The 72,089-nt window shown below is 42.0% G+C and overlaps 1 protein-coding gene across 1 annotated transcript; it reads left to right on the plus strand.

Annotated features, from left to right (window-relative positions):
- Positions 1-3,423: 3,423 nt before the first annotated feature.
- LOC140719667 (serine incorporator 1-like) lies at positions 3,424-59,119 on the plus strand. Its single transcript, XM_073034453.1, has 9 exons — positions 3,424-3,579; positions 13,626-13,813; positions 24,162-24,241; positions 27,033-27,170; positions 27,768-27,937; positions 40,717-40,807; positions 52,461-52,611; positions 57,082-57,294; positions 58,237-59,119. The coding sequence occupies exons 1-9, from the start codon at positions 3,544-3,546 to the stop codon at positions 58,373-58,375; spliced, it is 1,206 nt and encodes a 401-aa protein (XP_072890554.1). The 5' UTR covers positions 3,424-3,543; the 3' UTR covers positions 58,376-59,119.
- Positions 59,120-72,089: the final 12,970 nt, after the last annotated feature.

The following is a 72,089-nucleotide window of genomic DNA, read 5'->3' on the forward strand; positions in this document are numbered from 1 at the left end:
CTCTATTTTTCTAAGCTCCATGTACCTACTTAAGAGTCTCTTAAAAGACCATATTGTATCCGCCTCTTCCACTGTGCTGGCAGTATAATCCATACATCCACCACTCTCTGTGTAAAAATAAAAACTTACCCCTGACATTCCCCTTGTACCTGCTTTAACATTACTTCATGGCTCTTGATCTCAATCCCATTGTTGATGAAGGCATTCACATCACACACTTTCTTAACATTGTCAACCTGCGTAGCAGCTTTGAGTGTCCTTTGGACACAGACCCCAAGATCTTGCTGATCCTCCACACTGCCAAGAGTCTTACATTAATATTACATTCTGTCTTCACATTTGATCTACCCAAATGAACCACTTTACACTTATCTGGGTTGAACTCTACTGCTACTTCTCAACCCAGTTCTGCATCCTATCAATGTCCCGCTGTAACCTCTGACAACCCTCCAGACTGTCCTCCACAACAACCCCAACTTTTGTGTCATCAGCAAACTTAATAACCCACCCTTCTATTTCCTCATCCAGGTAATTTATAAAAATCACAAAGAGGAGGGGGTCCCAGAACAGATTCCTCTGGAACACCACTGGTCATTGTCCTCTGTGCAGAATACAAACTACCTACAGCCACCCTTTGCCTTCTGTGGGCAAGCCAATTTTGGATCCCTAAAGCAAGGTCTCCTTGGATCCCTAAAGCAAGGTCTCCTTGGATCCCATGCCTCTTTACTTTCTGACTGAGCCTTGCATGGGGAACCTTATCAAATACCTTACTGAAATCCATATACACTACATCCATTGCTCTACCTTCATCAATGTGTTTTGTTACATTCTCAAAGATTCAATTAGGTGCGAAAGGCATGACCTGCCCTTGATAGTCAGGGTTGTGCCCTGACTATCCCTAATCAGATTATGTCTCTCCAAATGCTCATAAATCCCACCTCTCAGGATCCTCTCCAATAACTTGCCCATGACTGAAGTAAGGCACATTGGTCTATAATTTCCTGGGTTATCTCTACTCTGTTTCTTGAACAAGGGATCAACATTTGCAACCTTCGAATCCTCTGATACTTCTCTCGTCCCTATTGATGGTGCAAAGATTATCGCCAGAGGCTTAGCAATCTCCCTCACTTCCCACAGTAGCCTTGGGTATATCTCATCCAGTCCCGGTGAATTATTTAACTTAATATGTTTCAACAGGTCCAGCACATCCTCTTTCTTAATGCCCATGCACACAAGCATTTCAGCCCACTGTAAATCATCCCCACAATTGCCAAGGTCCTTTTCACTGGTGAATACTGAATCAAAGTATTCATTAAGTATGTCCGGTATTTCCTCTTGCTCCATGCACATGTTTCCACTATTGCACCTGATTGGTCCTATTCTCACACGGCTCTCCCTTTTGCTCTCAACATACTTATACAATGTTTTGAGGTTTTCCTTAATCCTGCTTGCCAAGGCCTTCTCATGGCCCCTTCTAGCTCTCCTAATTTTATTCTTGAGCTCCTTCCTGAAACCCTTGTAATTTTCTAGAGCTCTAACAGTATCTAGTTCTTTGAACCTTTCGTAAGCTTTTCTTCTTAACTAGATTTTCTACATTCTTTGTACATCATGGTTCGTTTTTACCCTACCATCCTTTCCCTGCCTCAATGGAACATGCTTATGCAGAGACCCTCACTGGGTCTCTTTGAAGTTTCCTAATGTCTCTCTCCGCTTAGGTACCCAGAGGCTCACTTTCCGAAGGCTTTCCTGGCCTTCATACTCCTGCTTGAAGTGTCCCTCTTCCCCATGGTTATAGCAGACAATACCGGTTGCTCCCCTTCTCGCGGGACCCCGTTCACTTGCAGCCCTCTGCTTAGTCTGTCCCCTCAGGGGTTCCAACCCCCTTTTGGTTTTGTCATGAGGGGTGGCCGCACCTGCTGATGACAACCAGGACATTTCAGTTCTAAACTCTGCAACAAACTCCTTTACCACCCCCGGAGGTGGGCAATCAGTGGTCACTTCAGCAACGGGGGCTACTACTGAGGACTGTACCCTGCTGACAGAGGTCACCTGCGCCTCTGTCACATTCTCCTCCTCTCTTACTTCTCTGATTAGCTTGACAAGCGAGGTGGGGGGGCTCATCTATGAGACGTTCAGTGACCCCAAGTGATCACATCCTGTGATTGTGCGCCTTTTCACCACTTGGTCCATTCTTAACTGATTCACCTCAGCAGTTTGAATGCCCCCCCCCCCACCATGCCACAAGCAATTCAGCTGTCTCTCTAGCCAAAAAAATGTAGGTGGAAGTTTTCTTCCCCTGGTCCTGAAACATATTCTGAAATCCCATTGGGCTTTCCATCGCGCCAAAACATTTTCTAGTGCTTGCGTGTAGCCTGCGGAAGTAGCCAAAGGGATCTGTGTCCTTATGGATCTCACTACATCAGCAGCCGGAGGACCACTCAGACTCTCTACCAGTCGCTGATTTTTCACATCATCATCGCCATACCACTCATCCAGCATCTGAGAGGTCTGCTCCACCCAAGACTCATACAGTTGTCCCCCGCTTTACGAATGTTCGCTTTGCGCCACTTCGCTTTTACAAAAGACCTACATTAGTAATTTGTTTTCTCATTGCAAAGAGGATTTTTGCTTTTACGAAAATTTTTCCCATATAAATTAATGGTTCTTTGCTTTACGCCATTTTGGCTTAAGAAAGGTTTCATAGGAATGCTGTTCTTTTGTAAAGGGGGGGGGGGAGACACCTGTACTCCTTTTCTCTGTTGGGGGTGGGTGTTATCCCTGAGAACATTCTGAGCCTACGATAACTGGGACTTTCCACCTGGTGGGCACCGCCATTTATTTGCCAGGGAAGTAAGGACCAGTACTGACTCAGAATGTTCACCTCGCATTGGAGGACTCATTAAACGTTCCAAATCAGACCACTCCTTCCCATCGCTCCGCAGGAACAAGATCAACTTGTCTGTAAAGTCTCTGCCCTCCCCCCCCCCCGGGGAAATTCAGCGTCCAATTTAGTGTGTGACATTGTTTGATGTAGGTGATGTGGAATGTTACTGTGTGACTGTGGTGTTTGATGAAGGTAATACGAAATGCTAGTGTGTGACAGTTTTGTTTGACAAATGTGAAGTGGAATGCTGGTGTGTGACGGTGTTTAACGAAGGTGAAGTGGAATGCTATTGTGTGATGGTGTTTAATAACGGTGATGAGTGCTGGTGTGCGACAGAGGTGATGCAGAGCTTTGTGCTCAAGTTTCATAAACGTCAACAATAAGATTCAATACCTGCCTGCAAATTTTGAGCTATTATTTATGTGAAGTACATTTTTGTGGTATCAAGTCCTACTATAATGCAAATTATTATCTTAAAATCAGAAATTGGAAGTTTTTTTGCAGTATAATTTTGTTTGCATTTTGCGTTTCAGGCTTCTTGTCTGTGTGGGAGTGCACCATGTCTGCTTTCAGGATGCTGTCCTTCTACTAAGAACTCTGTGGTGACCCGCCTCATCTATGCATTTTTCTTGCTCCTTGGAACAATTGTCTCTGTTATTATGATAGTGCCTGGGATGGAAACCCATCTGAAAAAGGTACATTTATGTAAAAGTTTAACATTTATACTTGTCCATCTCATCATATTTCGTGTGACTGTGCTAAAATATACTTTGATGAAAGCGGGGAATCTATAAGTATCTCGTGATTAAAATTATCTTTCTTTTTGTTCTGTACCTAGAACCTTGATCCCAGATTTTCAAGTCATTTATTTTAGTTCCTATTTATTGATTTAATCTTTTTTAAATTTCATGCCATTTAGAAAAAAATGTTTATTAGTGGCAACTGAGCAATATTGAATTTCATGCCATAGTATCAATCTGTGCATCTACCATGAGGCATCACTATAAAGGCTTAGCACTTCAAGCACTGTCCTTTATTTTCCCTATCTCTAGACAAGTGCTAGTTGTAATGTAGCACTTGCATTTTGAATTGGTCTCCCACAGATTAAGATGCATTGCATGGGCCTGGATGCACAATTTGGGCTGACACTTGAGCAAACCTGTATGTCAATAATATCTGCATGAAATATAGATTGAGGCCAGTGCACAAGGAGAATATTCTCAAGAACACAGAACAATTCAGAACAGGTCCTTTGGCCCAACCTGTCCATCCAACCTCTCAGCTTACTCAAAGATCAATCCAATCCTTTCTTCCCACATAGCCTTCATTTTCCTTTCATCCATGTGCCCATCTAAGAGTCTCATAAATGTCCCTAATTTATTTGCCTATACCACCACCCTTGACAGTTAGTTCCACAACTCTTGGCAGTTAGTTCCACCACTCTCTGTATTTTAAAAGGAAAAGGTGAGGGATGTCATTTATAACATAAACCAACCCTGCTACCAACCCATACTGAAATATGCTGTTTATATGAACTGGCTGTATGAGTTTAGAACTGTTTCCTTCACTAAACTCCATCCATTAGCTAATGCGGAACATTGGATACCTTCAAAATGTCAAAAGTGGTTCATGAAGGCATGTTTGTTCATTCATGCTACTAAACTAGTTAAAATGAGATAGATCATGAACAGCCTCACTACCTATGGGCAACTCAGAAGTGGTTTAGTTACAGTGGCAGCCATTCAACTTCAGTCTTCACCTCTGGTTCTGTGTGTGTGTAGTTTGTATGTTCTTTGTGTGGGTTTCCTCCCACACCACTATAAATTGCCCCTAAAGGCAGGCTGTGGGGAATGTTCTAATGCCTAAGTACACAGTTCCCCATGTTTTTTTGGGACATATACTGCCCTAAATTTCATAGACTAAATTAATTTCCTTTTGAAAACAAGATACTCACATCATTCACAGTTCCAAGCACAGTCTTGTTTTTAGTTTTAGAAGAGTGAGGTAAGCTTGTTTTGTTCTGTAATCAAATGCCATGGGGATGTTTTGCAACATTAATTAATGTAAGTTAATACTAACATGTAGGACTGGTAGCTTAATGTTCCTGGGTTCTGTCGTTTTAGACATGATAGAGTGGAGGGATTAAAGGGGGAAGGGTGGCATTGCTAGACAGTGAAAATTTCACTGCAGTGCTCAGTCAGGGCAGACTGGAGAGCTCATCTAGTGAGGCTTTATGTATAGAACTGAAGAATAAGAAAGTTATAACTACATTAGTGGGATTATATTTTAGACCACCCGATTGTCCACAGAATTTAGAGCAAATTTGTAAAGAGATCGCAGGCAGTCGCAAGAAACAAGGTTGTGATAGGTGATTTCACCTTTCCGCATATTGACTGGGACCCCTTCCCCCACTGCCCATACAGTGAAAGGGCTGGGTGGGAAAGGGTTCATCAAATCCGTTCAGTGAAGTTTCCTTAATCAGTATATAGACGTCTCAACTAGAGAGGGTGTGATACTATATGTCACTCCACTCTTTAAGAAGGGAGGAAGGCAAAAGTAAGGAAATTATAGGCCAGTTAGCCTGACTTCAGTGGTTGGGAAAGTATTGAAGTCTATTATTAAGGATGAGGTTTCGGGGTACTTGGAGACTAATGATAAAATAAGCCAAAGTCAGCATAGTTTAGGGAAATCTTGCCTGACAAATCTGTTTGAGTTCTTTGAGGAAGTAACTAGCAGGGTGGACAAAGGAGAGGTAGTGGATGTCATTTACTTAGCTTTTCAAAAGGTATTTGATAAGATGCCACATGTGAGGCTGCTTAACAAGATAAAAAACTTTGGCGTTACAAGAAAGATACTGGCATGGATAGAGGAATCGCTGACAGGCAGGAGGCAGTGAGTGGAAATAAAAGGGGCATTTTCTTGTTGGCTGCCAGTGACTAGTGGTGTTCCTCGGGTCAGTATTGGGACCGCTACTTTTCACATTGTCAGTGATTTGTATAATGGAGTTGATGGCTTTGTGGTAAAGTTTGCAGATTATGCAAAGATAGGTGGAGGGGTAGGTGGTGCTGAGGAAGCAATGTGATTGCAGCAGGACAGAGATGAATTGGAAGAATGGGCAAAAAAAGTGGCAGATGGAATACAGTGTTGGGAAATGTATGATAATGCATTTTGGTAAAAGGAACAATAGTGCAGACTATTATCTAAATGGCAAGAAATTTCAAATATCAGAGGTGCAGAGACTTGGGAGTCCTAGTGTAAGACTCCCAGAAGGTTAATTTACAGGTTGAGTCTGTGGTAAAGAAGGCAAATGCGATGTTGGCATTTATTTAATAGAACATAGAATAGTACAGCACATTACAGGCCCTTAGGTCCACAATGTTGTGCCGACCCTCAAACCCTGCCTTCCATATAACCCCCCACCTTAAATTCCTCCATATACCTGTCTAGTAGTCTCTTAAACTTCACTAGTGTATCTGCCTCCACCACTGACTCAGGCAGTGCATTCCACGCACCAACCACTCTCTGAGTGAAAAACTTTCCTCTAATATCCCCCTTGAACTTCCCTCCCCTTACCTTACAGCCAATTTCAAGGGGAATAGAATATAAACAGAAGGAAATGATGCTGAGTCTTTATAAGACACTACTCAGGCTGTCAACAGTTTTGGGCCCCATATCTCAGAAAGGATGTGTTGTCGTTGGAGAGAGTCCAGAGGAAGTTCACGAGGATGATTCTGGGATTGAAGGGGTTAACATATGAGGAGCGTTCAGCAGCTTTGGCCTGTACTTACCAAAATGTAGAAGAATGTGGGCATATCTCATTGAAACCTATTGAATGTTGAAAGGAATGTGGAGGGGATGTTTCCTATGGTGGGGTATCCAGAGTTAGAGGGCATAGCCTCAAAATTGAGGAGCGACCTTTTGGAACAGAGGTAAGGAGGAGTTTTTTAAGCCAGAAAAATAGTGAATCTGTTGAATGCTCTGCCACACACTGGTGGAGGCCAATTCTGTGAGTATATTTAAAGTGGAAATTGATAGTTTCCTGATTGGTCAGGGCATCAAGGGATATGGTGAGAAGGCAGGTGTATTGGGTTGTGTGGGATCCGGGATCAGTCATGATGGAATGGTGGAGCAGACTCAAGGAGATGAATGGGCTAATTTTGTTCCTATGTCTTATGGTCTTATGGCTTTGTATCTCTTATTAGGAGACAGAGTAGGTGACAGAAGTTTGTGTAGGGAAACACTTTGCATCTATTGATGATAATGACATTAGTTTCAAGATAATTATGGAAAAGAATAGATCTGGTCTTTTTGTTGAGACTAAATTTGACAAGGGCTAAGTTCGATGGTATCAGGAAGGATCTGGCAAGTGTGGATTGGGACAGGTTGTTTTCTGGCAAATATGTAGTTGGTAAGATGCAGGCCTTCAAAAGTGAAATTTTGAGAGTATAGAGTTTGTATTTTCCTGTCAGAATAAAAGGTAGGGATAACAGGTTTAAGGAACCTTGGTTTTATAGAGATATTGAGCCCCAAATTAAGAAAAATGAGGTGCAGAGCAGGTATAGGCATGCAGGAGCAATGAGGTACTTGAGTGTAAGAGAACACTTAAGGAAATCAGCAGGGCTAAAAGAACACGTGAGGTTGCTGTAGTGGACAAGGTGAAGGAGAATGCTAAGGGCTTCCAGGTATGTTCAGAGCAAAACGATTGCAAGGGACAAAATTGGTCCCCTGGAAGATCTATGCATGGAGCCGAAAGAGATGGGGGCGATCTTAAGTAGATTTTTTGCACCTGTATTCAGAAGACAGGCAGGAGAAATGAGGTACTTGAGTGTAAGAGAACACTTAAGGAAATCAAGAGCGCTAAAAGAACACATGAGGTTGCTGTAGCAACATTTGTCAAGAAGGTTCTGATGCTTGGTATTCAAGATGAGGTAGTACATTGGATTAGTTATAGGCTTCATGGAAGAAGCCAGAGAGTACTTGTGTTGTATCTCTGACTAAAGGCCTGTAACTAGTGGTGTGCTGCAGGGGTTGGTGCTGGGTCTGTTGTTTGTCGTCTATATCAAAGATCTGAATGGTAATGTAAACTAGATTGGCAAATTTGCAGATGACACCAAAACTGGGGATGTAGTGGATAGCGAGGAAGACTATGAAAGCTTGCAGTGGGTTCTGGACCATTTGGAAAAATGGGCTGACAAATGGCAGATGGAATTAAGTGCAGGCAAGTTTGAGGTGAGGTGTTTCACTTTAGGAGGACCAACCAGGGTAGTTCACACACAGTGAGAGGTAGGGCTGTGAGGATTGCGGAAGAACAGGGAATCTGGGAATACAAATCCATAATTCCTTGAAAATGGCGTCACTGGTAGGTAGGGTTATAAAGAAAGCTTTTGGCATATTGGCAATGTATTGGTGGCGCGTGGGATTAAGGTGTTGGACTAGCGATCTGAAGGTTGTGATTTTGAGCCCCAGCCGAGGCAGCGTGTTGTGTCCTTGAGCAAGGCAATTAACCACACATTTCTCTAGTCCACCCAACTGAAAATGGGTACCAGCAAAAATGCTGGGGCGATAGACTGGTGTCCCATCCGGTGTGGGGGGGGGGGGGGGGGGGGGGGGGAGTGAAGTCTCGTACTCTCAGTTGCTTCACGCCACGGAAACCGGCATAAGCACCAGCCTGATGAGCTTATAAGGCTCGGGACAGACTTTAACTTTAACAATGTATTGAGTACAGGAGTTGAAATGTTATGTTGAAATTATATGTTAGTGAGGCCTATTTTGGAATATTGTGCCCAATTTTGGTCATCTACCTACAAGAAAGATCAAAATAAGGTTGAAATAATGCAAAGAAAATTTACAAGGTTGCTGGGATTGAAGGGTCTGAGTTATAAGGAAAGATTGAATAGGTTAGAACTTTAGAACATAAGAACATAAGAAATAGGAGCAGGAGTAGGCCATCTGGCCCATTGAGCCTGCCCCGCCATTCAATAAGATCATGGCTGATCTGTCCGTAAACTCAGCTCCATCTACCTGCCTTTTCTCCATAACCCTTAATTCCCTTACTATGTAAAAATCTGTCCAACTGTTTCTTAAATATATTTAGTGAAGGAACCTGAACTGCTTCCCTGGGCAGAGAATTCCACAAATTCACCACGCTCTGGGAAATACAGTTTCTCCTCATCTCCATCCTAAATCTTCTCCCCTGAATCTTGAGGCATTGTCCCCTAGTTCTAGTCTCACCTACAATGGAAACAATTTTCCTACTTCTATCTTATCTATTCCTTTCAAAATTTTGTATGTTTCTATAATATCCTCTCTCATTCTTCTGAACTCCAGAGAGTATAATCCCAGGCGACTCAATCTCTCCTCATAGGTCAACCCTTTCATCCCCGGAGTCAACCTGGTGAACCTCCTCTGCACTGCCGCCAAAGCCAGTATATCCTTCCTAGGGAATAACTTTATTCCCTAGAATGTAGAAGATTGAGGGAATTTTATAGGTATATAAAATTATGAAAGGCATAGATAGGGTAAATGCAAGCAGGCTTTTCCTACTGAGGTTGGTGAGACTACAATTGGGTGTCATGGGTTAAAGGTGAAAGGTGAAATGTTTAAGGGGAACATGAGGGGGTACATCTTCTCTCAGAGTCTGGTGAAAGTGTGGAATGAGCTGCCAGCTCAAGTGGTGGATGCAATTTTGATTTCAACATTTAAGAGAAATTGGGTTAGGTGCATGGATGGGGCGTATGGAGGGCTCTGGTCTAAGTGTAGATGGATGGGGACTAGGCAGATTAATAGTTCGGTACAGACTAGATGGGCTGAAGTGCCTTTTTCTGTGCTGTTGTGTTCTATGACTCTGTGACTCTAGTGAAATCAGTTTAGTTTAGCTAAATCGTTTGCACAGTAATCACCCCCAAGTCTTTTTCTTAACGCTTAGGGGCATCCATTCACACTTAGCAGGTTTATTGTTTACTGAAAGTCTGCACAGTTTTGAGCAAGAGCTGACATAACACAGCTCACCCATTTAATCTGAAAAGATCTACATAAGAGAATCAGAAGTAAGCTGGAATAGGCCAATGGGTCTTATGCCTGCTTGGTCATTCAGTTCCATAGTTGGTTTGATCATTGCTTCAATTCCACTTTCCTTCCTGTTTTCTACAACCAACAATATTTCTATCATTCAAATGTGTCTTGTTTCATGCCTGAATATATTCAAGGATGCATCCAGGACTATCTGGGATAGATAGAATTCCAATGGTTTTTGATTCTTTGAGAGAATAAATATTTCCTGAATGACCACTCGTTCTACCTGGAGAGGAAACATTCTTTTAATATCTACCCTGCCAAGCTTTCTTATATCGAAGTAGGATTAACTCTTATTCTTCTAAACTTCAATGTACAAACTCAACTTGTTTCCTCATAATACCACCTCTTTACCTGAGCCATCAGTCATGTGTGCTGCCTTTAAATTGCCCCCAGTGTAAGCAGTGCATTCCTTAAATTAGGAGATCAATGAAAATGATTCAAGTTGTTTCAGCAGCATTTTGTACATTCCTACTTTTGTAGTTTGTTCCCTTTGCAATAAAGGCCAATGTTACATATGCCTTCTAAATTACCAGCTGAATTTGCATGCTTTCTGTTTTACATATGCAAGTAAAAACACACATCCCTTGGTACATTGTTATTCTTTGTTTTTTTTTCGCGTTACAGTGGTGTGGCATCATTGTAACATTAAATAGACTGTTAAATAGTTCCCTAGAATGGTAAGATAGACCCTTGCTTTTACAATCTACCTGGCTATGATCTTTCACCTTGTTGTTTACCTGTGCTGCATTTCCTTTGTAGCTGTTACACTTAATTTTGCATTGTTATTATTTCACCTAGTTTTGCCTCAGTGCACTGTGTAATGATCATATCAATTCATCAAGTTTATTGTCATTTCGACCATAAACTGCTGGTACAGTACACAATAAAAATGAAACTATGTTCCTCCAGGACCCGGGTCTACATGAAATACAAAACTACACTAGACTATGTGAGACAGCACAAGGCTACACTAGACTATGTAAAACATAAAACTGCACTAGACTGCAGACCTGCACAGGACTACATAAAGTGCACAGAACAATGCAGGATAGTACAATAATTATATAAATAAGAAATAGGCACAGTAGAGGACAAATTACAATATAATAATAAATGATGTAGATGTCAGTCTAGGCTCTGAGTATTGAGGAGTTTGATGGCTTGGGGGAAGAAACCGTTGCATGGTCTGGTCGTGAGACCCCGAATACTTAGGTACCTTTTGCTAGATGGCAGGAGGGAGAAGAGTTTGTGTGAGGGGTGCGTGGAGTCCTTCACAATACTGTTAGCTTTGCGGGTGCAGCGTGTGGTGTAAATGTCTGTAAAAGCGGGAAGAGAGACCCTGATGATCTTCTCAGCTGACCTCATTATCTGCTGCAGGGTCTTGCGATCTGAGACTGCATCTATATGAACAGTATGCTTCTCACTGTATCTTGGTATATTTGACAGTAATAAACTAATTGTTAATACATGCAAGGATAATAATGAGCAGCATTAATATGTACATTGTCTTCATGTTTTTATATAGTGTAATAAAGAGCCTGGGTGGCAGGGTGGAGGTATGTCTCCACCAAAGGAGGTATAAGTTGCTTCTTCCCTCTACCAGCTGCAGGTTGCCCTTGGGCAAGGTGTAGCACCTGCTTAGCTCCCCTGTCAGGGCCATGTGAAGCCATGGGAGCAGGTGCTGGGTATCACAAGTCCTGGTTATGCGACCACTGATGCCAAACAGACAATTTCTGAATAGTATTGATAATGACTGGGGTCACCTACCTTGTAAAGACACTGCCCTGAAGAAGGCAATGGCAAACCACTTCTTGAAGCCAAATTTTCCAAGCACAGACATGGTCATTGAGACTATGATTGCCTACTTCGTATGACATGGCACATGATGATGATGATGAACAAAGAGCAAGAGATTTTGCCCCAAATAACATCCATCCTTATTAAAACTCATGTTTATTATCTTTTTTTAAAATTTAGAGATATTTAGAGATAAAATGCAGAAAAAGCCCTTCCGGACCAAAAAGCAACCCAAGTATTTAACCCTAGCCTAATCATGGGACAATTTATAATGACCAATTAATCTACTAGCCGGTGTGACTTTGGACTGTAGGAAGAAACTAGAGCACCAGGAGGAAACCCACACATTGACAGGGAGGAACATACAAACTTGTTAAAGATGGCTTTGAAATTGAACTCCGAGCTCTGCCCCAAGCTGAAATAGCGTTGTGCTTACCTCTTTGCTACTGTGGCACCCAAATTGTTCAGTTTTAAATTTTTCTAGCTTTTATATTAATTTATTTGTTGTTAAAAACATTTTGATTTCTCTCCAGTATTAATTTAGTTGGCAGAGATAAAGTTTCTACAGTTGCAGCACAGTCACTTTTGCAATAACCCAAATCTGTTTAAAGCTACTAAAATTCTTGTCATAAATTATTTACCTTGACCACATTTATTTGGTAACTCTCTCATTTGCTGGTTATGATTTTCTCAAGAATAGTTTGGCGCATTTTTCTTATTTTCTGTGTCAAATAGATTAGTCAATAGCTTCCTGAATTATAACCTTGTAATGTAAAAGAAATCTATTTCGACACTGTTCTTGAAATTTGATATGTGCAAGCATGAAGTTCCTGAAATTTTGACTTATTCAAGAGTGCCAAGAACATTTCATAAGGGTCCTGGCAGCAGAATCAGCACCCCAGCAGTAAGATGATTCTGAATCATGCATCATTGAAAATGCATGACTTTTTAAATTGATGATGAAAATCTCCTTTTCGAAGTTCAAAGTACATTTATTATAGAAGTACATTCATATCACTGTATACAACCCTGAGATTTATTTTCTTACTGTCATTCACCATAAATACAAAGAAGCACATTAGAATCAATGAAAGACCACACTCAACAAGATGGACAAGCAATCAAAGGTTCAAAGGTCCAATTTAATGTCAGAGAAATATATACAATATACATCCTGAAATGCTTTTTCTTCGCAAACATCCATGAAAACAGAGGTGCCCCAAAAAATGAACAAAAGATAAACATGAGAACCCCAAAGTCCCCACCAGCTCTCTTCCTCCCACATTTAAGCTTGAAAAAGACAAACTGTGCAAGAGGAAAAAGATATAAGCGATAAATATCAAGAAAATGAGATGAAAAGTAGAAAGTAACAGATTCAGTAGGTCAGGCAGCATCCATGGAAGTGAATGAACAGTCGATATTTTGGGCGAGACCCTTCTTCAGGACTGGAAAGGAAGGGGGAATATGCCCCCTTTTTATTCTGGTATCTCCTCCTTTCCTGAAGAAAGGTGTTGGCCTGAAATGTTGACTGTTTCCATTGATCCTGCCTGACCTGCTGAGTTCCTCCAGCACTTTTTGTGTATACTTAACGTGTTACTTCCTTCAATAAAATGCAAAAAAATTCTCTAACATTTAATATTTTGGAAAATGAAGGCTTTGGAAATCTAAGATTTGCTCTTTTCTACTGACATACTAATGCAAGCGACATAAAATAAACATCAAAACAAAATTTATATAAAAAATCTAGGGACTTTTACAGAGTACTGTATGCCTTGGACTCAGTTATGCAGTTTTACATGGATATGATAATTAGTTACCTATCAAGAGACTGCTACTTAACTGTAGTTATTTTTTTAATCTCTTGTTACAGATTCCTGGATTTTGTGATGGAAGTTCAAGCATTCCCTTCATTCAGGGTCGTGTCAATTGTAACATCATTGTAGGTTACAAATCTGTTTATCGCATATGTTTTGGTCTGGCTGCTTTCTTCTTCTTGTTTGCCTTACTGATGATCCAAGTGAAAAGCAGTAAAGGTCCAAGAGGTGTTCTACAGAATGGGTGAGCCACTTCAAATAAAAGAAACATATTTGTTCAGAATCTTTAGTAACAGCATCAGATATGGAATTTGCCAGATTACATGAGTTCACAAAATAACATTCTTACTAGTGTACAGCAAAAGGTTAAAGGTTGAATATGCTAAAGGCAGGAACATTTCAAAATAGAGAAGGCCACGTTTGGGGTTCAATTACATTAAAGTTCAAAGTAAATTTACTATCAAAGAACATGTTGTTGTCGGGTGCCATCAAGTTGTTGTTGACTCATGGCGACCTTATGGATAGTTGCCCTAAATGAGTTTCAATCCTCGCAAAGGCAGCTCATTGTTGATAATGTTGCATTCGTAGCTCTCCTTATGGTGTCCATCCATCTGATTGGCAGCCTTCCTCTCTTCTGTGGTCCTCCACCTTGCCAAGCATGATATCCTTTTCCAGGGAGCTGTTTCTTTGTTTGATGTGCTGAAAATTACGATTGGCGGAGTCTTGTCATTTGAGCCTCCAGAGAGAGATGTGGTTTGATCTCATTGTGGACCAGTTTGTTTGTTCTTTGAGAGGTCCACGAGATGCATATGTCACCATACACAACCCTGAGATTGATTTTCTTGTGGGCATACTTAATAAATCCATAATAGAATAATGACCATAATAGAATCAATGAAAGACTGCACCAGTTTGTGCATTCAGCCAGTGTGCAGAAGACAACAAACTGTGCAAATACAAAAAGAAAGAAATAATAAATAAATAAGTAATAAATATTAAGAACATGAGATGAGGATTCCTTGAAAGTGAGTCTTTAGGTTGTGGGAACATTTCAATGATGGGTCAAATGAACTTGAGTGGAGTTATCCCCTTTGATTAAGAGCCTGAGGGTTGAGGATTGGCAAGTGTACCTGAACCTGGTAGTGTGAATACCATAGTGTGAAGACTCCTGTGCCATCTCTTCCCTGGTGGTGGGAGGGTCTCTGACCGATGTTGCTTTCCTGCACCAATACTTAATGGTAGGGAGGGCTTTACCCGTGATGGACTGGGCCATATCCACTACTTTTTGTAAGATTTTCTGTTCAAGCCCATTGGTGTTTCCACACCAGGCTGTGATGCAGCCAGTCAATATTCTCTCCATGACACATTTATAGAAGTTTTAGATGTTATGCTGAATCTTCGCGAACTCCTAGGAAGTAGAGCTACTGCTGTGCTTTCTTTGTAATTGCACTTGTGTGCTGTACCCAGGGCAGGTCCTTTGAGATGATAACGCTGAGGAATTTAATGTTACTGACTCTCTCCACCTCAGTAGTTTAGTACATAGACCTCTGGTTTCCTCCTCCTGAAGACAGTAATCAGTTCCTTGGTCTTGCTGACATGAGTAAGAGGTTGTTGTAGCACTACTCAGCCGGATTTTGAATCTCCCTCTTATGTGCTGATTTATCACCACCCTTGATTTGGCTTATTACAGTGCTGTCGTCAGCAAACTTGAATATGACGTTGGAGCTGTGCTTAGCCACAGTCATAAATGTAAAGTGAGTAGAGCAGGTGTCAAAGTCGAATCTGAATAAAACTCGGGAGACCAACTTCTTATAGTTACCACAGTTTATTGCGCACCCTCCTGCAGGAGTTTGAGACCCATTTGTCAGAGGGAAGGCACATGAGTACTGCCACCATCTGACAAATGGGCCCACTCTCTCTGGTTACAGCTGTATATTTATACATAGTACGCCCCATACATTACTGTTGCAAGATGTTATTTGAACTGGTACGCCCACCAAGTCTGTTGGTGTGAAACTTAGTTACAGATAAGAGAGTCTGCTAGATGAAGGCTTAATTACAGATGGATGTGCTGTCCAGTCCTTATCAGTTATTCCCTTTGCTAGGCCCTGACTTAATTACAGATGGATGTTCCTTCCTGCCCTTTTTGGTGAGTCTTCCTCTTCCTACTCAAACAAGGATACAATATACAATGTTATCAAACTCTCAATGTCTCTCTGCAAGCCAAGGAGAATTGGTAATGAGCCTCTGTCTTAGCTGGCCCCTGAAGGCAGACTTCACTTAAGTTCAAAAATTCCTATTCAGTCCCTATTATTCTTTTAACCAGAGGTTACATAGGTTCAAAATGATTTTTTTAAATATCCCCAATTCCTCACAGGGGTTGAGCACCCAGCCTTGTGGTGCACCTGTGCTGATGGAGATTGTGGAGGAGATGTTGTTGCCAATCCAAAATGACTGGGGTCTGCAAGTAAGGAAATTGATGATCCAATTGCGCAAAGAGGTATTGAAGCCAAGGTCTTGAAGCTTATTGATTAGTTTTGATGGGGGGATGGTATTGAATACCCAGCTGTAGTCAATAAAGAGCATCCTGATGTATGTATCTTTGCTGTCCAGATGTTTCAGGATTGAGTGAAGAGCCAATGAGATAGTATATGTTGTGGATCTGTTGCTCTGGTAGGCAAATTGGAGTGGGGTACACGTCACATCTCAGGCAGGAGTTGATATAATTCATCACCAGCCTCTCAAAACACTTCATCACTGTGGATGTAAGTACTACTTACTGGATGATAATCATTGAGGCAGGTTATTATGTTCTTCTTGGGCATTGGTATAATTGAAGCCTTTTTGAAGCAAATTAGTACCTCAGACTGCAGAAGTGAGAGGTTAAAGATCTCAGTGAACACTCCAGCCAGTTGATCAGAATAGGTCTTTAGTACCCCGTCAGAACCAGATGTTTTTCGTGGGTTCACCTTTCTGAAGGCTGCTTGCATGCCGACCTCAAAGACTGAAATCCAAGATCACCGGGAACTGTGGGTGTTTTCCTGCATGTTTTAATGGTCCAAGTGAGCATGGAGGGCATTCAGCTCATTCAGAAGCAAAGCCCTGTTGTTGCCTATGTTTCTTGATTTTACTTTATAACAGGTGTTAGCATTCAAGCCCTGCCACAACTGTCAAGCATCACTGGTTGATTCAAGTTTAGTCCAGAATTGCTACTTCGTCCATGAGATGGCTTTGCAGAGATCGTACCTGGACCTCTTGTGACTATCTTGGTCATCAGACTTAAATGCCTCTGATCTGGCCCTCGGTAGATTGTGGTTCTTACGGTTTATCCAGGGCTTTTGGTTAGGGATCAAAGATGCAAGTAAGATGAAATTTCAGGTTATTTCACCACTTCTGTGTGTCCAAATTTGTTTTCCAGCCAATGGCATTGTCTGTGCTGTAACTTAGGCAATATGGTAGCCAATTCTCAACATCCTCAAACTGTGGTATGAGATGAGCAAAGTAATTTGATTTGGAATTTGTTTGAGAGAAATATTGTTTGAGATGAAGAAAATAGCTGCTGTAATGAAGCTGTGGATCTAATAAACCATGAAGCATAGTCCTCCTAAATATGTTTTATCTATATGGGCGTCTGATTATATCAATCTATGGAAATAACCCAACAAAACTAAGTCTGCTATACAAAAGGACACTATTGCAGTTGCAGAATGCTTGAGTTAAAAATCAAAGTGCTGAATTACTCAAAGGTAACAGCATAAGTAAAGTCCTAAACAGTTATTACACCTTCAGAACAAGCCCTTTGCCCAAGCATATTCACACCAAGTACCCATTTACACCAATTATGCACTATCTCTGTATTGTTCTTCCCAGAGTACAACGTTCACCCACACCCAAGGAGAAATTTTGTCATTAATCCACTAACCTGTAAGTTTTTGGGATGTGGGAAGATCTTGGAGGAAACACACGCAGTCACAGGGAGAACATGCAAATTCCTCAAAGGAAATTGGGATTGAACCTGAGTTGCTGGATCTGTGAGGCAGCGACTCAACTAGCTCTACCACTCTACATGAAAAGTTTAGAGATGAATATCTTTTCATTAAAAAAATTAGGAAAAAACAAGAAAGGTCTGCCTTTACATTGTGATATTTCTTTCTAGAATGATGATTGAAAACTTTTGGATTTTGTGGCTTTTTTTCTTCTCTCTAATCCTTATCTCTTGGGATATTCATCATTTGTCTCTGAAATGAGAGTTTAATAAGGAAATTATGGAAATTGAGTGATAGACATATTTTACATGGACCTCAGTAAGGATTTTCACAAGGTCCTGCATGGTAAAGTATTCCGGAAATTCTAAACAGATGGATAAGGCACAAGGGATTTAAGGCATTTTGGCAAACTAGATTCAAAATTGGCTAGGTGATAAGGAGGCAAATTACAGTCATGATGGATATTCTCTGACTGGTAATCTATATCAAGTGATGTACCATGGGAATTGGCACTGGGGCTTTTGTTGTTTGTAATGTATATAAATGACCTAGATACAAAAGTATGAGTGATAATTTGGTTGGCAACACAAAAAATGGTGGAATCTTTGATAAAAAGGCAGTTGTTTTAAGATACAGTGAGTCATGGATCATAGAAACATAGAAAACCTACAGCATAATACAGGCCCTTCAGCCGACAAAGCTGTGCCAAACATGTCCCTACCTTAGAACTACCTAGGTTTTACCCAAAGCCCTCTATTTTTCTAAGCTCCATGTAGCCATCCAGGAGTCTCTTAAAAGACCCTATCGTTTCTGCCTCCACCAGCGCCGTTGGCAGCCCATTCCATGAACGCACCACTCTACGTTTTTTAAAAAAAAAACTTAACCCTGACATCTCCTCTGTACCTAATTCCAAACACCATAAAACTGTGCCCTCTCGTGCTAGCCATTTCAGCCTTGGGAAAAGGCCTCTGATTATCCACACGATCAATGCCTCTCAATATTTTGTACGCCTTTATCAGGTCACCTCTCATCCTCCGTCACTCCAAGGAGAAAAGGCCAAGTTCACTCAATCTATTCTCATAAGGCATGCTCCCCAGTCCAGGCAACATCCTTGTAAATCTCCTCTGCACCCTTTCTATGGTTTCCACGTCCTTCCTGTAGTGAGGCGACCAGAAGGGAGCACAGTACTCCAAGTGGGGTCTGACCAGGGTCCTATATAGCTGCAATGTTACTTCTCAGCTCATAAACTCAATCCCACAATTGATAAGGCCAATGCACTGTATGCCTTCTTAACCACAGAGTCAACCTGCGCAGCTGCTTTGAGCGTCCTATGGACTCGGACCCCAAGATCCCTCTGATCCTCCACACTGCCAAGAGTCTCACCATTAATACTATATTCTACCCTCATATTTGACCTACCAAAATGAACCACCTCACACTTATCTGGATTGAACTCCATCTGCCACTTTTCAACCCAGTTTTACATCCTATTGTAGCGATGTACTACATATAGAGCTAGAAACAACGACACGCAGTCGGTAAGTCGTTTCGAGACTTGTTTATTCAAACTTCGTGGTGCTGGCTTTTAATCCCTAGCTCACGCCCTCTCCGGGTGGAAATGACATCAGAGGTGCATTACCAAAGTCTCTCCCCGCGCGCGGGTTATTTGTGAGTCGGTTCGCCTGCGCAGACATAACCCCCCCCCCCCCCCCCCCAGAACCGGCGATACACCCCCCAATGTCCACAGACGGGATCAGCCTCTGTTTGGGAGGTTTGCCTCTGCGCCGCGGTGCCTGAGCCTGGACCGGCTGCGCCATCCACATGGACTGGTTTGAGTCGGTCCACCGTGAAAACCTCCTCTTTCCCTCCAATGTCTAGAATGTACGTGGACCCGTTGTTGTTGATCACCTTGAATGGCCCCTCGTACGGCTACTGTAGCGGTGCCCGGTGTGCGCCCCTTCGTACAAACACAAACTTACAGTTCTGCAGGTCTTTGGGTACGTAGGTCGGGGTCTGTCCGTGCTGTGAAGTTGGTACGGGGGCCAGGTTGCCAAGCCTTTCGTGTAGTCTGTCCAGGACTGCTGCGGGTTCTTCCTCTTGCCCCCTGATATGAACCCTCCTGGGACGACCAGGGGTGCACAGTGCACCAACTCGGCTGACGAGGCGTGCAGATCCTCTTTGGGCCCTGTGCGAATTCCAAGCAGGACCCAGGGAAGCTCATCCACCCAGTTAGGTCCTCTCAGGCGGGCCATGAGAGCCGACTTCAATTGATGGTGGAAGCGTTCCACTAGTCCGTTCGACTGTGGGTGGTAGGCAGTTGTGTGGTGTAGCTGCGTTCCCAACAGGCTGGCCACAGCCTACCACAGGCTGGAGGTGAATGGACGCCTCTGTCAGAGGTAATGTGGGCCGGTACCCCGAAGCGTGCTACCCAGTTTGCAATCAGCGCTCGGGCACAGGAATCGGCAGATGTGTTGGTGAGCGGGACCGCCTCTGGCCATCTCGTGAACTGGTCTACCATAGTTAGGAGGTACCGTGCTCCTCGTGACACTGGTAGGGGCCCCACGATATCCACATGAATGTGGTCGAACCTCCGGCGGGTGGGTTCGAACTGCTGTGACGGGGCTTTAGTGTGCCGCTGCACCTTGGCTGTTTGGCACTGCATGCACGTTCTGGCCCATTCGCTGACCTGTTTGCAAAGTCCGTGCCACGCGAACTTGCTGGAGACCAGCCGGACGGTCGTCCTGATAGATGGGTGCGCCAAACCGTGTATGGAGTTGAAAACTCGCTGCCACCAGGCTGCCAGGACGATGGGGCAAGGTTGGCTGGTAGCCACGTCGCACAGGAGGGTCCTCTCACCTGGGCCTACGAGGAAGTCTTGCAGCTGCAAACCCAAGACTGTAGTCCTGTAGCTGGGCATCTCGTCGTCTGCCTGCTGCGCCTCCGCCAGTGCTGCATAGTCCACCCCCAGGGACAGGGCCTGGATAGCTGCTCTGGAAAGTGCGTCCACCACGATGTTGTCCTTTCCCGAGACATGCCGGATGTCTGTCGTGTACTCGGAGATGTAGGACAGATGTCGCTGCTGGCGAGCCAACAAGGTGCTTGCTGAAGAACGCCAGAGGTTGCCAGCGCCCCTCGATGAGCTGCTCCAGCACCCCACCGACTGCTGTGTCGGATGTGTTCACTGTGAGGGCAGTTGGAACGTCCATTCTGGGGTGCACCAGCATCGCAGCATCTGCCAAGGCTTTCTTGGCTTTAACGAAAGTGGCCGCGGCCTCTTCGTCCCAAGTAATGTCTTTGCCTTTACCCGACATCAGGGTGTACAAAGGGCGCATGATACGGGCTGCTGAGGGGATTGTGTTTGACTGTGTTGGGCCGGGCAAAATGGCGGATTGCGTCTACCTTGACGGGCAGAGGTGTTGCCCCGTCTTTGGTAATCCTGTGGCCCAGGAAGTTGATGGTGTCGAGATCGAACCGGCATTTGGCTGGGTTGATCGTGAGGCCGAAATCACTCAGGTGGGAGTAGAGCTGGCGGAGGTGGGACAGATACTCCTGACGACTACTGCTGGCTATGAGGATGTCGTCCAAATAGATGAACGCAAAGTCCAGGTCACATCCCACCACATCCATTAGCCGCTGGAACGTCTGTGAGGCATTCTTCAGGCCGAACGGCATTCGGAGGAATTCGAACAGGCTGAACGGGGTGATGAGTGCTGTTTTGGGGATGTCTTCAGGGTGTACTGGGCTTTGATGGTATTCCCAGATGAGGTCTACTTTGGAAAAGATTCTTGCCCCGTGCAGGTTTGCTGCAAAGTCCTGTATGTGCGGCATGGGGTAGCAGTCTGGAGTTGTAGCCTTGTTCAGTCTGCGGTAGTCGCCGCATGGTCTCCAGCCCCCAGCTGCTTTGAGCACCATGTGCAGGGGGGAGGCCCGTGGGCTGTCGGACCTCCATACGATCCCCAACTCCTCCATCCTCTTGAACTCCTCCTTCGCCAGGCGGAGCTTTTCCGGGGGGAGCCTTTGTGCGTGGGCATGGAGGGGTGTTCCCTGGGTTGGGATGCTGTGCTGTACTCTGTGTCTGGGCATGGCTGCCATGAACTGCAGTGCCAGAATCGATGGAAAGTCCGCCAGGATTCTGGTGAATTCGTTGCCCGACGGTGTGATGGAGTCCAGGTGTGGGGCCGGCAACTTGGCTTCACCCAAGGAGAACGTCTGGAAAGTCTTGGCATGTACCAGTCTTTTCCCTTGCAAGTCGACCAGCAGGCTGTGAGCTCGCAAGAAGTCCACCCCCAGGAGTGGTTGGGCCATGGCGGCCAGTGTGAAGTCCCACGTGAACCGCTGGCGCCAAACTGCAGCTGCACTGTGCGGGTGCGGTAGGTTCGTATCGTGCTGCCGTTTGCGGCCCTCAGGGTGGGTCCTAGCTTCCTGTTGCGGGTGTTGTACCCCGTCGGTGGTAAGATGCTGATTTCCGCTCTGGTGTCGACCAAGAAGCGGCGTCCCGACTGTTTGTCCCAGACATAAAAGAGGCTGTCCTGGTGGCCAGCTGCCATAGCCATTAGCGGCAGCTGGCCCTTGCAGGGCGGGCGACAACGGCGGGCTTCTGTGCCCCACCGCTGGTGGTAGGAACACCACTGTTCACTGTCCTCCTCACTCCTGCCTCTGTGTTGTGCGTACCCCACTGCTGGACCTGGTCTGCTCTGCTGTTGGGCGTGTGGCTTGGTAATCTGACTGACGGACGCCACGCTCTCCCTCTTGGCTTTCCACAGCACGTCTGCCCGGGCCGCCACCTTCCGGGGGGTCACTGAAATCTGCGTCGGCCAGCAGCAGATGTATGTCCTCGGGCAGTTGCTCCAGGAACACTTGCTCAAACATGAGGCAGGGCTTGTGTCCGTCAGCCAGGGCCAGCATCTCGTTCATTAATGCTAACAGAAGCCTGTCTCCCAAACCGTCCAGGTGCAGCAGGTGGGCACCTTGCTCATGCCGTGAGAGGCCAAAGGTCCCAATGAGCAGCACTTTGAATGCTTCATATTTGCCTTCTTCCGGGGCGACTGTATGAAATCCGCAACCTGGGCGGCTGTCTCCTGGTCAAGGGTGCTCACCACGTAATAGTAACGCGTGGAATCAGAAGATATCTGCTGAATCTGGAACTGGGCTTCTGCTTGGCTAAACCACACGTGTGGTCGCAGTGTCCAGAAAGTCGGCAGTTTTAGCGAAACTGCGTGAACAGATGAAGAGTCGGTCATCTTTGGTCCAAATCCCGTTTTGACTGTCGGGGTCACCAATGTAGCGATGTACTACATACAGAGCTAGAAACAACGACACGCAGTTGGTAAGTTGTTTCGAGACTAGCTTATTCAAACTTCGCGGCGCTGTCTTTTAATCCCTAACTCCCGTCTTCTCCGGGCGGAAATGACATCAGAGGTGCATTATCAAAGTCTCTCCCCACGCGTGGGCTATCTGTGAGCCGGTTCGCTTGAGCAGAAAGTGGGTCACCACACTATCAATATCCCCTGGTAACCGCTGACAGCCTTCCACACTATACACAACACCCCCAACTTTTGTGTCATCAGCAAATTTACTAACCTATCCCTCCACTTCCTCATCCAGGATATTTGAAAAAAAAGACTAGGGGTCCTAGAACAGATCCCTGAGGCACATACACCACTGGTCACTGGCCTCCATGCAGAATGTGACCCGTCTACAACCATTCTTTGCCTTCTGTGGGCAAGCCAGTTCTGGATCCACAAAGCAATGTCCTCTTGGATCCCATTCCTCCTTACTTTCTAAATAAGCCTTGCATGGGGTACCTTACCAAATGCCTTGCTAAAATCCATATACACTACATCTATAGCTCTTCCTTCATCAATTTGTTTAGTCACATCCTCAAAATATTCAATCAGGCTCGTAAGGCACGACCTGCCTTTGACAAAGCCATGCTGACTATTCCTAATCATATTATGCCTCTCCAAATGTTCATAAATCCTGCCTCTCAGGATCTTCTCCATCAACTTACCAATCACTGAAGTAAGACTCACTGGCCTATAAATGGTATTTGTACAAGTACATAAGAGTAAAGAGATGTGGGCAAATGGATTTAATATAGATAGACATCATGGTTGGTGTAGATAAGATGGACCTAGAGGGCTAGTTTCAGTGCCATACATTTTTATGATTATAGTACCCAAATTAATAATTTATCAGGTAAATTTATTAGTTATAAATAGTGTTATAGTTACAAGATAAGAGACCAGTAATTTATAACAGCAGAGTGTAGAAATGTTTTTCCAGAGAGTAGTGCATCTCTGGAATTCTCTGCCCTAGAATGAGGTGGTAGCCAAAGATATATTTAAGGTGGCAATAGATAATCCTTAATTCCTGAAGTTTTCCAATATGGTGGAGCTGGCACAGAAGAGGAGATAAGGCCAGCATAGATGGACTATGATCATACTGAATGACGAGGCAAGCTTGAGGGACAGGTGGCCTATTCCTGCTCCATTGTTGTTACGTGTATTCTTTCTATTTTAAACAAGCTTTATTTGGTGGATTATCGTATTGGTGGTAATGAGCATATTTCATTTGAGAGCATAATGATTCTAATGGCTCTTCTAGGTTCTGGTTCTTCAAATTCCTGGCCTTGGTGGGAATCACTGTTGGTGCTTTCTTCATTCCTGAAGGGACATTTACAACAGGTATTGTAAAAAAAAATCATCTTTATGCAAAGAAATTCATATAATAGTTATTTGTAATAACTTAATATATCGTATGGCTATATTAAAATTAGTAAAAAGCAAGCAATCATCATTTGTTCTCTTCATGAGGTTCAGTCCATTAGTATGTAGACCAGCAATCAGTGAATCGGATATTTAATTTCTTCAGGTTTGTGAAAATAAGATGATGGACAGAATGATTGTTTATATTTTCACCTCTAATGCAAGTATTGGGGTGAAGTAAGTTTAAAACTATAACCCTAATAGCCTATTTTTTTTCTCTCCTTCTGCAATCTATGTGGAACAGGCTCGAACAACTGAATGATTAGTAAGTTTGCAGATGACATGAAAGTTGGTGGTGTTATGGATAGCAGGGAAGATTGTTTAAGCTACAACAAGACATAGATGGGATAGATAGTTGGGTGGAACATTGGCAGATATGATTTAATCTTAACAACTGAGAGGTGATGCACTTTTGGGAAATCAAATAGGGTTATGTCACACATATCTATATGGTAGGGGACCAAGGATAATTGATGAACAGAGGGACTTTGGGGTTCAAGTCTATTGTTCCTTGAAAGTGGCAGCACAGGTTGATAGGGGGCTAAAGAAAGGATATTGCATGCTTGCTTTCAAAGGTTGGCACATAGAATTTTAAGTTGGGATGTCATGTTGTAGTTGTACTAAACCTTGGTTAGGCCACACTTGGAACAATGCGTGCAATTCTGGTCTTGGCACCATAGGAAGAGTATAATTGCACTGGAGCAAGTGCCTAGGAGATTCACTCAGGATATCTCCAGAATTGAAGGACGTTAGTTATGGGGAAAGATTACGTAAATTGGACATATTTTCCGAGCAGCAACAAAAGGGAGTGATCTCTTAAATGTGCATAAAGCTGTAAGCTTATACAAGGTAGATAGAATCTTATCCCATTGTAAGAAAATCAAAACCAAGAGGGCATAAATTTAAAGTGAGAGAAATAAGGTTTAAAGGAGATTACAAGGGAAAGGTCTTGAATAGGTGAGGAACAGGTGGATATGGCTCTAAGAGTTTTTCGAGGAAGTTATCAGGAAAGTGGATAAAGGCAAGGCAATAGATGTTGTCCTTTTGGACTTTAGTAAGGCATTTGACAAGGTCCTACATGGGAGGCTGATAAAGAAGGTTCAGCTGCTCAATATTCAGGATGAGATAGTAAATTGGTTAGACATTAGCCTTGTGGGAGAAGCCAGAGAGGGGTAGCAGAGGCTTGCCTCTATGATTGGAGGTCTGTGACTAGTGGTGTGCACAGAGATCAGTGCTGGATTCTTTGTTGTTTGCATCTATATCAATGAACTGGATGATAATGTGGTTAACTGGGTCAGCAAGTTTGTAGATGACATTAAGGTTGGGGGTGTAGTGAACAGTGAGGAAGGCTGTCGTGGCTTGCAGAGGAATCTGCATCAGCGGGAAAAAAATGGGCTGAAAAATGGCAGATGGAATTTAAACAACAACACACACAAAATGCTGCTGTGTTCCACCAGCATTTTGTGTGTGTTGTTGTTTGAATTTCCAGCATCTGCAGATTTCCTCGTGTTTGCAGATGGAATTTAATGTAGACAAGTGCGAGGTTTTTCACTTAGGTAGGACCAACCAGGGTAGGTCTTACAGTACTGAGGAGTGTGGTAGAACAAAGGCATCTGGGAATACAGATCCATAATTAGATGAAAGTGGCGTCACAAGTAGATAGGGTTGTAAAGAAAGCTTTTGGCACATTAGCCTTCATAAATCAATGTATTGAGTACAGAAGATGGGATGTTATGTTGAAGTTGTATAAGACATTGGTGAGGCCTAATTTGGAGTACTGTGTGTAGTTTCAGTCACCGACCTACAGGAAAGATGTAAACAAGTTTAAAAGAATGCAGAGAAAATTTACGAGGATATTGCTGGGTCTGGGGGACTTGAAATATAAAGGAAGATTGAATAGGTTAGGATTGTATTCTTTAGAAAGTAGAAGATTGAGAGGAGGTTTGATAGAGGTATAGAAAATTATGTGGGGTATAGTTAGGGTAAATGCAAGCAAGCTTTTTCCACTGTTTGGGAGGGACTACAACCAGAGGTCATGGGTTAAGGGTGAAAGGGGAGAAGTTGAAAGGGGAACATGAGGGGAAGTTTCTTCATTCGGAGGTTTGTGAGAGTGTGGAATGAGCTGCCAGCACAAGTGGTGTATGTGAGCTCAATTTGAACATTTAAGAGAAGTTTGGTAGGGCTATGGAGGGCTACGGTCCTGGTGTAGGTCTATGGGAGTAGGCAGTTTAAATGGTTTTGGCATTGACTAGATGGGCCAGAGGGTCTGTTTCTGTGCTGTACTTCTCAATGATTCCAAATGGGATTAGTGTAAAGGTCAGTATTGACATGGTGGATTGAAGGAACTTTTCTGTGCTGTACATCTCCATGACAATCCCATTTCTGTCTTCCGCCCCTTTCTAAATCCATGGGCACTCAGTTTTCAAAATCAATTATCAAATCAGGAAAAGGAATATGAATTGATTTTTTTTAAAGATCCTGAATGCAACTTCACAAACCAGCTAACTCGGTGCAGGCTGAGAAACATCCAGAGGTGACTATAAGTGTTGCGTTAGGAACTCCAGCTCCAGATTTTTCCTCAAGGTTTACTCCCGAAGCCTTCCCCATCCTAACTATATGTTTTTGTGAAATGCTGCATATTGTTTTTAGTCATTGGTGAGACAGTATTGTCTTTCTTCACCAGTTATTTCTTTATTTTTGTTTTCTTCAGTATGGTTCTACTTTGGTGTGGTTGGAGCTTTCTGCTTTATTCTCATCCAGCTGATTCTTCTTATCGATTTTGCTCACTCCTGGAGTCAGTCGTGGGTTCAGAACATGGAAGATGGCAACAGCAGATGCTGGTTTGCTGGTATGTTAAAATAAATAGTTAATTTTATTCCCTCTTGTTTTCTTTATCTGTGTGTATGAAGGCAGAGCAGCATTTAATAAGAGGTTAGCCATTTGAACACAAATATAATTTCTGTTATTTTTCTTTTAATCCTCATTATACTAAAGCCAATTGCCTAAAAGAAATGGAGCAGCTGAAGTTTAGCTCATTGTGTTGGTAATTTATAATGTGGACCCAGTTAGACATGACAATGAATACATATGTCAGGCTTATCCTTGTTGGAGCATTGAGTACAAGAGGTGGCACATCATGCTACAGGTGTACAGAGTGTTGGTGAGACTGCACTTCGAACATTGTGTGCATCTCTGATTGTCATACTATAGGGAAGAAGTGTTTGAGCCAGAGAGGGTGCAGAAACCATCTGCACTGATATTACTGGGGCTGGATGGTTTGAGAGTTAGGAGAGACTAGGTCAATTAGCTCTATTAGGTTAGTGGTGAGGTATGATTAGTAGAGAGAGGTCACTTCCAGATCATTTACATTTTCTGTTCATTAGGTTACAAATACTTTTGAAGTTACTACGTTCATTTATACATCTTCTCTGCTCTTCTGTTACAGCTTTACTTATATGTACGGCCTTCAACTATCTTGTCTCACTGGCTGCAGTAGTGGTTTTCTATGTTTTTTATACTAAGCCTGATGACTGTGCAATAAATAAAGCCTTCATAAGTCTGAATATCATCTTCTGCGTCATTGTCTCTGTTGTGTCCATCTTACCAAAGGTTCAGGTAAGAAAACAAAACATGAATTTGTAGTCATTGTGTGGATTACTTGTACAAATAATTCATCATCTGTTTCATGACAGCTTTTCTTAAGCTTCCTTCTCTGAAAGGTCTTGGGATGTTTTGCCAAATTAAGGTCACCATGTCAGTGTAAGCATGATAGTGTATTATATCAAAGCATAAATTGCTGTTCAAGCTTATTTTGTAGATTCAATAGAATCAATTGCATGTCTTCCACCAGGTTTAAGTTCAATTTTTTTTAGTTGGTTGAGGTTAGCGTAGTCTAACTAGTCTTTGCGTCCCTTAAGTACTTCAAGTAATTTCTACATTCTGGGGTTACTTGAAGAGAAATTGTACTCCCGAATGCCACTCAACATTTTTGTCCATCTTTAAAATCTTTAGTGTGTTTAGTTACCTGCAGTTAATAGTTATAATATTGTGCCACATACTGTATCCTATCACTGGTCTTGAAGTGAGTAGTGAATTTAATTCTGAGGAGCAAAGCTTGCCTCTGAACACGTGTATTCTTTGTCCTGAGATGTGCTATCCCTCTACCAAGTATAAGCAATTTTCACACATTATAAAGTTTTATTTTTCTTAACCAAGAGTTAGTAGTAGCCAGTGGAAACAACTCCCTGAGCATGTGATTCACTACAGATTGAGGTTTATCATGAGGAAAATAAGCTATCACATTCAAAATTAAAATCATAAGCTGGAAGAAAAACTTGGATAAACAAGAGATTCTGCAGGTGCTGGAAATCCAGCGGAACGCACACAAAATGTTAGGATCTCAGCAGATCAAGCAACATCAATGGATGGGAATAAACAGATCGATGTTTCAGGCTGAAGCCCTTCATCATGTCCTGCTGAAGCATCTTGGTCCAAATGTTTACTGTTTACTCCCATCTATAGATGCCTGACCTGCTAAGTTCCTCCAGTATTTAGTATGAGGAAGAACTTGGATTGAAGTTTCAAGTGCAATCAGTCCAACCCTCTTAATTCAATGGAGTGTCAATCTGAAGTATGAAGAAGTAAATTTGTATAGTGCTATTGATAAGCTTGGAGATCCTTAGCACACTTTGTAGCCAATTGAGTACTAACGATATTTTTTATTTATTTGAGGTACAACATGAAACAGGCCCTTCTGGCCCATTGAGCTGTGCCACCCAGCAACCCCTGATTTAACTCTAGCGTAATCACAGGACAACTTACAATGACCAATTAACCTATTAACCGGTACGTCTTCGGACTGTGGGAGGAAATCGGAGTACCCAGAGAAAATCCATGCATTCTACAGGGAGAACATAGAGAATCTTTACAGACGACATTGGAATTAAACTCCAAACTCTGATCCCCCAAGCTGTAATAGCATCATGCTAACAGTGGCACCTAAATGTTCGAAATTTTGTAATGGGTATTTCACACTTTCTGCTCATATGTGCTTCATAGGAGCACAGTGAATAAGTGTTCTTCCACCAGCATTTGAGTACTAAGAAGCTCAAATACTTACTGCTGTTCAAGTGCTGGCAGCGGTGTCATTCAGCTGATGACTGAATATTCAGAATTTCTTCTAAATTTCTCAGCCAACCTTAGCAAGTGGCTGTGAGCTTTTAATGAAAAATGTGGTAACCCTGGGAAATATCCATTATAAAATCGTGGGAAACTAAAATCTATTCCAGGTTAAACTGGTAATTCCAAACTGCACTATTGGCTACATTTAGAGATACATTTTGTAATTCTCTGGCTCAGTGATAGGTCTATCTGTGCTGTACAGGCAAATGTTCATAGGCTTTTTTGTTTGCTTGATAAAAAGCTAATCTCATAAACAATGAATATCCTTTTTTAATTGAAGCATGGAACTATAACAGCTAATTAGATTTTTTTAAAAAGTTGATGCTGGAAATGATAATGTACTTAAAAGAGTCTATTGTGCCATCGTGATTGCTTCAGACCTTTGGTAGAACTGTTTAATTAATCCTATTCTCTGAATTTCCTCCACCTGTTTCTTTTCAATTCCCTTTCGATAGTTACTGTTGAAACTGCTTTGACCACGTGTTCATCTATTATTTTCCCATTGCCAGAGGATGCGTCAGATTAGAGAAGTAAAGATAGGACTTAAAGGCTGTTGTGGGACTGGAATGTGTTCCAGTTCGTGGGGCACTGGCACCAGTATAAGGGAGGAACAAGCTGTGTGTAGACAATTGTTCTGACAAGGAGCTTAAATAAGATTATAGACAGCTTGAAACAAATTAGTGGGGGAGAGGATTCTAGTGACAGGAGGTTTAATAAATCAAAAGTGAGGTGCACAGGTTATTAAATTGGGAATGAGAATTAAAGTATGACAGGAAGAGACCAAAAATATTAGTAACCTGGGTTGTAGGGTGTCCAGAACTGTGAATTCAGTATTCTTAGTTATTCCATTTTCTAAAAGAGTAGGCAAAAAGGAAAAGGAGGGAGAATAACATATTGGAGCATTGTTAATCAAGGAAGGCATCAATAGGTGGGTAAATAATGATAGAGAGCAGTGGAACATGTTTGTGTGGAAATTAAAATGGACAAGTTGAAATTTTATTAGGTTGGAAATGGCAGATATAATACTTTGTATCAGCCTTCATGCTGGATTTTGGAAAAAGTAATGTTTCGAAAGGTCTTTGGGACTTGATGGCCTGCCCTTGCAGTGTTGTTGGCAAGATATTGGAGTTTTAGGTTCAAGGAAGAATTAACTAATCATTTAGACAAATTTAGTGAGTCAAATGAAATCAATGTAGTTTTATGAAAGGAAAATCTAATTTGTCAGATTTAGTGGAGCTCTGTTTGGATAATACAAGCAGAGCAAATAGAGGAGAAACTGTAGATGCTAAATACCTTTTAGAAATCCAAATATACTCTCAGGTACCACATAAATGGCTGTTGGAGAAGGTGAGAGTTCACTATTGGGGAGATTGTTAACATGAACTAAAACATGGTTATCACGTGGAAAACAGAGTCAGAATAAGGTAGCCTTTTTCAGGCTGGATGTATGGAACTAGTGCAGTGCCCCAAGAATAAGTTCTTTGTCTTCAAATACTGCCTATAATTGATTTGGAAAAGTAGGTAGAGTGTACGGAGCAGAACTGTTGTTATATATAGTTGTATTTCTCTATTTCTAAGATTTTTAATTTCTCTGTGTTGTAGAATGATATATTAAACATTTAAGCAGAATGTTTGGCCATCTATCATATCATTGTCACTACACCTTTTATCAGACGAAAATAGTTAGACCATAAGACATAGGAGCAGAATTAGGGCATCTGGGCCAGTAAGTCTGCTTCACCATTCAATCATGGTTGATCCTTTTTTTAAAATCTCCTCCTCAACACCATTTCCCTGCCTTCTTCCTGTAACCTTTGATGCCATGTCCAATCAAGAACCTTTCAATCTTTGCCTTAAGTACAACCAACGACCTCTACAGCTGCATGTGGCAACAAATTCCATAAATTCACCACCCTTTGGCTAAAGAAATTTCTCCGCATCTCTGTTTTGAAGGGCACCCCTCTATCCTGAGGCTGTGCCCCCTTGTCCTAGACTCTCCCACAATGAGAAACATCCTTTCCGCATCTACTCAATATTCGAAAGGTTTCAATGAGATCCCCCCCTCATCCTTCCAGATTCCAGTGAGTAGAGACTCAGAGCCATCAAATGTTCCTTCTATGATAACTCTTTCATTCCTGGAGTCATCCTTGTGAACCTCCTCTGAACCCTCTCTAATGCCAGCACATCTCTTCTAAGATGAGGAGCCCAAAATTGTTCACAATACTCAAGGTGAGGCCTCTCCAGTGCCTTATAAAACCTCAGCATCACATACTTGCTCTTGTATTCTAGACCTCTTGAAATGAATGCTAACATGGCATTTGCCTTCCTCTACACTGACTCAATCTGCAAGTTAACCTTCAGGATGATCTGCACAAGAACTCCCAAGTCCCTTTACATCTCAGATTCCTGGATTTTCTCCCTGTTTAGAAAATAGTCTACACTTTTATTTCTACCACCAAAATGCATAACCATGCATTTTCCAACATTGTATTTCATTTGCCACTTTCTTGCCAATTCTCCTAATCTGTCCAAGTCCTTCTGCATGTTACCCATTTCCTCAACACTACCTGCCCTCCACCAATCTTAATATCATCTGCAAACTTGGCAATAAAGCCATCTATTCCATCATCTAAATCATTGATATATAGCATAAATAGAAGTGGTCCCAACACCAACCCCTGCAGAGCACCACTAGTCACTGGCAGCCAACCAGAAAAGGATCCTTTTATTCTCACTCGCTGCCTCCTTCCAATCAGCCAATGCTCTAACCATGTTAGTAATTTTCCTGTAATACCATGGGCTCTTAACTTAGTAAGCAGCCTCATGTGTGGCACCTTGTCAAAGGCCTTCTGAAAGTCAAAATATACAACATTCACTGAATCCCCTTTATCTATCCTACTTGTAATCTCCTCAAAGAATTCCAACAGGTTTGTCAGGCAGGATTTTCCCTTAAGGGAACTATGCTGACTTTGTACTATCTTGACCTGTGTCAACAAGTACTCCATCACCTCATCCTTAACAATTGACCACTGAGGTCAGGCTAATTGGACTATAATTTCCTTTCTGCTGCCTTCCTCCTTTCTTAAAGAGTAGAGTAGCATTCGCAATTTTCCAGTTAAAGATACAACCAGTTTTTTAATGTCATGAAAACAGGGAAAGGTATTTTGCATTGATTATATTTATGCAAACAGCATTCTGGCCTTTATTGCAAGTGGTAGGAGTTAAGGAATAAAGGTGGTCTTTAACTTGGACAAGTGTAAAGTTTGGCAATTTGGTAAATTAAATCAAGGTAGGTCTTGTACAGCAGATGGGCTGATTCTGGAGAGTTCTGTACAAGAAAGATTGAGGACTGTAGTAACATGGGTGACACAGACATTGTGGTAAAGGAAGTGTTTGGCATACTTACCTTGATTGGTTAGGGAATTTGAGTACGAGAGTTGGGATGTCATATTTCAACTGTACCAAATGTCAGTGAGACCACACTTGGAGCGTCATGTGTAGTTATGGCTGCTGAGCTATAAGAAGGATGCCATTAAGCTGGAAAGGGTGCAGAAAAGATTTGCAAGGATGATACCAGAACATGGAGGGCTTGAATAATAAGAAGAGACTGGATAGTGTTTTTTCCCTTGCACATACTGTAAGAAGGCTGAACAGTGACCTTATGGAGGTGTTATAAAATTATACAGTCATTGAGTATTAAACAAAAAGTACAGCACAGAAGCAGGCCCCTCTGCCCATCTAGTCCATGCTGAACCATTTAAACTGTCTACTCCCATCGACCTGCACTTGGGCTGTAGCTGTTTATACCTCTGTGATCTATGTACCAATCCAAACCTCTTAAACATTGAAATCAAATTTACATGCACCATTTACGCTGACAGCTTGTTCCACAATCTAACGATCCTAGGTGTGAAGAACTTTCCCCTCATATTCCCCTTAAATTTTTCACCTTTTACCCTTAACCTATGACCTCTAGTTGTAATCCCATCTAATCTCATTGGAAAAAGGCTGCTTGTCTATACCTCTATCAAATCTCCTCTCAGTTTTCTACGTTACAAGGAATAAAATCCTAACCTATTCAATATTTCCATATATAGTTGTAAGAAAAAGTTTGTGAACTTTTTGTAATTACCTGATTTTCTGGATTACTTACTCATAAAATGTGGCCTGATCTGTCAAAGCAAGATTTCCCTTTACAGAAACCATGCTGACTTTGACTTATTTTATCATTAGTCTCCAAGTACCTTGAAACCTTATCCTTAATAACAGACTCCAGGACTCTCCCAACCACTGAGGTTAGGCTAACTGTCCCATAATTTCCTTTCTTTTGCCTTCCTCCCCTCTTTAAAGAGTGGATTGACATTTGCAATCTTCCAGTCCTCTAGGATCATGCCAGAATCAAATGATTCTTGAAAGATCATGATCAATGTATCTGTTATCTCTTCAGCAACTCTGGGATGTAGTCCATCTGGCCCAGGTGACCTATCCACCTTAAGACCTTTGAGTTTGCCTTGCACTTTTTTCCTTTGAAATAGCAATGGCACTCAGTCCTGCTCCCTGACACTCATGGACCTCTTGCACATTGCTAGTGTCTTCCACAGTGAGGACAGATGCAAATTACCCATTAAGTTTTACCTGCCATTTCTTTGTCCCCCCATTACTACCTCACCAGCATCATTTTCAAGTGGTCCAATATCAACTCTCAACCTCCCTGTTACTCTTTATATAACTTTTGGTATTCTGCTTTATATTATTGGCTAGTCTGCCCTCATATTTTATCTTTTCTCTCCTTACAGCTTTTTTAGTTGCCTTTTATTGGATTTTAAAAGCTTCCCAATTATCCCACTTCCCACTCACTTTTGCTACCATATGTGGCCCTTTCCTTGGCTTTTATGCAGTCCTGAACTTCCTTGTCAGCATGATTGCCTACCACTGCCATTTGAGAACCGTCTCTGTGGGACGTATCTGTCCTGCACCTTGTGAACATATCTCGGAATCTTCATATGCTGCTGTCATCCCCGTCCAATATTCTCCTCCAATCCATCTAGGCAAGCCCCTCTCACATACCGCTGTAATTCCCTTTATTCCATTGCGATACTGATGCATGTGAGTTATGCTTTTCTGTCTCAGACTGCAGTATGAATTCAATCATATTATGATAATTGCCTCCTAAGGGTTTTTTTACGTTAAGCTTCCTGATAAAATCTAGGTTACTACACAACACCCAATCTGAGATGGCCTTTCAAAGGTTTCAAAACGATATACATCCTGAAATTCTTATTTTTTGCAAACGTCCATGAAAACAGAGGATTGCTCCAAAGAATGAATGACAGTTAAATGTTAGAACCCCAAAGTTCCCCTCCATTTCCCCCCCCATGCATATGCAGCAGCAAAGCAATGACCCCCCCCCCCCCCCACACCGGCAATGAAGCATCATTGCCCTCCACTTAGCACTCAAGTGTGCAACAAAGCATGAAAAAGACACAAACTTGCAGTACCCCCAAAGACTACTTGTTCACCCAGTATTCGACATAACCACAGGCTCTGTGTCTCCCTAATAAGGGGAAAAAAGGTGTCCCCTTTTCAGAGCGAGAGGGGAGACGTAATGAACAGCTCACTGATTTACAATGTTAAAAGTCTGTTGCATTGCTTTTTCTGAGCTCTGTGCCCAAAGGACACAGAGCTATTTTCGACCTTCTGTCTCCCAGGACACACCAGTATCCTGCGCCAGCACCGACCTCGAGTCCACCCACCTCCAGAGCCATGAAATCCTGGCACCCTGAAGGTGCTCTAGTCTTCTAGGCTGTGTCTTTGGCATATCGAATAGTGCCCAGTTGTGAGACCCTGAGAGCAGGCCCCATTCCCTCAAAGACCCAAAGTCAGCATGTAACTCCAGGTCAGGGTCTTCAAAAGAACCCTGAAAGGGAAAAATAGAGATATTGAAGATAGAAATAGAGCTGTTTCTGAGGATACGAGCAAAGGAGTCACTGTTGGGTGCAATGGTTCTCCTAAGTTCTTCCCCAAGTTGGCTCAAGCACAAGCTGATCTAAAAAGTCATCTAGTAGGCATTCAACAAATTCCCTCACTTGCGATCCTACAACAATCTGATTTTCCGAAACCCCTTTGCATATTGAAGTCCCCCATTACAATCGTGTCATTACCCCTTTTACATGCCTTTTCCAGCTCCCTTTGCAATCTCAACCCCACATCTTGGCTACTATTTGGAGGCCCATATATGATTCCCATCATTAGACCATTAGATGTAAGAGCAGAAGTAGGCCATTCGGTCCATTGAGTTAGCACTGCCATTCAATCAAGGGCTGATCCAATTCTTCCAGTCATCCCCACTCCCCTTCCTTCTCCCCATACCCTTTCATGCCCTGGCTAATCAAGAACCTATCTATCTCTTGCCTTAAATGCACCCAATGACTTGGCCTCCACAGCCACTCGCGGCAGCAAATTCCGCAAATTTACCACCCTTTAACTAAAGTAATTTCTTTGCATCTCTGTTCTAAATTTACATCCTTCAATCCTGAAGTCATGCCTTCTTGTCCTAGACTCCCCTACCATCAGAAATAACCTTGCCAGATCTAATCTGTTCAGTCCTTTTAACATTCGGAATGTTTCTATGAGATTTCCCCCCCTCATTTCCTGAACTCCAGGGAATACAGCCCAAGAGCTGCCAGACATTCCTCATATGGTAATCCTTTCATTCTTGAATCATTCTTGTGGTAACAGACAGACAGACATACTTTATTGATCCCGAGGGAAATTGGGTTTCATTACAGTCGCACCAACCAGGAAATATAGCAATATAAAACCATAAATAATTAAATAATAATAAGTAAATTATTCCAAGTGGAAATAAGATTAGGATCAGCCTATTGGCTCAGGGTGTCTGACACTCCGAGGGAGGAGTTGTAAAGTTTGATGGCCAGAGGCAGGAATGACTTCCTATGATGCTCAGTGTTGCATCTCGGTGGAATGAGTCTCTGGCTGAATGTACTCCTGTGCCTAACCAGTACATTATGGAGTGGATGGGAGTCATTGTCCAAGATGGCATGCAACTCAGCATCCTCTTTTCAGACACCACTATCAGAGAGTCCAGTTCCACCCCCACAACATCACTGGTCTTATGAATGAGTTTGTTGATTCTGTTAGTGTCTGCTACCCTCAGCCTGCTGCCCCAGCACACAACAGCAAACATGATAGCACTGGCCACCACAGACTCGTAGAACATCCTCAGCATCGTCCGGCAGATGTTAAAGGACCTCAGTCTCCTCAGGAAGTAGAGACGGCTCTGACCCTTCTTGTAGACAGCCTCAGTGTTCTTTGACCAGTCCAGTTTATTGTCAGTTCGTATCCCCAGGTATTTGTAATCCTCCACCATGTCCACACTGACCCCTTGGATGGAAACAGGGGTCACCGGTGCCTTAGCCCTCCTCAGGTCCACCACCACTCCTTAGTCTTTTTCACATTAAGCTGCAGATGATTCTGCTCACACCATGTGACAAACCCTTTAATTCCTGAGATCATTCTCATAATGGTTTTTTTACCCTTGCAATCTCTTAACACCACCCACAAAGATTCAACATTCTCTAACCCCATGTCACTCTTTCATAGCCCACAACACACACAAAATGCTGGTGGAACACAGCAGGCCAGGCAGCATCTATAAGGAGAAGCACTGTCGACGTTTCGGGCTGAGACCCTTTGTCAGAACTAACTGAAAGGAAAGATAGTAAGAGATTTGAAAGTAGTGGGGGGAGGGGGAATGCGAAATGATAGGAGAAGACCTGAGGGGGTGGGATGAAGCTAAGAGCTGGAAAGGTGATTGGTGAAAGTGATACCGAACTGGAGAAGGGAAAGGATCCTGGGACGGGAGGCCTTGGGAGAAAGAAAGGTAGGTCGGGGGGAAGCACCAGAGGGAGATGGAGAACAGGCAAACAACTAAATATGTCAGGGATGGGGTAAGAAGGGGAGGAGGGGCATTAACGGAAGTTAGAGAAGTCAATATTCATGCCATCAGGTTGGAGGCTACCCAGCCGGTATATAAGGTGTTGTTCCTCCAACCTGAGTTTGGATTCATTTTGACAATAGAGGAGGCCATGGATAGACATATCAGAATGGGAATGGGATGTGGAATTAAAATGTGTGGCCACTGAGAGATCCTGCTTTCTCTGGCGGACCGAGCGTAGGTGTTCAGTGAAACGGTCTCTCAATCTGCGTCGGGTCTCACCAATATATAAAAAGCCACACCGGGAGCACCAGACGCAGTATACCACACCAGCCGACTCACAGGTGAAGTGTCGCCTCACCTGGAAGAACTGTCTGGGGCCCTGAATGGTGGTGAGGGAGGAAGTGTAAGGGCAGGTGTAGCACTTGTTCCGCTTACAAGGATAAGTGCCAGGAGGGAGATTGGTGGGAAGGGATGGGGGGGACGAGTGGACAAGGGAGTCATGTAGGGAGCGATCCCTGCGGAAAGCAGAAAGGGGGGGAGGGAAAGATGTGCTTGGTAGTGGGATCCCGTTGGAGGTTGGCGGAAGTTACGGAGAATTATACGTTGGACCTGGAGGCTGGTGGGGTGGTAAGTGAGGACAAGGGGAACCCTATCCCGAGTGGGGTGAGGGCAGATGTGCGGGAAATGGGAGAGATGCGTTTGAGAGCAGAGTTGATGGTGGAAGAAGGGAAGCCCCTTTGTTTAAAAAAGGAAGACAGCTCCTTTGTCCTGGAATGAAAAGCCTCATCCTGAGAGCAGATGCGGTGGAGATGGAGGAATTGTGGGAAGGGGATAGCATTTTTGCAAGAGACAGGGTGGGAAGAGGAATAGTCCAAGTAGCTGTGAGAGTCTGTAGGCTTAAAGTAGATATCAGTAGATAAGCCGGCTCCAGAGATGGAGACAGAAAGATCAAGAAAGGGGAGGGAGGTGTTGGAAATGGACCAGGTAAATTTGAGGGCAGGGTGAAAGTTGGAGGCAAAGTTAATGAAGTCAATGAGCTCAGCATGCGTGCAGGAAGCAGTGCCAATGCAGTTGTCGATGTAACGAAGGAAAAGAGGGGGGTGGATACCCGTATAGACTTGGAACATGGACTGTTCCACAAAGCCAACAAAAAGATAGGCATAACTGGGACCCATACGGGTGCCCATGGCTACACCCTTGGTTTGGAGGAAGTGGGAGGAGCCAAAGGAGAAATTATTGAGAGTAAGAACTAATTCCGCTAGACGGAGGAGAGTGTCCAGTCCACTGCCTGTGCCTTCCTGCCTGTCCTTTCAACAGAAAATACATCCTTTAATATTAAGCTCGCAACTATTGCCTTCTTACAGCCACGACTCAGTAATGCCCACAATGTTGTACCGACCAATCTCTAATTACGCCATGAGTTCATCCACCTTATTCCAAATGCTATGCACCTTGAAATACAGCACCTTCAGTCCTGCATTCTTCGCCCTTTTGAATTTTGCCTGTGTGATACAATTTAACTCTTTGTTCTGTCTGCATTTGTACCTAATCATTGGCTTGTCCTTCCTTTCATTAATGTTACTCTCATCATCTGCTTGTAAACCTGCTGGCTAATCCTCAGCTCTATCATACTCATTCCCATCCCCTTGCCATATTAGTTTAAACCTCTCCCAAAAGCTGTAGTAAACCTACCTGCTATATTGGTTCCCCTCGGATTCAAGTGCAGCCCATCCCTTTTGTAGAAGTCACACCTGCCCTAGGAGAGGTTCCTATTATCCAGAAATCTGAATCCCTGCCCCCTGCTCCAATTCTTCAGCCATGTATTTGCCACCTCATTCTATTCCTATCCTCACCCATTTATCTGTCTTCTGTGGCTTTTCCTATGATACTTGTTACATTGAAGTATACTCAGCATAGGATATTAGTTGCACAATGCTCAATATTTTGCTTCCTGACTTTCTCTGAGATCTTAATGTCTGTGTCCATAATCTCCACTATCTGTTCTGCCATTCTGGTTCCTACCACCCCCCCACCGCAACTCTCATTTAAAACACTGTGCAGTACTAGCAAGCCCTCCGGCTGGGATATTAGACCCTTCCAGTTCAGGTGCGGACTGTCTTCTGTACAGGTCCCACTTTCCCTGGAAGAGAACCCCAATGATCCAAAAATCTTATGCCTTCCCTCATACACCAACACTTTAGCCACGTGTTAAACTGTATAATCGCCTAATTCTGGCCTCACAAGCACATAGCATGGATAATAATCCTGAGATCATAACCCTGAAGGTCCTGCCCACTAGCTTAACATCTAACTCCCTGAATTCACTTTGCAGAACATCATGAAAGTCATAGGAAGGGTGAATGGTCAGTCTTTCTCTCAAGGGAGGAAGTCTAAAACTAAAGGACAAAGAATCCAAATACAAAGTAAACTTATTATCAAATGCATATTTGTCACTGGGAGATTCATTTTCTCGAGGGCATACTCAATAAATACAGACTGTAATTGTAACAATAATAGAATCAATGAAAGGCTGCACCAATCTGGTCATCCAACCAATGTGCAGAGAATAGCAAACTGTGCAAATACAAGAAAAAATAATAATAGAAAATAAATAAGCAATAAATATTGAGAACGTGAGATGAAGAGTCTTTGAAAGTGAGTCTATGGGTTTTGTGAACATTTCAGTAGCGGAGAAGTGAATCTGAGTGATTCAAGAGCCTTTGGTTCAAGAGTCTGATGGTTGAGGGGTAATAACTGTTGCTGAACCTGGTGGTTTGAGTCCTGAGGCTCCTGTACCACCTTCCTGATGGCGGTAGTGAGAAGAGAGCATAACCTGAGTGGTGGGGGTCCCTGGTGATGGATGCTGCTTTCTGTGCTAATGCTTTGTGTAGGTATGCTCAATGGTGAGGATGGATTGACCCATGATGGACTGGGCTATATCCACTACTTTTTTAAGGTTTTCCACTCAAGGACATTGGTACTTCCATACTAGGCTGTAAGGCAGCTAGTCAATATACTCTTCACCACACATCTATAGGAGTTTGTCAAAGTTTTAAATATCATGCTGGATCTTTGCAAACTCCTAAGGAAGTAGAATTTTATATTTTATTGCTTTTCAATGTATTTAATACTATGTTCTTTATTCATAGTATTGCTTGATATTAGTACAGAATCAGTACGAAATTAGATATCTGCACTATTTATGGAACACTGTTTACCAGTACATTGTTTTGTTCTTGTTTTATTGCTGCAGGAAGCTCAACCTCATTCAGGTTTGCTCCAAGCGTCTGTCATTACTCTTTATACCATGTATGTGACCTGGTCAGCCATGACCAATGAACCAGGTAAGTTTAGCTTCTGTCATTACTCTTTATACCATGTATGTGACCTGGTCAGCCATGACCAATGAACCAGGTAAGTTTAGCTTCTGTCATTACTCTTTACATCATGTATGTATAATATCTGGATGCCAGGGTCTGGAAAATATCAGTTCAGGTCCTCAGCATTCTTGCTGAGGGTGAGTTGACAGAGGTACCATAGGTACCAATGACATGGGTTGGAAGAAGGATGAGGTTCTGCAAAGTAAGTTTGGGAAGTTAGTTGCTAAGTTAAATTCCAGTGAGTACAGACCCAGAGTCATCAAATGTTCCTCGTATGATAACCCTTTCATTTCTGGAATCATCTTTGTGAACCTCCTTTAGACCCTCTTCAATGTCAGCACATCTTTTCTAAGATGAGGGGCCCAAAACTGTTCATGATACTCAAGGTGAGGCACCACCACGTATTGACTAGGACTCGATGGGATAGAGTTTGTCAAATGTGTTCAGGAAAATTTCCTTAATCAGTACATCCAACTCTCAACTCTCAACTCTCCAGCGGGTGGTGAAAACTGCCCAGCGGATTATCGGCACCCAATTGCCCACCATTGAAAACATCTATCATAACCGCTGCCTGGGCAGGGCGAAAAGCATTATCAAGAATGCATCTCACCCTAACCATGGACTTTTTACTCTTCTCGCATTCGGTAGGCACTACAGGAGCCTCTGCTCCAGCACCAGCAGGCTCAGGAAGAGCTTCTTCCCTGAGGCTGTGACCCTGTTGAACCTCATATCATAGCGCTAAGCAGTATTGCACCCATATTGGACTGTCTCAGTACTTTTATATTTGTATGCTGTAGCACTTACTTTTTATTTGCAGTTATTTTGTAAATAATACTTTTCTTTTGCACTTCTGGTTAGATGCTAATTGCATTTCATTGGCTTTGCATATGTACTTGGTACAATGACAATAAAGTTGAATCGAATCTAATCTAATCTAAACTAGAGAGACTGCAATAATATATCTCTGATTAGGAGCTGGGGCAGGTAACAGGTGTTTGTGTAGGGGAACACTTTGCATCTAGTGATCATGATGTCATTAGTTTCAAGGTAATTGTGGAAAAGGACAGGTGTGGTCCTTGGGGTGAGATTCTAAATTGGAGAATAATTTTGATGATATCAGAAAGGATCTAACAAGTGCGAATTGGAACAGGCTGTTTTCTGGCAAAATTGTACCTAGTAAGTGTGAGGCTTTCAAAAGTGAAAATTTGAGAGTACAAAGTTTGTATGTGCCTATCAGAACAAAAGGCAAGATATCATCATCACCATCATTAATAATCACTCGTAGTCATGTATGATTCTTCTGGTGGTTGATCTAGTCACTTGTGGATCATGGATCAGCCTCTTCAGTCACTTCAGGACCCACAAGTCCTATTGCAGTGTTGTCTTTGAAGTGCTGGTGGATGTACCGTATATTCCTGAGTATAAGCCGACCCCCCCACCATTTTCAAGGTTAAAAAAGTGACTTTTTCATGTTACCTTTGTATAAGCCGACCCTTTTTGTAGAGGTTTTTGATTTAACCAGCAAAAATCACAAGATCTCACATGCTGTTACTCAGCTTTGCCGGATCCAGAACCTGGAAATTTTGTGAACCAGTACTTGCTAAGAAAACAGGCCTACACATTGTAGAGTGTTATAAGCGAATTCTTAATAAATAAATCAGGGAGGGAAATTTTGGATTAGGTCTCAAATGGTAAAGAATCCTCTGAAATGTAACCCCCGTGAAACCATTTAGTGCTCATCATAATCTCGTTAAAACATAACACTGGGTGGCGGGATCAGTACGTGTACTCAGTATTGAGTTTGCGACCACCATGTACAAAAGATTAAAATGAATGCGATATGATGCTGGCTTCAAGCTGAAGGTTGTTGATTTTGCTAAAGGAATGAATAATCCTGCAGCTGCTAAGAAGTTTAGTGTAAACGAGAAACAAGTGAGAGAGTGGAAAAAGACAGAGGACACACTGAGGGAAACGCCAAAGACGAAATGTGTAAACTGCGGGAAAACATGCCAGTGGCCAGAACTGGAAGAAAAAGTTTTAGAGTGGGTGAATCACCAGCGATTGTCTGGATACATCATTACCAGAGAAATGATTCGAATTCAAGCGTTGAAATGGGCCGAAAAACACCATGAGGTCAGCAAAAATTTCAAAGCTACACGAAGTTGGTGCACCCGATTTATGAATAGATGTGATCTTGTGTTAAGACAAAAAACAAAGATTGTTCAGAAAATTCCTGAGGGGTGTCGTTTACGTTCAAGAACGCTGCTGGATGGATGAAGTGGGTTGCTTGAAGAGGGTTAAAGAGGTGTGGCGTCGATGTCCTGAAGGTTCGGGAAGGAAAAGTCGCCTTTTGTCTGGGACATGTTCAAAGCGCACTTGTCAGGTGAGACAAAAGCAGCATTGAAAGCTGAAAATACAGATGTTGCTGTCATCCCCGGTGGTTTGACGTCCGTGCTCTAGCCATGAGATGTGAGTTTAAACAAACTATTCAAAGAATTCATGCGTTGACAGTGGAACGAATTTGACTCAAAAACAGCCAATAAATACGACCTGTCTTCTGTGTATTCGTTTTTCCAAAGTTGGCACCTTCTGTATAAGCCTTGCTGTGTTCTTTGAACCTGTTCAGGGCAAAGAGCCCCCCATCTGTCCTATAGAGCATCTGGGCTTCTTGTGGGAGGTCTTGGTTTGTGAAGTGAAGAATGGTTGCAATGAAAATGTCAAACAGATTTGGGGTAATGATGCACCTCTGTTTGACCCTGGTCTCAACCTTGAAAGGTGCTGTTTCAGTGCCGCTGTTGCTGATGACTGTTGCACTCATATCATTGTATAAGAACTGCAGGATCTTGAGATATTTCTGTGTTTGCCCACTTTTAGACAGTACTTGCCAAAGGGCAGGATGATTTACAGAGCCAAATGCTTTTTAAAGTCTATGAAGGCCATATAAAGTGGGAGATTTGTTCCTGGGCTTTCTCCTGCAATTGATGTGCTGTAAACATCATGTCAGATGTTCCTCTGGCTGGATAGAAACCACACTGAGACTCAGGCAGGAGATCTTCTGCCAGAGGTGAAAGCCAATCACTTAAAATTTGGATGAGTATCTTTCCTGTTGAGGAGAGGAGGGAGATCCCCCAATAATTACTGCAGTCAGTTTTGTCACCCTTTTTAATGAGTATGACAATCAGGATATCCCTGAGTTCAGCTGGAATTTTCTCCTTGTCCCAGATCTTGACAAGTAGGTCAAGGATATGATTTAAAAGTTCTTTGCCACTTTCCTTGAGAATTTCTGCTGAAATTCCATCAGGCCCAGTGGCCTTGTTGTTCCTAAATATCTTGCAAGCCGTCTGCACCTCTTTGATACTAGGAAGCTTACTCATGTCATCCTTCGTGGGTTGTTGTGGGAGCTGGCTGATGACTTCAATATCAACAGTGATGTTACGATTAAGTAGCTCATTTTCTTGGGCAGATTAACGGGGAACAACTGCACAAGCGCGTGTAAGTCGGACCGTGAGGCAGCGGGAGTATTTAAAAGAGAGGAGTTTGTGGAAGTCAGTCATTTTCTTCGGCAGTTTAACGGGGCACGGCTGTGTAAGCGTGTGTAAGTCGGACCGTGAGGCAGCGGGAGTATTTAAAAGAGAGCAGTTTGACGTGGCGGGTGACAGAATAGAGGGAAACAGAGTAGGAAGGCTTCTTCTCCAGAGGCTTCGGCGAGCAGAGGCTGAGGATGAGCTTCACTCCAAGTGAGGTAAGGCCGGCTAAGTTCCTTTAAAAGGAGAACGTTTCAAAAGTTGAGACAACGTATTGGGTAGGTCATGACAGCTGAGATTGGCCCCGTGGTTTGTTCATCCTGCAGCATGTGGGAAATCAGGGATAATTCCAGTGTCCCTGACAACTATGTGTGCAGGAAATGTGTCCAGTTGCAGCTTCTGGCAGACCGTATTGAGCGGCTGGAGTTGCGATTGGATTCATACTGGAGCATTCGCGATGCTGAGAAAGTCGTGAGTAGCACGTTCAGTGAGTTGGCCACACCGCAGGTAAAGGCTACACAGGCAGAAAGGGAATGGGTGGCCACTAGACAGCGTAGCAGTAGGCAGGTAGTGCAGGAGTCCCCTGAGGTAATCTCCCTCCTAAACAGATATACTGTTTTGGATACTGTTGGGGGCGATGTCTCATCAGGGGAAGGCAGCAGCAGCTGAATTCATGGCACTATGGGTGGCTCTGCGGCACAGAAGGGAAGGAAAAGGAGTGGGAGAGCTATAGTGATAGGGGATTCGATTGTAAGGGGAATAGATAGGTGTTTCTGCGGCCGCAAACGAGACTCTGGGTGGGTATGTTGCCTCCCTGGTGCAAGGGTCAAGGATGTCTCTGAGTGGCTGCAGGACATTCTGGAATGGGAGGGTGAACAGCCAGTGGTCGTGGTGCACATAGGTACCAACGATATAGGTAAAAAATGGGATGAGGTTGTACAAGGTGAATTTAGGGAGTTAGGAGATAAACTAAAGAGTAGGACCACAAAGGTAATAATCTCTGGATTACTACCAGTGCCACGTGCTAGTCAGAGTAGAAATAGGAGGATATTTCAGATGAATATGTGGCTTGAAAAATGGTACAAGGGGGAGGGATTCAAATTTCTGGGGTATTGGAACCAGTTCTGGGGGAGGTGGGACCGGTATAAACATGACGGTCTGCACCTGGGCTGGACTGGAACCAATGTCCTAGGGGGAGCGTTTGCTACTGCTGTTCAGGAGGATTTAAACTAATGTGGCTGGGGGATGGGAACAAGTGCAGAGAGACAGAGGGGTGTAAAATGAGGGTAGAAGCAAAAAGTAGTAAGGTGAAAAGTAAAAGTGGCAGGCAGGCAAATCCAGGGCAAAAATCAAAAAGGGCCACTTTTCAACATAATTGTATAAGGGCTAAGGGTGTTGTAAAAGCAAGTCTGAAGGCTTTGTGTGTCAATGCAAGGAGCATTCGTAACAAGGTGGATGAATTGAATGTGCAGATAGTTATTAATGAATATGATATAGTTGGGATCACAGAGACATGGCTCCAGGGTGACCAAGGATGGGAGCTCAACATCCAGGGATATTCAATATTCAGGAGGGATAGATAGGAAAGAAAAGGAGGTGGGGTAGTGTTGCTGGTTAGAGAGGAGATTAACACAATAGAAAGGAAGGACATTAACCTGGAGGATGTGGAATCGATATGGGTAGAGCTGCATAACACTAAGAGGCAGAAAACGCTGTTGGGAGTTGTGTACAGGTCACCTAACAGTAGTAGTGAGGTTGGGGATGGCATTAAACAGGAAATTAGAAATGCGTACAATAAAGGAACAGCAGTTATAATGGGTGACTTCAATCTACACATAGATTGGGTGAACCAAATTGGTAAGGGTGCTGAGGAAGAGGATTTCTTGGAATGTATGCGGGATGGTTTTCTGAACCAACATGTCCAGGAACCAACTAGAGAGCAGGCCATTCTAGACTGGCTATTGAGCAATTAGCAAGGGTTAGTTAGCAATCTTGTCGTGCAAAGCCCCTTTCGTAAGAGTGACCATAATATGGTGGAATTCTTCATTAAGATGGAGAGTGACATAGTTAATTCAGAAACAAAGGTTCTGAACTTAAAGAAGGGTAACTTTGAAGGTATGAGGTGTGAATTAGCAAATGATACTTAAAGGGTTGACGGTGGATATGCAATGGCAAGCATTTAAAGATCGCATGGATGAACTACAACAATTGTTCATCCCAGTTTGGCAAAAAAATAAACCAGGGAAGGTAGTGCACCTGTGGCTGACAAGGGAAATTAGGGATAATATCAAGTCCAAAGAAGAAACATACAAATTAGCCAGAAAAAGCAGCACACCTGAGGACTGGGAGAAATTCAGAGTCCAGCAGACGCGGACAAAGGGCTTAATTAGGAAAGGGAAAAAAGATTATGAGAGAAGGCTGGCAGGGAACATAAAAACTGACTGTAAAAGCTTTTATAGATATGTGAAAAGAAAAAGATTGATTAAGACAAATGTAGGTCCCTTACAGTCAGAAACAGGTGAATTGATCATGGGGAACAAGGACATGGCAGACCAACTGAATAACTACTTTGGTTCTGTCTTCACTAAGGAGGACATAAATAATCTTCTGGAAATAGTAGGGGACTGAGGGTCTAGTGAGATGGAGGAACTGAGGGAAATACATGTTAGTAGGGAAGTGGTGTTAGGCAAATTGAAGGGATTAAAGGCAGATATATCCCCAGGGCCAGGTGGTCTGCATCCCAGAGTGCTTAAGGAAGTAGCCCAAGAAATAGTGGATGCATTAGTGATAATTTTTCAAAACTCTTTAGATTCTGGATTAGTTCCTAAGGATTGGAGGGTGGCTAATGTAACCCCACTTTTTAAAAAAGGAGGGAGAGAGAAACCGGGGAATTATAGACCGGTTAGCCTGACATCGGTGGTGGGAAAAATGCTAGAGTCAGTTATCAAAGATGTGATAACAGCACATTTGGAAAGCAGTGAAATCATCGGACAAAGTCAGCATGAATTTGTGAAAGGAAAATCATGTCTGACGAATCTTATAGAATTTTTTGAGGATGTAACCAGTAGAGTGGATAGGGGAGAACCAGTGGATGTGGTATATTTGGATTTTCAAAAAGCTTTTGACAGGGTCAAAATCTCCCACACAGGAGATTAGTGTGCAAACTTAAAGCACACGGTATTGGGGATATGGTATTGATGTGGATAGAGAATTGGTTGGCAGACAGGAAGCAAAGAGTTGGAATAAACAGGACCTTTTCAGAATGGCAGGAGTGACTAGTGGGGTACCGCAGGGCTCAGTGCTGGGACCCCAGTTGTTTATAATATATATTAATGATTTAGATGAGGGAATTAAATGCATCATCTCCAAGTTTGCGGATGACACGAAGCTGGGCGGCAGTGTTAGTTGTGAGGAGGATGCAGGGTGACTTGGATAGGTTAGGTAAGTGGGCAAATTCATGGCAGATGCAATTTAATGTGGATAAATGTGAGGTTATCCACTTCGGTTGCAAGAACAGGAAAACAGATTATTATCTGAATGGTGGCTGATTAGGAAAAGGGGAGGTGCAACGAGACCTGGGTGTCATTGTACACCAGTCATTGAAAGTGGGCATGCAGGTACAGCAGGCGGTGAAAAAGGCGAATGGTATGTTGGCATTCAGAGAAAGAGGATTTGAGTACAGGAGCAGGGAGGTTCTACTGCAGTTGTACAAGGCCTTGGTGAGACCACAGCTGGAGTATTGTGTGCAGTTTTGGTCCCCTAATCTGAGGAAAGACATTCTTGCCATAGAAGGCGTACAAAGAAGGTTCACCAGATTGATTCCTGGGATGGCAGGACTTTCATATGAAGAAAGACTGAATTGTCTAGGCTTATACTCACTGGAATTTAGAAGATTGAGGGGGGATCTTATTGAAACGTATAAAATTCTAGATGGATTGGACAGGCTAGATGCAGGAAGATTGTTCCCGATGTTGGGGGAGTCCAGAACGAGGGGTCACAGTTTAAGGATATAGGGGAAGCCTTTTAGGACCGAGGTGAGGAAAAACTTCACACAGAGAGTGGTGAATCTGTGGAATTCTCTGCCACAGGAAACAGTTGAGGCCAGTTCATTGGCTATATTTAAGAGGGAGTTAGATATGGCCCTTGTGGCTAAGGGGATCAGGGGATATGGAGAGAAAGCAGCTGCAGGGTTTTGAGTTGGATGATCAGCCATGATCATACTGAATGGCGGTGCAGGCTCGAAGTGCCGAATGGCCTACTCCTGCACCTATTTGCTATGTTTCTGTGTTTAGCTCCTGAAATGATAATGACAATGAAATAGAAGAGCTAATCAACAACAAAAGGAAAGCTCTCCATGCCTGGCAGAAGGACATCAACTGCAAGGCAAAAAGAGAAGACCACTCCAAAGCTAAGGCCCTAGTCCAGCGTAGAGTAAGGGAAATAAAGAATTATTGCTGGACTGAGAGGGCCCTAAAAATACAGCAGCTTGCTGACTCTGGTGAGTATCAGGGGTTTCTTTGTTGCCACCAAGGGAGTGTATGGCCCAAACCATCGTGGCCTAAACCTTCTTCACTCTAAAGATGGAAAAGGCAAGATAACAGGTTTTCGAGCGACATTGAGACCCTGGTTAAGGAAAAGAGGTGCATAGCAGGTATAGGCATGAATATAAGAAATTCAAACGAACATTGCAGAAAGAAATCAGGAGGGCTGAACGAAGGCATGAGATTGCTTTAGCAGACAAGGTGAAGGACAATTTACAGATATGCTAAGAGCAAAATGATTACAAGGGGAAAATTTGTACTTTGGAAGATCAGAATGGTAATCCATGTGTGGAGTGAAAAGAAATGGGGGAGATCTTAAATGGACTTTTGCATCTGTATTTGCTCAGGCAGCAGACACTCCTATAGAAGTGAGGCAAAGCAACAGCGAGGTCATGAACCCTGTACAGATTACAGAGACGGAGGTGTTTGCTGGCTTGAGGCAAATCAGTGTGGACAGCTCCCCAGGGTTTGAAAAGGTGTTCCATTGGACCCTTTGGGAAACAAGTGCAGAAATTGCAAGAGGCCTAGCAGAGATAGTTAAGTCATACTTAGCAACAGGTGAGGTACTGGAGGATTGGAGGATAGTTAATATTTGTTGTTTAAGAAAGGCTCTGAGGATGTCCAAGAAATTATAGGTTGGTAAGGGTGATATCAGTAGTGGGAAAGTTATTGGTAGGTATCTTAAGGGACCAGGTATATAAGTACTTGGATAGACAGGGAATAGGGATAGTTGGCATGGCTTTATGCATGGTAGTTCATGTCTAACCAATGTTATAAAGTTTTTTAAGGATGTTACCAAAACTGTTGATGAAGGGAAGGCAGTAGTTGTTATCCAGCAGGTACTTGACAATATCCCGCATGGGAGGTTGGTCAAGAAGCTTCAGTTGCTTGGCATTCAATGAGGTAGTAAATTGGATTAGACATTGGCTTTGTGGGAGTAGCCAGAGAGTGGTTGGTAGATGGTTGCTTTTCTGACTGGAGGCCTATGACTAGTGGAGTGCCGCAGGGATTGGTGCTGGGTCTGTTGTTGTTTATCATCTATATCAACAATCTGATGATAATGTGGTTAACATCTTGCCCCTGACACCAGTGACATTTAAGGCAGCGATGAATGTCCTCCATCTCTGGTGGTACTCAGGGTTTCCTTCATCATGTCAGTAGTTTTCTCTCAGTTTTCATGACTGTCAGTCACACAAGTTCCAGATGGAGACTTAGATGAAGAAGGATTCTTCATTGCTGTTTCCATAACATTTTTGTTTTACCAGTCAGAGTTGGTAGCCCTGAGATGAGGCCCTGAACCTGGAGGGCCAGTGGATCACTCTTAGTCTGGCCTTTGATCTATTTGGCATGGGTGACCCTATCAAGAGCCAAAGCATAAAGCCCTGACTTCAGCCAACATAGCTTTCTGGACCCAACGACAAGGGAGTATTATGGTTAACTAGATCAGCAGGTTAGCAGATGACACCAGGATTAGAGGTGTAGTAGACAGCGAGAAAGAAAGCTTGCGGGATCTGGAGCTGGAAAAAGGGGCTGAACAAATGGCAGATAGAATTTAATGTGGACGTGTGGGGTGTAGCATTCTGGGAGAACCAGCCGAAGTAGATCTTACACATTAGGGTTAGGGCCTAACTCTACACTACTTCTTAGTGGTAGGGCACTGAGGGGTGCAGTAGAACAAAGGAATCTGGGAATACAGGTGCATGATTCACTGAAAGTGGTGTCAGAGGTAGATAGGGTTGTAATGAAAGCTTTGGGCACATTGGCCTTCATAGTTCAAGTTTTGAATACAGGAATTGGAATGTTACGCTGAAGTTGTACAAGATGGTAGTGAGGCCTAATTTGGGGTAATTGTGCAGCTTTGGTCACCTACTTACAGGAATGATTAAGTAAGGTTGAAAGAGTACAGAGAAAATTTATGAGGATGTTGCCGGCAGGAGAGAACCTGAGTTAACAAGGAAGTTTGAATAGGTTAGAAATTTGTTTCATAAGACCATAAGGTATAGGAGCAGAATTAGACCATTTGGCCTATCAAGTCTGCTCTGCCATTTCATCATGGCTGATCCAAATTTCCTCTCGGCCCCAATCTTTTGCCTTCTCCCCGTATCCCTTCAAGCCCTAACCAATTAAGAATCTATTAACTTCTGCTTTAAAGACTTGGCCTCCACAGCTGCCCATGGTAAAGAATTCCACAGATTCATCAAATTACTCATCTCCATTCTAAAAGGACACCCATCTATTCTGAGGCTGTGTCCTCTGGTCTTAGACTCACCCACCACAGAAAATATCCTCTCCACATACACGCTATCATTTCGTAGAACGTAGAGAATTAAGGGGAGATTTGATAGAGGTATACAAAATTGTGGGGTATAGATAGGGTAAATGTAAGCAGGCTTTTCCCACTGACATTGGGTGAGAATAGAACTAGAGGTCATGGGTTAAGCGTGAAAGGTGATATGTTTAAGGGGAACATGAGGGGAAACCTCTTCACTCAGAGTGGTGAGAGTGTGAAACGAGCTGCCAGCGCAGGTGGTGGATGTGATTTTGATTATAATGTTTGAGAAGCTTGGATAAGTACATGGATGGGAGGGGTATGGAGGGCTTTGGACCGTCAGCAGGTCAATGGGACTAGGCAGTTTAAATGGTTCAGCATATATTGGATGGGCTGAAGGACCTGTTTCTGTGAGGTAGTTTTTTATGGCTGTGAATCTATGTGACCCAATCAGCCCTGACCAATGAACGAGGTAAGTTTAATGGAGCATTATAGCGGTGTTTCTGAATCAGGGAGAACACAGCTATTTTTAAATATATAGCTGTCTTTTTTTACCCCTGATTCAGCATTTCTAAGATTCTTAATTTCTTTGTTATGGAATGATGTAATGAAAACCTGGAACAAACATGTTTGATCTATCTTAACATTGTGCAATGGATTACGTTACTACACCTTCTTCAGTTCTAAAAGAAAGTTAGAGGTAAAACAAGGTTTTAAACAATATGGAATAAAAGGAAGATTAAAGCTTAATCTCTCCTTTATCCCATTTTACTTAGAAATCAAAGAACACAATGAGAAAACATTTTGCACAAATGTGTTTCAATTTTTGAAATATATTAAAACATTAGTTGATTAAAACTGATTCATTGAATTTCGACTGTGGTTCAGTGCAAGACTGTATTTAAGAAGTTAGGCCAAAAACCTAAATGAAATAAAACACAAAGCCATTTCAAGACATGCCAGAACTGGGGTATTCTAGCTGATTGAGTTCAAATGGAGTCTGAAATGAGGTTGAGAGTCCTAATCCAATTCCCATTAAAAGAAGTCTACATGATAAATAGTACTCACAGTCTCACTTTGGTGGAGACAATCATGTCAGCTTGCTAAGAACTGAAAGTACTTTGTTCTTTTTTGTGTATAACTTTATTGAGTATGTTCTGCAGATTCAGTGTAACATTGTTAAACTCCTTTTTTTAAATAAAGACAATGTTCACTGTTCACTTTTGTTTATCAGTATATTAAGAAGTATCCTGTTCTAACACTATTTACTGTTTATCCTATAGACAGAAACTGCAACCCTAGTTTGCTGAGTATTGTCCATCAAACTACCAGCAATTCAACAGTTGCACCACCCTCCAGTCAAGTGGTCCAGTGGTGGGATGCCCAGAGCATCGTTGGATTGGTCATTTTTCTTAGTTGTGTGCTTTATTCAAGGTCAGGTTCTCCATGCTTTTTGTTTTATTCTCCAAGTAACAGGGTCCTCATATTTCTTAGCACTATCACTGATGCAGGTCTGTAAGTTAATATCTCATCATCTAATAAATAATAATCAGTAGATACGTATTAATCTAGGCATCTACTAATTGTTTATTTGGTGATGAAATATTATTCTCAGATCATAGTTCAAACTTAACCTCCTTTGTTACTCTGGGGTCAGACTTGTCAGTGGGTTGTGTATGTACTGTTATGATATGGCAACAATAAATATAGAATTGAGACAGGTTTTTTATAAATAAATAAACATTTATTTAAACTCAGCTCAACAACAAATGAAAAGTAAACAAACGACTAACATAACCGGAAGTTAACTGCTATACGGCAACTCGAACAATTCTTAAAGCGATAAATGCGAACACAGTTCTTAAATGCAAAAATGCGAAAGTCCAAATGATTTACACAGTCAATTAGGAGAGACTTTCCTGAAGTAACTAATTCCTCAACGACGTGACATTACTGCTGATCCCAGCTGAAATATACATTGCTCGAAGGATTTACGACAAAGGAAATTAAAAACGGCTTAAAGGAACTGACCTTTTCCTTGGCGAATAACGCTGCGCCCAACCTTTTCTGTTTTCACAAATGCAGGGGCTATCTTGGATGCAGGTTACTACTTCCTGAGCAAAGATCCAACAAGGTCGGCCCTGTGTTACCACCGACAACACCGACTTTACTCGATCCTTCGGGTTCCTGCACTTCAGCCAATCTTCACTCTCCAATACTTAGACTTTAAAAATGAAATCGAAGGTACATCAAACATAACTGGCAGTGATTTTAAAAACTGCTGCTACAACTTACAGTAGAAAGTAAAACTCCACTTTAAACAAAACTATGTCATGAGACGAATATGCAGCATAACAGAGTAACTGACGAATTAAACCATGAACTAACCTGCGTCATAGCAAGGCTTTCCTGTTTTATACCTGTTGTAATAGGCCATCACATGACCCCTGGTGGGAAAATTACATCATGTGACCTCACACTGGTGGGAAATTACATCACCCCATCATCACAAGACCATTACGTCATGCTCACCAGATACTCAATTACATCATGGTCATAAGACAGTCACAAGATACCCACAGGGTATGTAACAGTACCAATGTCACAGGTAGTGGTCTCCTTTGATACTCTGGAATCAGGCATGTCAGTGGGTTGTGCAGTTACATTCTGTTGATTCTCCATCTATTTTCTGATCCTTAGGGTTTTTCCAGGATTCAAAAATGGCGAGCAGTCTTAATTCCAATATCTCAGTTTATTTTAGAGTACAAGCAAATACTAAGCAAACTAAATAAAGAGCTGAGAAATGATGCTAATAGGGGAATTAATGCTAAGACAAAAGAATAAAGATGGCACTTCTGAAAAAGCTATCACTTCTCTAGATAAGATAAAGAAATTCCTTAGATAGGAATAAATTAATTAATATGCTACATAATTAAAACAATTTCATCACATGGGTAATATGCTAATATTTAGTCAATGAAAAATGATAATGGTGATCAACTGTTATTTAGTTGCTATACAGCTTTCTGCCAATGAGTGTGAAAAAAATATGAATTTGTTTAAAAAGTACAAACCCAGATGAAGGGGCTCTGCTCGAAACGTTGACTGTACTTTTTTCCATAGATGCTGCCTGGCCTGCTGAGTTCCTCCAACACTTTATGTGTGTTGCCTGGTTTTCTAGCATCTGCAAATTTTCTCTTGTTTGTTATTAAAAAACACAGTGATTTCCAACAGTACCATTGTTGGAGGTAGTGGTCTCCTTTGTTACTCTGGGGACAGGTGTGTCAGTGGGTTGTGCAATGAATATTTCTGCCAGCAGTAACAGAACGGTGTAGATAGTACAAAAAATATAGTATTTCTATGTCTTTACCTTAATATATAGTGGCATTGAAGATAAACAGTCTAAATACATTTTTTTAAAGTAATATGTGTTAATTACCGTAGATGTCGGATTATAAGCCGCTACTTTTTTCCCATGCTTTGAACAGCATTGAACATAGCGGCTTATAATAAGGTGCGGCTAATATAAGGTTTTTTCCCATGCCGCCAAAACATTTTGCCTCGTAACAGTAGACCAATAAAATTGATGAGTAGTTCACAGAGGTCCAATGAAATTGTACGATAAATCAAGCGCACTTCACAAATTATTGTAAATCAGCCATTTGTACTCACCCTCATCAACATGGAAAACACTCGAAGAAAAGCGTATGATGCAGCTTTTAAGTTAAAGGCAATCAATCTGGCGGTTGAACAAGGAAATCGAGCTGCTGCGCGTAATCTTGGCATACATGAATCGATGGTGAGACGGTGGAGATTTAATTTGGGACTGCCGCTTCAGGTCAGGAATGGCTCACGTGATATTAGACAGCAGTACAAGGGAGGGAGGGAGGGAGCGAAACTGAGGATTCCGCTGCACCGAAACTGCTAGCGATTCAGTAAACAAAAAAACAGTAAAACTCGTGTGTGAATGGTATCGGGCCAATAAGGACACAAGTGTCCGATGTTACCAAATACCGGTAGGTATAACAAAGTTTAGCCTTACCAAATATGTGTAGCGAGGGTTTGGTTTGGGGGAAAAAGGAGTATAAATAAGAGCAGAATGTAAGGGGAAGGCAAAACGCGTTCTGCAATAAAGCCACGCTGCACTGTAATCCGGTGTTGGTTGTCTCTCTTCCAAAATGAACACAGGGCAGAATTTGAAGCCCAACACGTGTAATATCTTTCTCTGTAAATATCTCATATTACAAGCGGCCGAAAATCCGGTCCGCCGGAAATCCAGTGCGCCGAAAATCCGGTCCGCCGGAAATCCAGTGCGCCGAAAATCCGTTCCGCCAGAAATTCGGTGCGGCCTAAAATCCGGTGCGGCCTGTACATTTATAAAATAGATTTTATTTCTAAAATTAGAGCCAGCGGCTTTTAATCAGGTGCGCTTTGTAGTCCGGAATCTACGGTAGCTTAAATATATTTATTCAGTGTCAGATTTGCAAAGTAACTTTCTTTCTCTTCGGTACTTCCCCAATTTTCCTCAGTATTTTTCATATCCCAACGTAAACAAAACATATTATTTCCCGGGAAAAACTATCTATTGTGGATTATTCTTTTATTTTATTCTGTACGTTTTAGATATTGTTTGCAATATACTGGAAATTGAGAGTGACTTGATGTGAAGCAAAGGACAGATCAATTATTGACAATCCATTCAGTTACCTTGTCTAGCTTTTCCTGGGCAGCTTTATATCTGAGCCCCTAAATCCAGACTCTGACAACCCACTTCTTTTATAATCATTAGAAATCAAATATTACATATAACCATATAACAATTACAGCACGGAAACAGGCCATCTCGGCCCTTCTAGTCTGTGCCGAGCGCTTACTCTCACCTAGTCCCACCTACCTGCACTCAGCCAATAACCCTCCATTTCTTTCCAGTCCATATACCTATACAATTTTTTTTAAAATGACAAAATCAAACCTGCCTCTACCACTTCTACTGGAAGCTCGTTCCACACAGCTACCACTCTCTGAGTAAAGAAGTTCCCCCTCGTGTTACCCCTAAACTTTTGCCCATTAACTCTCAACTCAAGTCCTCTTGTTTGTATCTCCCCTACTCTCAATGGAAAAAGCCTATCCACGTCAACTCTATCTATCCCCCTCATAATTTTAAATACCTCTATCAAGTCCCCCCTCAACCTTCTACGCTCCAAAGAATAAAGACCTAACTTGTTCAACCTTTCTCTGTAACTTAGGTGCTGAAACCTAGGTAACATTCTAGTAAATCTCCTCTGTACTCTCTCTATTTTGTTGACATCTTTCCTATAATTCGGTGACTAGAACTGTACACAATACTCCCAAATTTGGCCTCACCAATGCCTTGTACAATTTTAACATTACATCCCATATAACTTCTACATTTCGAATTACTCTGGTGGTCTTTAAATTTTAACAGTAGAAAAAAAATAGCCAGAAAAAATTAAATTGTAAGTACTACATGGCACGATAATGTAGTGGTGAGTATAACGCTTTACAGTGCCAGCTGTAAGATTGGAGTTCAAATCCCACTGCTATCTAAAAGGAGTTTATATGTTCTCTTTATAACCATGTGGGCTTCTGGATGCTTCAGATTTCTCCCACATTCAAAAAATGTATTGGTTAGGGATGGTAAGTGGCACCAGAGAGCATAATGACACTTGCGGGCTGCCCCCAGTATATCCTTGACTGTGTGGGTCGTTGACACAGGCAACGTGTTTCACTGTATGTTTGAATGTACATGTGACAAATAAGGCTAATCTTTTATCTTTTAGCAGGTAAAAGTTTATAGATTGAGATTTTAAAAAAATGTCACATGAAATGTTCTTTTTTCAATTGCATTCCTTGATGGTATAAACCTTTTCTGTTTGTCTGCAGTATCCGATCTTCCAGCAATACTCAAGTTAACAAGCTGATGATGACTGAAGAAGCTGAAGGACCACTGACAGACATCTCTTCTCCCCATGAAGAGGGTGTTCATCGAGCTGTGGATAATGAGCAGGATGCAGTCACTTACAGCTACTCCTTCTTCCACTTCTGCCTTTTCCTGGCATCTCTGTACATTATGATGACGCTTACTAATTGGTACAGGCAAGTGTCATTGTTAGCATTAATAACTGTGCCTTCTGCCCTGCTGTAAACTGCATAAAACTGAAGCTCATGATGCTGTTTTCAGAAGAGCTTTAAAATGTAATTTCCATGGTTTTGTTCTGTAATTCTTTGAAGGAAGATTGTACTACTTTCTGTAGATTGTTTTGTGAAGCCAGAGAACTTCCTGGAGGATGGAAAGTACTGAAATTGAAAGAGTAAAGCACATCCCAGGGAGAGCACAAAGCTGGTGGTGTTACCTCCTCACCATTCAGTACAACAGTGAACCACATACACTCGAAGAATGGACCAGTGGTTCATTTATTATGGCTAGGTTAATTGGTTCAAAGTTCAAGATTGTTTAATGAAATTTTCAGTACACAAGTGTAAAGGGGAATGAAATAATTGTTACTCCAGATCTGATGCAGCCCAAAAAAACTCTCAATAAGATAAAACAATAATTAAACACAGTAAATTTAAATGCATAAGATAGTTTATATAAATTGATTATATTTATGTAATGACACTCCATACAGGAGTGTCTCTACATGACAGGAATGATGTAGTGGAGAATAATTGGTCTTAGCAGGGGAACATTTTGGAAAAAAGATCTCCACAGTTGTTGCTCCTCATTGCTCTTTAATGACTCATCTCGAGTGTGTGTGTACGCATGTCAAATCAGAACCAATACAGTCTGAATTTTGCAATTTCCTGTAGGCAGTGGAGGTGGAATGATTGGTGCTCCCTAGGTGAGCCCTTTTCATATTTCCTGTTCTTTTGTTTATCTTCTGATGTACCTATAATTAAGTTATAAAAATCAATTGTTTGAGGTGGTAAATATATAGAAATCAGTGTTGTTAGACAGTTTTATTTCTTGCTCAGATTATTTAGCAGCATGTGCATGAATTTAATTTATTTTTATTCCTTGTGCTGTTTTTTTTCCAGTCCCAACTCTGATTACTCAACATTGCAGAGTACTTGGCCGGCTGTTTGGGTGAAGATCTCCTCAAGCTGGGTTGGACTCATGTTGTATCTGTGGACGCTGGTTGCTCCTGTCATACTGTCAGATCGTGACTTCACTTGAACAGAAGAGTACTGGCTGGAACTACTTGCCTTTTGTTGATTTGTACCTTTGCCTTTCAGCTGAATTCACTTTGTATATTCACTATAGATAAACCTCAAGGTAACTTTATTATCTTAATACTGAACTTTAAATAATCCTTGCAGAATTGAAGTTCCATGTCAAACTAAGTTAGTAATTTTTTTCTTGGGGGCATTTGCAGTGCAACTTTTTGTTACCTTTTTGCTGCTTTCAAATCTCCATAGTGGGATTTCTGCACATTTTATGGATAATTACTTCCTCTCCCCCCCCCCCCCCCCCCACGGTTTCTTGATAATAATAGTCATGTTTGAAACTGATAGGCATAATAATGGTATTGAAATTTCTTGCACTTTTTGCAAATCACTCCTTTTTTACGTTATTGAATCCTGTGCCCACATTTATCATGATAACTGCCTGTGGAATATGATCTTGTTGTAATTACATCCATCTGCCCTTGGATATGCTGCCACCAACAGGGAGATTCAGTTACAACATGGAGATTTGTAAATGTGCAGCAGCACTTAAAATAGAATTATAAAGGCAAGGTGAATTGTATGGTGCTTTAAGGAGTTGTGTGCTCTAGCAAGACACTTGTTGACATAACTCTGCTTTTTCTCAAGAACACACCTGTACTTCTCTCCCAGGGACAATATCACAGCCTTTAAAAGTAAAATATCAAGCAACACATGCAAAATGCTGGTGGAACGCAGCAGGCCAGGCAGCATCTATAGGAAGAAGTACAGTCGACGTTTTGGGCTGAGATCCTTCGTCAGGACTAACTGAAAGAAGAGATAGTAAGAGATTTGAAAGTGGGACGGGGAGGGGGAGATCCGAAATGATAGGAGAAGACAGGAGGGGGAGGGATGAAGCTAGGAGCTTGAAAGTTGATTGGTAAAAGGGATACACAGCTAGAGAAGGAAGAGGATCATGGGATGGGAGGACTAGGGAGAAAGAAAGGGGGAGGGGAGCACCAGAGGGAGATGGAGAGCAGGCAAGGAGTGATTGTGAGAGGGGCAGAGAGAGAAAAAAGAGCTCTTAGCTCTATCCTCCTCCTCCTATCTTCTCCTATCATTTCGGATCTCCCCCTCCCCCTCCCACTCCCACTTTCAAATCTCTTACTATCTCTTCTTTCAGTTGGTCCTGATGAAGGGTCTCGACCCGAAATGTCGACTGTACTTCTTCCTATAGACGCTGCCTGGCCTGCTGCGTTCCACCAGCATTTTGTGTGTCTTGCTTGAATTTCCAGCATCTGCAGGTTTCTTCATGTTTGTGTTTTTAAAAAGTAAAATATTATTAATTTGCATGCCCCTAATAGCAGATATTATTTTATCTACAAAATTGTATCAGATATGTACATGTTATCAATTAAAATGGATGGTTATTGGTATTTTTTCAGTATTTATTTGAAGGATTTGCATGAACCAGATTTTGAGGAATGTCCTGTGATGAAGGAAACATGTTACTTTCTGTCAGACTGTGTAGAGATATGTCAAAACATGAATTTATTTATCCATAAGCTGAATGGAATGAAATGGTATGCAGAAAGCTGAAGTGTTTACTGTGTGGTTTAGAAAGAACAAATTGCTGGAAATAATATAGGATGGAAAGTTTTTAAAGGTTTTTTTTAGTAATTCATAGAAATTGCTTGAAATTATGCATTATATACATGCATTATAGAATACAAATAGGAAAAAAAAGAGAATCCTCACTGACTACTTTAACTGAATAAATAACTGATCTATGATATGTTCAAATTTGCATTTATTTTGTTAGAGGTAATGGGAGTACTGAGAAGATAAGATTCAGTTAGTCTGGCTTCTAGCTTATCTGATTTATATAGGAATGAACAGTGGAATGGTGCATGGGTATTTAATGTTGGTGATTTAATTCCTTCCACATTGGTCTCCTTAAGCAAGAATGTTTGTTTTTTTCCCAGATAATTCTAACGTTGGAAAGGAAATGTTTTCTACATAGTGTTTAGCTTTCTTTCATAATGGGTATCTTGGAAGGTGGGAACCTTAAATATTTTTCTGTATGGAGATGTAGCAACAGTGTTCCTGATTTCATGCGTCAATGGAATTTTGGATAATCTTGTGCAAGCAACTCTGTAGGAAGTTGCTGTTTACTTTTAAAACCTCCTCTGCATATGAAATCATTTGAAAAATGGAAAATCTTTTGCTCTTATTTTCCCTTGTGCATTGTAAGAGGAAAATATCAGAAATAGTTACATGGTATGTATTGCACCAATTATTATGTAGGAAGCTAATACAATTCACTGAATTTATGCAACATGTTTGAGACTAGTAAGGTGTATGGTATCTCCCTATACTTGTACTGAACTTAAAAAATGCTGGATTGATTATGTCTACCATATTTAAATATTCCTTATTTTGGCAAATGCCTCAATGATTTTGTTATATAACATAGAATGATCTTGACATTTTGTATCAAACATTGTATCTTTGTAGTTATCATGATTTTTCTGTATCTAATTAAACAGGAATTATTAAAGTCAGTTATAATCTTTATTTGACACCATTCATGATTGGCTTCCAATGCTTAAAAATGTGGCTATTTCAGAAGATGCCATGCTTAGTGCAGGTAATTTGTTTTAGACGATAAATCATTGAAATCCTGGAAAACATACAAATTGCAATGTCAAAAGGCTTTTTACATACATGTATGTTGTATACAGTGCATTGCTATGGCCAATTACTGTTGACTTTTGAAGGAAGCTTATCATAACCAGAAGGAATGATTTTTTTTGTAATTTTCTTTAAATTTACTTATTTGTGGGTCTCATCATTCTCCCATTTTAGAGATGATTTTAATGTGTGTATTATTTTATTTTATATATATAAAATATTTACAGTGATAGACAATAGACAGTAGGTGCAGGAGTAGGCCATTCGGCTCTTCTAGCCAGCACCACCATTCTCTGTGATCATGGCTGATCATACACAATCAGTACCCCGCTCCTGCCCTCTCCCCATATCCCTTGACCCCGCTATCTATAAGAGCTCTATCTAACTCTCTCTTGAATGCATCCAGAGACTTGGCCTCCACTGCCTTCTGGGCAGAGCATTCCACATATCCACCACTCTCTGGGTGAAAAAGTTTTTCCGCATCTCTGTTCTAAATGGCCTACCCCTTATTCTTAAACTGTGGCCTCTAGTTCTGGACTTACCCATCAGTGGGAACATGCTTCCTGCCTCCAGCGTGTCCAATCCCTTAATAATCTTATTTGTTTCAATCAGATCCCCTCTCAACCTTCTAAATTCCAGTGTATACAAGTCCAGTCGCTCCAATCTTTCAACATATGACAGTCATGCCATTCCGGGAATTAACCTTGTGAACCTACGCTGCACTCCCTCAATAGCAAGAATGTCCTTCCTCAAATTTGGAGACCAAAACTGCACACAATACTCCAGGTGGGGTCTCACCAGGGCCCTGTACAGCTGCAGAAGGACCTCTTTACCTCCTATACTCAATTCCTCTTGTTATAAAAGCCAGCATGCCATTAGCTTTCCTCACTGCCTGCTGTACCTGCATGCTTGCTTTCATTGACTGATGTACAAGAACACCTAGATCTCATTGTACTTCCCCTTTTCCTAACTTGACTCCATTTAGATAGTAATCTGCCTTCCTGTTCTTGCCACCAAAGTGGATAACCTCACATTTATCCACATTAAACTGCATCTGCCATACATTTGCCCACTCACCCAACCTGTCCAAGTCACCCTGCATTCTCATAACATCCTCCTGACATTTCACACTGCCACCCAGCTTTGTGTCATCAGCAAATTTGCTAAGGTTACTTTTAATCCCTTCACCTAAATCACTAATGTATATTGTAAACAGCTGCAGTCCCAGCACCGAACCTTGCGGTACCCCACCGGTCACAGCCTGCCATTCCGAAAGGGACCCGTTAATCACTACTCTTTGTTTCCTGTCAGCCAGCCAATTTTCAATCCATGTCAGTACTCTGCCCCCAATACCATGTGCCCTAATTTTGCCCACTAATCTCCTATGTGGGACTTTATCAAAAGCTTTCTGGAAGTCCAGGTACACTACATCCACTGGCCCTCCCTTGTCCATTTTCATTGTTACATCCTCAAAAAACTCCAGAAGATTCGTCAAGCATGATTTTCCCTTCATAAATCCATGCTGACTCGGACTGATCCTTCTACTGCTATCCAAATGTGTCGTAATTTCCTCTTTTATAATTGACTCCAGCATCTTTCCCACCACTGACGTGAGGCTAACCGGTCTATAATTCCCTGTTTTCTCTCTCCCTCCTTTCTTGAAAAGTGGGACAACATTAGCCACCCTCCAATCAGCAGGAACTGTTTCTGAATCTATAGAACATTGGAAAATGATTACCAATGCGTCCACGATTTCTAGAGCCACCTCTTTAAGTACCCTGGGATGCAGACCATCAGGTCCCGGGGACTTATCAGCCTGCAGACTCAACAGTCTATCCAACACCGTTTCTTGCCTAATATAAATTTCCTTCAGTTCATCCTTTACCCTAGTTCCTTTGGCCACTATTACATCTGGGAGATTATTTGTGTCTTCCCTAGTGAAGACAGATCCAAAGTACCTGTTCAACTCATCTGCCATTTCCTTGTTCCCCATAATAAATTCACCCGTTTCTGTCTTCAATGGCCCAATTTTGATCTTAACTATTTTTTTTTTGCTTTTCATATACTTAAAGAAGCTTTTACTATCCTCCTTTATATTCTTGGCTAGTTTACCTTCGTACCTCATTTTTTCTTGGCGTATTGCCTTTTTTTTTGTTATCTTCTGTTGCTCTTTAAAAGCTTCCCAGTTCTCCGGTTTCCCGCTCATCTTTGCTATGTTATACTTCTCTTTTATTTTTATACTGCCCTTTACTTCCCTCATCAGCCACAGCCGCCCCTTACTCCCCTTAGGATCTTTTTTCCTCTTTGGAATGAACCGATCCTGCACCTTCTGCATTATTCCCAGAAATACCTGCCATTGTTGTTCCACTGTCTTCCCTGCTAGGGTATTGTTCCATTGAACTTTGGCCAGCTCCTCCCTCATAGCTCCATAGTTCCCTTTGTTCAACTGTAATACTGACACATCTGATTTTCCCTTCTCCTTCTCAAATTGTAGGTTAAAACATATCATGGTCACTACCTCCTAATGGTTCCTTTACCTCGAGGTCTCTGATCAAATCCGGTTCATTGCACAACACTAAATCTAGAATTGCCTTCTCCCTGGTAGGCTCCAGTACAAGCTGTTCTAAGAATCCATCTCGGAGGCACTCCACAAATTCCCTTTCTTGGGGTCCAGTACCATTCTGATTCTCCCAGTCTACCTGCATGTTGAAATCCCCCATGACAACTGTATCATTACCTTTGCGACATGTCAATTTTAACTCTTCATTCAACTTACATCCTACATCCAGACTGCTGTTTGGGGGCCTGTAGATAACTCACATTAGGGTCTTTCTACCCTTAGAATTTCTCAGTTCTAACCATACTGACTCTACATCCCCTGATTCTATGTCCCCCCTCGCAAGGGACTGAATATCATTCCTCACCAACAGAACCACCCCACCCCCTCTGCCAGTCAGTTTGTCCTTTCGATAAGGACAGGTAAAACTCCAAGCAGAGAAGTGAAGTGTCTTTGAATGGGCATAATCAGCAGTTCATGTAGAAGGATGTGTCATTTCAATATGATCATGAATGCCAGTACAAAACATTTCTGATCTGAAATCTATCCACTTCCTAAAATTATTTTTCTAGATCCTCCCTTCTTTTCATCCTTCTTAATTATCTTTCTTAAATCCACAGCAACTGTGATTGAGTTGCAATGAAATGATTGCCTTCCACATTTTATTATGGGTACTATGGGCTTTTTTCTTCAGATTTTTTAGATAAGGCAGTTTACTTTCCATGTCATTAAATAGTCTGTTCTAACTAGCAACGGGCTTGTAATCTCTGCTTATGAATATGTGAAGCTTTCAAGTTATAAAGCTTAATTTTCTTGCTGAACAGAGGGCTGTCTGGCTTTTGGTTCAGTTTTATTTGGCAGCATCTGCTAAGTGCTTTGATCTTCTAAAGTAAGTTATTCTGATCTAACAGTAACACATATTAGAAGTTACACAGCTGATGATACATCAGTACCTATGTGTCAGCCATGGCTCAGTTGGTAAAATCATTGCTTCAATACTACTTCCTGTGCTTTCCTTCTGGATTGAGGATGATATAGTGTACTTCAATTCTTTTTTTTTTTGATTTGAGGTGTCTGAAGCTAGTATTCTAAAGCTAGGATGATGCAGCTGTAGCTGACAAGGGAAGGCAAAGCTAACATAAAAGCAAAAGAGAGGGCATACAATGCAAAAATTAGTGAAAAGTTAAACGATTAGGAAACTTATTAAAAACCAACCCTAACCCTAAGCAACTGAAAATCCATGGAGTGAGAGATGAAATTTGAAGGTAGGCTAGTCAAAAATATCAAAGAGCATACCTAGTTACTTTCATATATAGTAAAAGAGGTGACAGTAGATATTCGACCAATGGAGAATGACACTGGAGAGGTAGTAATGGAGGACAAATGGCGGATGAACTGAATAAGTATTTTGCATTATTCTTTACTGTGGAAAATGTTAGCAGTATGCTGAAAGTTCGAGAGTATCAGGAGTAGAAGTGAGTGCTATTACTACCTTGGGAAGCTGAAAGGTCTGAAGATAGGTAAGTCACCTGGACCAGGTGGACTACACCCTAAGATTCTGAAAGAGGTAGCCACGAAGATATTGTAGAGACATTAGTAATGATCTTTCAAGAGTCACTTGATTCTGGAATGTTTCCGGAGGACTGGAAAATTACAAAGGGCATTCAATTCTTCAAAAAAGGAGGGTCAGAAGACAGGAAATTAAAGGCCAGTTAGCCTTATCTCAATGGTTATGAAGGTATTTGAGTTGATTGTTAAGGATGCGGTATTGGGGTTCTAGGAGGCACATTGTAAAATAGGCCAAAGTCAACATGGTTTCCATAAGACATAGAAGCAAAATTAGGTCATTTGGCCCATTGAGTCTATTCCGCCATTTAATCATGGCTGATCCCTGTTTTTCCCCTTTTCAGCCCCAGTCCCCAGCCTTCACCCCATAATCTTTGACACCCTGTCCAATCAAGAACCTATCAAACTATCTACCCAGCAACCTGGCCTCCACAAGTCTTTGTCAGGACTGAAGAAGGAGGGGACAGGGCCCCTGCCCCCTCCTTTTTCAGTCCTGATGAAGGGTCTTGGCCCAAAATGTTGACTGCTCATTTCAATGGATGCTGCCTGACCTGCTGAGTTAATCCAGCTTTTGTACGTGTTCATTTGACTACAGCATCTGCAGTGTACTTAGTGTTGGCCTCCACAGCTGTCTGGTAATAAATTACACAAATTCACCACCCTCTGAAAAAATTTCTCTGCATCTCTATTTTAAATGGACTCCCCTCTATCCTGAAGCTGTGCCCTCTTGTCATAGATTCTCCACCATGGGAAGCATCCTTTCCACATCTACTCTTAGGCCTTTCAACATTCAAAAGCTTTCAGCAAGTACAGGCCCAGAGCCATCAAACATTCCTCATATGATAACCCTTTCATTCCCAGAATCATTCTTGTCAACCTCCTCCTCTGAACCCTCTCCAATGCCAGCACATGTTTTCTTAGATAAGGAGCCTAGAATTGTTCACAATGCTCATGATGAGGCCCTACGAGTACATTTATAAAACCTCAGCATCACATCCTTGTGCTTATATTCTAGACCTCTTGAAATGAACGCTAACATTGTATTTGCCTTCCACACCACTAACCTTACCTGCAAGTTAACTTTTGGGAGTCTTTGTGCAGAACACCCTAAGTCCCTTTACGTCTCAGAGTTTTGGATTTTCTCCCTGTTTAGAAAATAGTCTGCACATTTATTTCTACTACCAAAGTGCATGACCTTGTATTTTACAACATTATATTTTGTTTGCCACTTTCTTGCCCATTCTCCTAATCTGTCTAAGTCCTTCTGCAGCCTAACTCTTTCCTCAACACTACCTGCACCTCCTCCAATCTTTGTATCATCTTCAAACTTGGCAACAAGACCATCTATTCCATCATTTAAATCATTGATATGCAGCATAAAAAGAAGGGGTTCCCACAGCAACCCCTTCAGAACACTACTAATCCCTGGCAGCCAACCAGAAAAGGATCCTTTTATTCCCACTTGCTGCCTATTACCAATCAGCCAATGTTAGTAACTTTCCTGTTACACCATGGGCTCTTAACTTGGGAAGGAGCCTCATGTGTGGCACCTTGTCAAAGGCCTTCTGAAAATTCAAATATATAACATCCACTGCATCCCTTTTATTTATCCTGCTTGTAACCTCCTTATAGAATTCCAACAGGTTCATCAGGTAAGATTTTCCCTTAAGGAAACCATGCTGACTTAGTCTTATCTTGTCCTGTGTCACCAAGTACTCCATAACCTCATCCTTAACAATTGATCCCCAACCACTGAAGTCAGGCTAACTGGTTATAATTTTCTTTCTGCTGCTTCCCTCCTTTCTTAAAGAGTGGAGTGACATTTGCAATTATCCAGTCCTCTGGAACCATGCCAGAGTTCTTAAGGGAAAATCTTGTATGACAAATCTGTTGGAATTCTTTGAAGAAATAACAAGTATGATAGACAAAGGTGAATCAGTGGATGTTGTGTACTTGGGTTTTCAGAAGGCCTTTGACAAGTTGCCACACATGAAGTTGCTTCACAAATTAGAGCCAATGGTATTACAGGAAATTTAGTAACATGGATGGAGCAGTGGCTGATTGGCATGAGGCAAAGAATGGGAATATAGGGAGTTTTTTTCTGACTTTTGAGGTTCTGCAGAGGTAGATATTAGGACCACTTCTTTTTACTTTGCACAGTGGCATGCAAAAGTTTGGGCACCCCTGGTCAAAATTACTGTTACTATAATAGCTAAGTGAGTAAAAGATGACCTAATTTCCAAAAGGCAAAAAGTTAAAGATGACACATTTCTTTAATATTTTAAGCAAGATTACATTTTTTTTTATTTCCATCTTTTACAGTTTCAAAGTAACTAAAAAGGAAAAGGGCCCAAAGCAAAAGTTTGGGCACTTTGTATGGTCAGTACTTAGTAACACCCCCTTTGGCAAGTATCACAGCTTGTAAACACTTTCTGTAGCCAGCTAAGAGTCTTTCAGTTCTTGTTTGGGGGATTTATGACCATTCTTCTTTGCAAAAGGCTTCTAGTTCTGTGAGATTCTTGGGCTGTCTTGCATGCACTGCTCTTTTGAAATCTATCCACAGATTTTCGATAACGTTTAGGTCAGGGGACTGTGAGGGCCATGGGAAAACCTTCATCTTGTGCCTCTTGAGGTAGTCCATTGTGGATTTTAAGGTGTGTTTAGGATCATTATCCTGTTGTAGAAGCCATCCTCTTTTCCATAGAACCATAGACCATTACAGCACAGTGCAGGCCCTTCAGCCCTCCATGTTGTGCCAACCCATATAATCCTTTTAAAAAAGTCCTAAACCCACACTACCCCATAACACTCTATTTTTCTTTCATCCTTGTGCCTGTCTAAGAGGCTCTTAAATACCCCTAATGTTTTAGCCTCCACCACCATCCCTGGCAAGTCATTTTCATCTTCAGCTTTTTTACATTCCGTGTGATGTTTGCTTCCAGAATTTGCTGGTAATTAATTGAATTCATTCTTCCCTCTACCAGTGAAATGTTCCCCGTGCCACTGGCTGCAACACAAGCCCAAAGCATGATGGATCCACCCCTGTGCCTAACAGTTTTCATGAAATTCTGCACCCTTTTTTCTCCAAACATACCTTTGCTCATTGCGGTCAGAAGGTTCTATTTTAACTTCATCAGTCCACAGGACTTGTTTCCAAAAGGCATCAGGCTTGTTTAGATGTTCCTTTGCAAACTTCTGATGCTGAATTTTGTGGTGAGGATGCAGGAAAGGTTTTTTTCTGATGACTCTTCCATGAAGGTCATATTTGTGCAGGTGTCGCTGCACAGTAGAACAGTGCACCACCACTCCAGAGTCTGCTAAATCTTCCTGAAGGCCCTTTGCAGTCAAACGTGGGTTTCAATTTGCCTTTCTAGCAATCCTATGAGCAGTTCTCTCACAAAGTTTTCTTGGTCTTCCAGACCTCAACTTGACCTCCACTGTTCCTGTTAACTGCCATTTCTTAATTACATTTTGAACTGAGGAAATGGCTACCTGGAAATGCTTTGCTATCTTCTTATAGCCTTCTCCTCCTTTGTGGGCATCATTTATTTTATTTTTCAGAGTGCTAGGCAGCTGCTTAGAGGAGCCCATGGCTGCTGATTGTTGGGACAAGGTTTAAGGAGTCCTGGGTATTGATGAAGCTTTGAAATTTGCATCACCTGGCCTTTCCTAATGATGATTGTGAACAAGGCATAGCCATAACAAGCTAATTAAGGTCTGAGACCTTGATAAAAGTTAACTGAGAGCACAAGTCTCTTGGGGTGCCCAAACTTTTGCATGCCACTCTATGTCAATGATCTGGATGATGGGACTGATACCGTTGTGGCCAAGTTGTGAATGATATTAAGATAAATGGAGGTGCAGGTAGTGTTGAGGAAGCAGGGAGGCTGCCGAAGGAATTGGACAGATTAGAAAAATGGGCAAAAAGTGGCAAATGTGACACAGTTTCAGGAATTCTATGGTCATGCAATTTTGGTAGAAGGAATAAAAGCATAGATGATGTTCTAAATGGGGAAAAATTCAAAAATCTGATGTGTAAAGGGACTTGGGAGTCCTCATGCAAGATTCCATAAAGATTAATTTGTAGGTTGAATTTGTGGTGAGGAAGGCAAATGCAAGGTTAGCATTTATTTCAAGAGGATAAAAGCAAGGATGTGATGCTTAGGTTTATAAAGCATTAGTGAAGTCTCATTTGGAGTATTGTGAGCAGCTTTGGGCTCCTTATTTAAGAAAGGATGAGCTGACGTTGGAGAGAATTCAGAAGAGGTTCACCAGAATGATTCCAAGATTGAAAGCTTATTGTATGAGGGGTGATTGATGACTCTGGGCCTTTACTTGCAAGAATTTAGAAGACTGAGGGGGGATCTCATTGAAACCAATTGAATGTTGAAAGGCCTAGATAGAATGGATGCAGAGAGGATGTTTCCTTTGGGGTGGGAATCTAGGACCAGAAGTCATGGCCTCAGAATAGAGGAACATCACATTAGAACAGATATGATGAAGAATTTCTTTAGCCAAAGTGTGGTGAATATGTGGAATTCTTTGACACAGGTGGCTTTGGAGGCCAGGTCATTGGGAGTATTTAGTGCAGAGGTTAATAGATTTTTGAGTAATCTGTTTGAAAGGTTACGGGGAGAAGGCAGGAGAATGACATTGAGAGGGAAATAGATCAGCCATAATGGTGAAGCAGACTTAATGGGCCAAATGGCCTAATTCTGCTCTTATATCTTATGGTTTTATGAAATGGTAGATATTTGTGGTGGTGCACTCCATCCATCTGCCATTTACATAGACCTTCTGTGAGGTTCTGATGCCTAGCCTCAAGGTTCACAGCCCAAATGCTGCTTCTCCACTTAATGCAGTCAAAGGCCACAGGTTTCCAGGAGTCAGTTGTGATGTTGCATTTCAAGAAAGCTTTGAACTAATCCCTGAATATCTTTGCCAAGTAATGTTCTCCACAGCCGCCATAACAGCTTAGAATAGATAGTCTGTTTTGAGAGTCAAGTGTCAAGCATCCAAGTGAAATGGCCTGCTTAGTGTTAGCATCTGAATGTAAGTAGAGTATCAATTTGGCTAGTTTAGTTACTGGTGTAACTCAAGTATCAGTACTTGTGGTGTTGGACTGGGAGAGGATATTGGTTCACATATACTTCCAGTGAATTTGGAAGATTAGAAGAGCATAAGATATAGGAGCAGAATTAGGCCATTTGGCCCATCAAGTCTGTTCTGCCATTTCATCATGACTGATCCAATTTTCCTCTCAGCCCCAATCTCCTGTCTTCTCCCCATATCCTTTCATGACCTGACCAATCAAGAATCTATGAATTTCTGCCTTAACTATAAATAAAGGCTTGGCCTCCACAGCTGATTGTGGCAAAGAATTCCACAGATTCTCCAATCTCTGGCCAAAGAAATTCCTCCTCATCGCTGTTCTAAAAGAATGTCCTTATATTCTGAAGCTATATTCCTAGTGGCTTGAGATAATTACTGTAATTATGCTTGATGATACAGAGTGGGGAGGTGGAGGGATCACTATTGCTCAGTAGACCATGAATTTTTTTCCAGGCCTGAGTTCTTGGTCTTTCAGACACCTTTCTCAGTCTGCGCAGTGCTCTGCTTGTGCATTGAGGGCAATAATGAATTTTATTATTCATGACTGCCTTCTAAGAAAAAGCTTGAAAAACTCAACAGGTCTGGGAACAACTGTGGAAGGAGAAGCAGTTAGTGTTTCAGGTCACAGTGCCTTGATCAGAACAGGAGGGAAGGACAATTGGTGTGGATGTTTGGAGTGCTGATTTACAGAGAGCAACATGCACAAAATGCTGGAGCAACTCAGCAGGTCAGACAGCACCTATAGAGGGGATAGAGAGTCAATGTTGTGGGCCAAAAACTTCATCAGGAGTTCTGATAAAGGGTCACTATGTTGACAATTTATTCCTTTCCTTTTTTTTGTAATTTATTTTTTATTGAAGTTCATTATCAAACATTTCCATAAGATGTATTTCAGACATTGTACATATATATCATATAATCATATATATCACAAATCTCCACAAAGTATTTATCTGAGGTATACACTTATAGAAAAGAGTGGAAAGAAAAAACAAGCAAAAGGAAAGAACTATGTACAAGTAGGGAGTGATCTTTTTTTTACAACAGATTCATTGATTTGTGAGAATAAAATCAGGCCTATGAGGCTTTATGTAGTTAAACCATTTTTCCCCAGTATGAATCAAATTGTTCCAGCTTATGATTAACAGATAATGTTATCTTCCCCATTTTGTAAATGTCCATTGTAATTTCCATCCATGTATTTAAAGTTGGGCTCTCCTGTGATAATCATTTCCTAGTAAGAGTCTTTTTACCAGCCACCAACGGTATATTCATTAAATATTTATCTCTTTTCAACCATTCTTGAGGTATATATCCAAAATATATGGTCTTACTCTCTAAGGGTATTTCATATTTAAAGATGTCTTGTAGGGCATTGTGTATCCCCCTCCAATAGTTTTTGATAACAGGGCAGTCCCAAAAAATATAATGATTTGCATTTTGATTTCCACAATTTCTCCAGCAAACAGGGAGGTTACTATCATAATGGGATTTCTGAGAGGGTGTAATAAAATATCTTATCAAGTTTTTCCATCCAAACTCCCTCCATTTCTGTGAACTGGTACACTTCCATTGATACCTGCATATTGTTGTCCATTCTTCCTCAGATATAATTATCCCTCCTTCCTTCTCCCATTTTGTTTTAACGTATGAAGTCAAATGTGTTTTAAGATTTGACAACCCCTTATACATGCTTGAAATGATTCTACTACCATTATCTGAATTATATGCTTTTCTAAAGAGCTCTATTAAGCATGTACTTTCCTTGGTTACATTTTTAAGCGTCTTATTAATATATTATCACATCTGTAAATAC

The sequence above is a fragment of the Hemitrygon akajei genome, chromosome 32 (assembly GCF_048418815.1).
Source record: "Hemitrygon akajei chromosome 32, sHemAka1.3, whole genome shotgun sequence".
Lineage (NCBI taxonomy): Eukaryota > Metazoa > Chordata > Chondrichthyes > Myliobatiformes > Dasyatidae > Hemitrygon > Hemitrygon akajei.

What these genes read in the sequence shown, in the direction of transcription:
- LOC140719667 (XM_073034453.1), top strand. Translation starts at nt 3,544, where the DNA reads ATGATAGTGCCTGGGATGGAAACCCATCTGAAAAAG. An exon ending in TGGAAACCCATCTGAAAAAG is followed by an intron (nt 3,580 to 13,625) that starts GTACATTTATGT and finishes CTCTTGTTACAG; the next exon opens with ATTCCTGGATTTTGTGATGG. An exon ending in ACGCTTACTAATTGGTACAG is followed by an intron (nt 57,295 to 58,236) that starts GCAAGTGTCATT and finishes TTTTTTTTCCAG; the next exon opens with TCCCAACTCTGATTACTCAA.